Here is a 64668-nt window from a genome sequence, read left to right on the forward strand (position 1 = left end):
GATAGAAGAGGGACAGCTGCTGAAATACAGAGGCCCTATAAATAGAATTTTCAGAAGCACATCAATTAACATTGGCACTTTTTACCGCCCCACTCTTATCCTAGTGGTGGGGAATCAGAGGGGTGGTCTCCCTCATCAGTGACAGGTGGAATACAAACTTTAACGTACCATATCATTTGATGGGAACACAAAAGCCACAATAACACAATTAAGAGACGATACAGAGATCTACGGCTCACTAATAATTGAAACTAAGTCCAATGTTCTCTCCAAACAGATTCCACATTGAATGAAAGCTTTTTTGTAATCTTCCATTCCCCTCCACAATAATACAATACTGATTTTGAATGTTATAATACACACTGTTATCTGCACATCAAACAAGAATCCTATTCACTTTCTGTAAGGTAAGGAATTGTGAATAATCATCAGATAATCATGCACAAACTTGCACACACAAAGGTCCAAAGTATAGAACAATCCTCTAAGGCCACACCGTGTCTTTAATGATGTTCCTCACCATGCTTTATACACCACAAGAGGGAGCTATTAACTAGCGCATTACATGCTCTATTCCTAGAAGGCTCTGCTTAAAGGTGGGGTAGGTAAGTTTGAGAAACCGGCTCGAGATACACTTTTTGTTATATTCCATGGAATGCTCTTAACATCCCGATAGCAATGAATATCTTAAGTGCTTTGACAAAAAATCCATAAAAAAATGTCATCTGTGGAAGCTGTAGTACGGCCCGGCTAAAATACTGGATGACCTACCTGCCTGTCAGCATTCCATCTGTGCACAAACTTATCTCGTGCCCTCATTGGTCATGTGCGCGTTCGTGTGTGTTGGAGGAGGGGCTCTGTAAGGAAGTGGCAAATTTGTTCCGGCTGTGTATTTTCAAATTCTGGCGCACTCGAGCTGGTTTCTCCAAAATGACCTACCCCACCTTTAAGCACACTACTGACCTAAATTCAGGATGTTATATTGTTGGGTGAAAAACATTAATGACGCACAAAGCAGTACAAGCCACAATCCAAGGAATACAACAAATACAAATACTGTAATTAAGAATAAATTACGATTTAAACATTTTAAAAGGAGAGAGTTGGATAGAACATTTTTAACTACACTACTCTCCCAATCAAAACAACATTTCCAGCCACGGCTTTAAGTGAAAATGATTTCAATCATGTTGGTGATGAGTTGTATGGGGATTTGTATCCAGCTCATTGATGCCAAATGGAGTCTATCAACACATACAGTGGGGCAAAAAAGTATTTAGTCAGCCACCAATTGTGCAAGTTCTCCCACTTAAAAAGATGAGAGAGGCCTGTAATTTTCATCCTAGGTATACCTCAACTATGAGAGACAAAATGAGGGGAAAAAAATCCAGAAAATCACATTGTCTGATTTTTTAAGAATTTATTTGCAAATGATGGTGGAAAATAAGTATTTGGTCAATAACAAAAGTTAATCTCAATACTTTGTTATATACCCTTTGTTGGCAATGACAGAGGTCAAACGTTTTCTGTAAGTCTTCACAAGGTTTTCACACACTGTTGCTGGTATTTCGGCCCATTCCTCCATGCAGATCTCCTCTAGAGCAGTGATGTTTTGGGGCTGTCGCTGGGCAACACGGACTTTCAACTCCCTCCAAAGATTTTCTATGGGGTTGAGATCTGGAGACTGGCTAGGTCACTCCAGGACCTTGAAATGCTTCTTACGAAGCCACTCCTTCGTTGCCCGGGCGGTGTGTTTGGGATCATTGTCATGCTGAAAGACCCAGCCACGTTTCATCTTCAATGCCCTTGCTGATGGAAGGAGGCTGTCACTCAAAATCTCACGATACATGGCCCCATTCATTCTTTCCTTTACACGGATCAGTCGTCTTGGTCCCTTTACAGAAAAACAGCCCCAAAGCATGATGTTTCCACCCCCATGTTTCACAGTAGGTATGGTGTTCTTTGGATGCAACTCAGCATTCTTTCTCCTCCAAACACGTCTAGTTGAGTTTTTACCAAAAAGTTCTATTTTGGTTTCATCTGACCATATGACATTCTCCCAATCCTCTTCTGGATCATCTAAATGCTCTCTAGCAAACTTCAGACGGGCCTGGACATGTACTGGCTTAAGCAGGGGGACACGTCACTGCAGGATTTGAGTCCCTGGCGGCGTAGTGTGTTACTGATGGTAGCCTTTGTTACTTTGGTCCCAGCTCTCTGCAGGTCATTGACTAGGTCCCCCCGTGTGGTTCTGGGATTTTTGCTCACCGTTCTTGTGATCATTTTGACCCCACGGAGTGAGATCTTGCTGGAGCCCCAGATCGAGGGAGATTATCAGTGGTCTTGTATGTCTTCCATTTTCTAATAATTGCTCCCACAGTTGATTTCTTCACACCAAGCTGCTTACCTATTGCAGATTCAGTCTTCCCAGCCTGGTGCAGGTCTACAATTTTGTTTCTGGTGTCCTTTGACAGCTCTTTGGTCTTGGCCATAGTGAAGTTTGTAGGTGACCAAATACTTATTTTACCGAGGAATTTACCAATTAATTCATTAAAAATCCTACAATGTGATTTCCTGGATTCTTTCCCCCCATTCTGTCTCTCATAGTTGAAGTGTACCTAGGATGAAAATTACAGGCCTCTCATCTTTTTAAAGAGCCTGTGACAGCATCCCAACAACTGTTGTGCAATGAAATATTGGGCTACTAGTCATCTCGAACCGTCAGTTTAAAAAAGAAGGTGCGATACCGTTCCGATAAATATCAATAATTTCGAACATCGCGGGGAAATTCCTTCGACTCATTTAGAAGTTTTGGGGGAAGCCGGAAGTGACGTCAATGCGGGAACGCTTCACTGTGCGGCGAGAGAGCCAAACACGGACAAAGTGTGTTGTCATGCGTAGAAATGGTGAATTACTGAGTTTAGGCACGTTAATAACGTTTTAATGAAGTTGACTACAGTATATTCATATTTGTCAGTGCTTTCATGTCAATTCGGCGAACATAAACATAAATGATCGTGGTGAAGATGATGATTACATTAGGATTCAAAATCGGTAGTGAGAGCTGCTGAATTTCCTCCCGTAGGATGTGATATAAAAACAAATCGATTATTTTTGTAGTTGTAAACTCAAGTGGATGAAACTACATTTATTAGTGCTTTCATGTCAATTCGGCGAATATATGATACATTAAATGATCGTGAGAATGATGATTACAAATCGTTTGTTTGAGCCGGTCTGCATTCCCTGATGAGAAAACAAACCGATGCTTTTTGTAGTTGTAGTACACCAACATGGATTAAACGTGTGGTTTTTTTACCACAATGTTGGGGAAATTAATGGATCAAATGCACGGATTATTATTATTATTATTCCCACTCCGATCGGGACACTAGGTCCACCGTTTCCCCGCAGCGAGGCTCCCCCCGTTGACAGTTTACGTGGGCTGGGTGCAGTGGCGGACTGGCCATCGGGACGAATCCCGATGAGCCGGTACCGAAGTGGGCCGGTCGGATAAGTCACTGCACATCCCCCATAGTGTGAGGCTCAGGTTTGGGAAGGCTAAATAACTTTTTTTACCTGACGCTGCTCGCCTCCGGCGTCTATAGAAAAGAGATCAACTCAGTGTGCGGAGTTTAAATCTCTCAAGTCATATTACAGGATAAAGGAAATACAGTTTAAACTGCTGTATGCAGAGAAGACGCCGACGTGTCGCACTTATCAATTCAATTCAAAACCTTTATTTATCCAGGTAAAATCCCATTGAGATCAATGATCTCTTTTTCAAGGGAGACCTGCAGCAGTAGGTTCCACAAGAAGACATAAAAACATAAACAACAGAACAACAAAAGGACATCATACAGCAAAATGTACAGGGATTACAATTTACATATTTAACCACATGTACAGGTACCAACAGCATCTGATTTTGTAGCATCCAACCGAGCTTTAAAAACATGTAGTGGTACTAGCTTGGTAATTTTCCATTCTTTTTGCAGACTGTTCCATGTTAGTGGAGCTGTACATCTAAAAGCTTTCTTCCCTAAGACAGTCCGAGCACTTGGCACATTTAATAAAACAACATCATGAGATCTCAGGCAATAAGTACTTTCAATTCGCAGAGAGATCAGGGAGCAGATGGTATATAAGATGGTAGTTTATCCAACATGGCTTTGTAAATGAAAAAGTACCAGTGACTGAGCCTTGGTATACAGGGTACAGTGATGCGTAAGTGCTTTACAATTTGTCAAAAATCTCAGTGCACTGTGATACGCAGCATCTAACTTGCTCAGGTAATTGGCAGGTGCATTCATATATAACAAATCACCATAGTCCAGCACAGGTAAAAAGGTCACAGTGACTAGCCTTTTCCTGGCCTCAAGCGAGAAACAGGACTTATTTCTGTAAAAGAAACCTAGCCTAACCCTCAGCTTTTTAAGCAGGTTATTGACATGAAGTTTAAAAGTGAGACAGTCATCAAGCCAGATACTCAGGTAACAGGTAACCACTTCAAGTTGTATTCCTTGCGTAGTTACAATATCCAAAGCAGTCTCTGGTGTATTTTTAGCTTTAGCTTTAGAAAAGAGCATTACCTTGGTTTTATCCACATTTAAAAGAAGCTTAAGCTCAGAGAGCTGAGCCTGAATAATGTTAAAAACAGCCTGTAATTTAACAACAGCCTCGTTAATCGAGTGACCTGCACAGTACATAACGGTATCGTCCGCATAAAAATGTAAGGTTGCTCCTTCGACATTTTCACCTAAACTATTAATATAGATAGAGAATAATAGCGGACCTAAAACAGAACCTTGTGGAACACCATTAGTGATGTTTAACCACTCAGAAGACAGCCCATCAAACTGAACACATTGGGACCTTTCAGAGAGGTAGTTTACAAACCACCCACTGCATGGCTGGACATGCCTATACTGGCTAGCCTCTGCTTTAAGATGCGATGATCGACGGTATCAAAAGCTTTGGATAGGTCAACAAATAGAGCTGCACAACTCTGCTTATTATCTAAAATACTCGTAATATCATTTACCACTTTCATTGTGGCAGTGATGGTGCTATGTTGCTTTCTGAAGCCTGACTGATGTTTAGACAGGATGTCATTTGTACATAAAAACTCCTTTACTTGTTCACTCACTAGGCGTTCAAGAACCTTAGCCAGAACTGACAATTTAGAGATGGGTCTATAATTGTTTAATAAGGTGGCCTCCCCTCCTTTTAGTAGTGGCAGTATCATTCATATTACATCATCAATCAGATCATCGATCATATAATATCATAATATATCATATATTTCCTTATCTGAGTCAGCTTCTCCAGCCGTATCTGGCCGTGCAACACTTACAGTGTCACATACTGTATGCAGAAGTATTATTTTAAGCAACACATTATGTTGACGAAACACTCGAGTCAAATGTAATTAAAGTCAGATCCACTCGTGTCTTAGATGGGGCAGTGATATCATAAAACTATACGCTTTCAAACACTCGGTAGGCCTAGTTATTTTTTAACCAGTTGTTCTGTATTCACCTTGCAGCAACTCTGTGGCTTGTATCCTGGATTATATGTTAAAGTCATGGATGTTTAAAGCTCATATTTGTCTAATATTAGTTTACTTTTCATTAATGAAGTATGACGCTGCGCTGTCAGTACACTTGTCCCTGTTTGTGATTGGTCAAATGTAGCTAACCCCGCCCCCGTGAACGCGCTCTCAGCTAGTGAGAGAAACCCTGGCTTGATTTACCGAGTTGATAACCAGCGTCGTAGGACCGCTTAGCGAGATCTCGTTTGTTAGTTTGTTGTTGTTTGTTTGTTTGTTACTCAAACATATCCAGGGTCTGTTGAACTGGCTTTGTAGTACAGGGCACAGGTGGCTAGCAGCGCTAATGTCAAGGACACAAACATTATACATTATATTTGTATTTTACCAGGATGCAGTGACACAAATATTTGGGACTGCTTAGCCTTCCCTAGCCTACAGCACCCGCCGCCCCTGACATCCCCCACTCCCCCCGTTGACAATTTACTGGCGGTACTGAAGTGGGCCGGTCGAGAGTCCCGGGATGATTTTTAGTCCCATTCCACCACTGGCTACATGACCGTATGATCGCCCATATTGACGCACCTAATTCCTAAACTTCTAACAGATACAACATAAAGCGATCCTTCAGCTTCATATGAGCTCTCAGACACGTTCAAAATTAAACTGTCATCGCTGTCTGAGCTTGCTGCTGTGTGCACCATCGTGCGTTTACATGCAGATGCTGGGATCCTGAACGGTGCAGCTGGAGCGCTGTGCCCGCAATGACGTCACACGTAATTTGGCGGGACTTGAAGAATCCCCGAGAAGATCCAGAAAATGGTCAACATTGAAGGGCAGATTAATGGTTATCAAAGTACAAATATCCAAAATCAGTTCAGTAACGGTTTTAAAGGGGACAATATTTACTCAAATTGATGTGTTTGGATGATGGGGGAAACTCGTGTCACAGGCTCTTTAAGTGGCAGAACTTGCACAATTGGTGGCTGACTAAATACTTTTTTGCCCCACTGTACATACACGGAAATGTAACAACAGGCTTGACTGGGCAGGGATGAGCTAATCCAATGTTCATTTGCTATTTTCCTCTTTATAAACTCATTAACAGCTTCATTTATAAAATAACCAGTGAATGCGTAAATTAGCAATAGGGTGTCTGATGTAATTTGATCAGAATCATGAAGCGCTTTTTATTTTATTGGTACTGTAATGTGTAAAAATAGAGCCTGCCTGCAAAAAGAAAGACACAACTTGAATCTGCTGTGGCATTTCCTCCTGATAGTGAAATAAGAAGCTCACATATTAGCACTCAGAAATACATGGCCTCGCTGGTCTATCTCACACGGTTTACTAATCCCCAGAGTCAGTTACTGGGACACAGCATCATGCTGGCTGCTGCAGATCCAAGATTAGGGATCATTTTATACACCATAACCGCTGCTGATTCTGACCCAGATAAATCCTTCAATAATATGGAATCTGTTAAAACCATGTTAGAAATAAATGCAACAGTTTATGTGTTTGTCCACAACTATAACTGCAATTTGTTTATTTACCAAACCCCTTTGAACTGAGTTTGTTGTCCCTGTGAGAAATGGCAGAGCTAACCAGACATACAATAATATAGAAGACTATGAAAATCTGAAGACAGAATACTTCTGAAATCAAATGAATACATGTATTGATGGAAGCTGATCATTTCAGATTAAAATCTCCATACAGTGTAATCCATGCTAAACAGGCTAAAATGGGACATTCTGCAGTCCTCGGAATATTCAAGGTTGTGACCCAAATTGTATACCTAAAAATCAGGACTTCTTAAGGAAAGTTGACCACTTGGTCGTGATTTAGGGAGCCGCAAATACAAATGCAGGTATGATCTCACCTATGGTTCATGTGTTTCAGGCAGTATACAAAAAAATGGTCTTATGTAACAGCCAAAGAAAGTTTTCACTAACACTGAACACAGTTGTAACAGCCCACATTAAGGATCTCTGTAGTGAAACTAAATACAAGTTTCATAAAAGTTTCATAAAACAATCAATGACTCTCAATTACAATAGCTTTAATTTAAAATGTAATATATCCATTTACAATATAATATTTTGAGTTGCTACCCAAATGGCCGACATGATTAGGGTGTGTCTGACAAGTACCTGTGTATTATTGAATGACAGACATGGTGTCATTTGTATTTCGTGTTTTATTTAAAAGCTTTCTCATCTATATCATGTGTTTTTACTTCCTGTGTCCCGCCTGTTTGATTGTCTGTCCTTGCCTCATTAGTTTCAGCTGTTTCCCATTAGCCCTCCAATCACCTGACTTCCTGTACACCTGCACTTTATCCCCTCGTTAGTATCAGTTTATATTTAAGTCCTATTTTTCTGTTAGTCTTTGTCAAACCTTGAGATGAAACCAGGGCAATAGTACACAATTATGACATATGAAGTGTATGTGAACACTAGTGGAACAGTTGCATTCTAAAAAGTGGCATCTTTCTAACTTTCTGGGATGCCCATCCTCTTTCTAATCCTACCAGTGCTAATACTCTGCTGTAGTGATGGGCAAGTGAAGCTTTGAATGAAGCATCAAACCACTTGGACAATTGTTTCAAAAATAGGTTCATTTCTCGAAGCTTCAGTTACAGCGACCTCTCCTGGCGAAGTGCAAGGCTGCAGTGGGTTAACTTTAACGTATCTTTGCCTTAAAAATATTCGATGCACACACACTAAGACTGAATATCATGTTCTATTGGCAATTAAAGATTGATAATTGTGTGTATTGGGTTATTGAGAAGAGAGTGCTGTAAAATGTGGCATTGGTTGGGTGTGCTTGTGTAATTATGGCAGGGGGTGATTATGAGGGATGGGGAACACTCAAAGATCTTTATTGAGGTAGCCTACATTATTCTTTTTATTTTGTATTTTTCTAAAGGCATTTCTTTGGCCGGAGAGGGCCTTTTATCAGTTATAGTATTAAAGTTGAAAAGCGGGCAATGATTAAAAGTTCATCCATTCCAGGATTTGAACCAGTTGCGTGGAGGACTTCGCTGCATGCGGGCCGCTGGCTCTACCCACTGGGCTATCTATTCTTTAAACTGTTGAAGTTCTTTTTTTAATACTCATAATAGTCTTTTTGTTCACAACTTCTCCACATTTTGAAGTGTTTCCCGAGCCAGAACGACCTATCTTTCTTCCTGGCTTGCTCTATAATGATCCAATACAAATGCAATACCAACAACAACTCAACAGCAACCACGCAAACTACAACCCACACATTGTGCATTGTTTAGAGCGGTTATAAAGTGTTGAAGCGCTCAAATTCTAAACTGTTTCAACCTGTCACCTGTCAGAATAGAGACGAGGCAGTGCATTGAATCGCGTGATTGGACCGTGAAGCAGTCAAGTGATTCATTCAGGCAATGAAGCAGTTGCTGCTTCGGACGTCATATGTCACGTGATTTGAAGCAAGCTTGGAAGCACTGCTTCTATGGAATAGGAAGTCCAGGGTTTGAAGCACGCATCGAAGCTTCAGTGTCAAACTGCCATCACTACTCTGCTGTTGTAGCATCAGCCCTCTGAAGAGGAGGGGGGGTCATTTATTGTGCACCTTGGGGAGAAGATTTGTTATCTTTCATTTTAGTATTTTCACCACTAAATGTGACTTTATATAACAATGATCAGTGTCCATTGGTGTCACTCGTGTCTATTAGAAAGAGTTACAGTGAATCAGGAAAGACACTGAAAGCTTAGGAAAGGTGTTTAGAATAGTGGATCTGTCCTTGTGAAATGTGGACAATGGCTGCCACCCAATGGACAAAAGGTTCAAGTGCTCAGCTGTGCATACTTGGCCTTGCCAAGAAACATTTTATTTAGGCCCAGAATAAAGTGAGGCACATTTAAAGTTTCTCTTTCTTGAGAAGTGATCAGGGCACACATTATTGTGTGTTAAGGAGAGGGGTGTATTTGGCAGCCTAGATGTTACAGTAGAGAGTGACAGCAGGCAGAGGGAGAGTACTTTAGGTCTTCATAAGATCCCAAACCTGAACGTTTTTTGTGAAATAACCAGCTTCTTTTTATGACACGACTCCAGCCAAGTACTAGTCACTAGATACAGATAACAGTAATATATACAACATGTTATTTATGAGTTTTAAAGATGCTGGTATAGGCCTACCTTTTTGGACAGTTATAGGCTAGCTGTTTCCTCCTACTCCAGTGCTAAGCTAAGAGTTTCCTACATCTAGGTGTCTCTCAATTTGCAGTGCACATACATCAATTAGAGTGTTATGAAACGTCACAGATTACACTTGCAAGAAATAGAGTTGATCAAAATGTCTAATGCATCAACTCGTTCTCTCTGTTGCAGAGCTCTAGATACAGAATCTGGATCTTATAATAACCACCTATAAATAGCGCTGTTGGTTCTAGGTCACGCTCACATGCACGTTCTGATTTTCACATGATGATCATAAAGATCAGTTGAATGTAGTACAAAGTACAGAAATTGTGTTAATAATTCACACAAATATATAACGTCATGTAAATGACAATTATTTTATGTTAAGATGGGTAAAAGCATTGGATAGAAAATGAGACAATGTGATTAACACACATAGAAAATGAGCACATATCACTAATGGCAGGTGTGTCTCTGTCTCACTGCTGTAATGTCTTAGATTTGTACACACCAGCCTTGTATAATACACTATTTGCATCTTATTTATGTACCCAAACAACAATCAAAGCAAAAGTTTTGTTAAGGCGACCAAAATGTTTTAACTTTCATAAAATAAAAACACTGTGGAAGGGTTGAAATACAAAAAATAAAAGACAAAACATGGAGGGCACCTAAAACCAGACAAACATTGTGGCAGCGAGCGGTAAATAACCAAATATCCCGCACTAAAGCCTGCATTAGATGTCGATTACCTGTAATGGAAAATTAACATCATGAAACTAGCAATTGAGACCAAAAATGTTTTTGGGTGTAATAAATCCAGTTGGAAGTAGTGTCGTTTCTCATAGAAGGCTTCTCATTTCTCGAATTTCCCCTCCTCGACTCCTTGAATCCTCGGTCCTCCGGTAGTGACCCAGAAATGGTTTTCGGCGCACCATGTTGAAGGACATCTCAGTTCTCTAAATGCACTTCGAGGACCAAGGATCGAGCATCGAGGAGGCTCTCTGGAGGAGCTATAACCGAGGATACACTGATGTATCCTCCGCGGATGTATTTTCGGCAACAGTGATGTTTAAAAGAGTCGTGACGCGCGGCCAGACTGATCTCAGCCAATGACAGCTCTGCATGCATCCCCTGGATATTATTTTATTAACTGCTTTAATCACGACGCGATGTTTACAGTGAGAACAGCTGTGAGTTCCGTGCAGAAAACAGAGCAATGTGTAAAATATATATCACTCAGTATGGGCCTACATTACTCTCTGTATTTGTATGCTTTAGTTTATTATCTACAAACAAAGAGTCGATATTTTTCTAAAACCATTTAGTGCTTCACATAATATAATACACAACGGCTGTATGCTGATATATATGATATGCTTTAGGAGCTGTATGTGTGGTACAGTGTGTAGGTGCGTGTGGTACAGTGTGTAGGTGCGTGTGGTACAGTGTGCGTGTGGTACAGTGTGTAGGTGCATGTGGTACAGTGTGTAGGTGCGTGTGGTACAGTGTGCGTGTGGTACAGTGTGTAGGTAGGTGCATGTGGTACAGTGTGTAGGTGCGTGTGGTACAGTGTGTACTGTAGGTGCGTGTGGTCGTTAGGTTATTATGAGAGTGCTCTCATACTTGTTTGATTCTGAAATTGTATATATTTATTTAAATATATATATATAAAATAAATATATATGTGTGTATATGTCCGCATCTGTAGCCTGTTATTGTCTCATTATACCGCACTGTGAATGAATCAAAGCAAATATATAAGTCGTCATGACCACAGTTCTGTCCATCAGACAGGCTGCTGTGCCTCCTGTCATCATTAACGGACGTCTCTTTAAGATGACCGCTCAGAGGAGAGGAGTTCTCATTTCTCTAAACGCCTGCTGCTTCCCCTCCTCTCTCCTCGGCTCCCCTCCTCGACTCCTCCGCTCGCATCTCCTGTGGGCGGGACTAAGACACGAGGATAGGAGTTGAGGAGGGGAGTCGAGGAGGGGAAATTAGAGAAATGAGAAACCTTCATATACTTCTATACAATCTTCCTTCATTTTGCAACCAGTAGAGTCGCCCCCTGCTGGCCATTACAAAGAATGGCATTTGAAACATTTTTGTGTCATATATCAGAATGAATATACACACTGTAACTTACCTGAGAAGGCCTTTACAAAGTGCAACGATATCAAACAGTATTCTGCTTTTGGAGTTTACTTATTAAATATCCTATCTACATTTATCCTTACAGTGTAACTACTAAGCTCTAATCAAGACTTGTTTGTTATAATTACTGTATAAAATCTACAAACACATGCCACAAGCATTTCAATCTAAATTCAAAGTGAAACCATGACTGTTATACCTCAAATAACAGTACACTGCACAGGCCTAAGCTGAGCCACAGTCTACTGTATCCCACCCACTGTCTAAAGATACTTCAGAATGCTCAAACGATGGTGTTTGTTGTGCCAGCTAATAAAGAGTTGAACATGATGCTCCTCTACTTGTTGCACATGCTTATCCAAGCGAAAAGATCTGAATGGGCTCTTAGCCAAATCTTACAAGACCATATGGCCATGGTCTGTGGTGGCGCTTGGGCCGTTGTCTTCTTTCAGCATCCTATTGTTTGGTGTCAAAGGAGTGGGGGGAGGGGGGGGGATTATATATACACAGATCACATTCTCTCTTTCAAAACACACACTCCCCCATACATGCAAGCACAAAAGCACATTACCAGTGTCATTACAGTTCCACCCATGATCCAGACATATTGAATCCACTACATGGATGCAAGGTGCATTACCACGTACATACAAGAAAACAAAAATATTATTTTGGTCAATTTACCCCAGGTTTAGTTTTAAAAACTCACGAACACATTTCCAGGAACACTAGAGATGCACAATGAATCCCAATAGTATCAAAATCACAATATTGCGATATATCAATTGTGAAAATATAATACATTTTTGTGGTTCAGCAGTCCTGGCCTACAAACAAGTCAAACATTATTCTTAAGAATTATTAAAAAAATTCAGTACAGATCTTCTTCAAAACATACTATTGTTATCATTGTAATATATATTTTTCAATGATGATGTGAATAATATATAAAAAATAATCATTACCTTTAATTTTTCAAAAGTATAAAATACAAAAGGTCCAAAAATATTTGTCAACAAAAAACAGCTTCTTGTATTCAGTAGATGACTAACGTGGCAATAGGAATTCATGATATTACGGCAATATCTTTAGAAAATATTTACAAAAAGAATACAAATAATGCTATGAGTCAGATTCATCCTTAACATTCTTTAATGCATTTTCTATTATTTTTTGGGAGAATTAATAACACTCAAAATACAAGTGTAGTTAAGTGGAGAGTCCGTAAAACATGCTATCCTCAATACCAGTATATTGTGACACCCCTAGTAAGCACTTATATCAAATGATGCAATGGCTTTAAAGAGACAGAATCAGTAAGTTGGAATCTTTTTACTCAGTGGACAAAAATATTTAAATATTAGTACTACTCACCTCTGGAAGATCTTTGTGAAGGCCTTCAGTGTTCCTCAGCCAGCTGCGGTTCAACTCACTCAGCTCCAAGATGGGCTGAACCTTGAGCCGGACCGACTCTCCGGACTGACGGATCATCTCCACGATCTCATCCCTGCTCTTGTTCTCCACATTGATCGAATTTATTTCCACAAGCCTGTCTCCTGGAACCAGACCTAGAGCCCGGTCCTTTGTCCCGGCACCTGGTTCGGCAAAGTGCACCACGCGCCGACACACTCCTCCGTCAGGCTGCCTCTCTAGCATGGTGGTTCTCCGCAAAGAGAATCCAAAATCCCCAGTGTTGCGCCGCTGTATCTCCAGCTCTCTTGGATCTGGTATTGGTGGAGCAACAAGCATGGGCAACTGTAGGTCAGCACCGGGGAAGGTCTTCTCCACCATCTCAGGAATGTGGACCTTACGGAAGTTTGGCTTGGAGCGGTACTTGAAAGAAGCTCTTCTCCAGTTTTTCCGATACAAATGCGAAGCCTCCTGCTGGGAAAAAGACACGTGCCTCTGGGCGGAAGAATTAAGTTCACCAAACTTCGCAGCTCTCTCTTTTACAGAGCTGCGCTGAGGGTCCAGATAATGGAACTTCACGTCCTCACCAGAGGGACTCATTTGCCCCATGTCCTGCCCGATGTCCTGCCCCAGGGCGCTGCGAAGACGCTCCACCTCCAGATCTGTCAGGCTGAGCTCCGTGTTGGTAGCCACCTTGATTGGGATAGGACTAGAGATCTCCAGTCTGCCCTTGGAGTCCCTCTTAGTGCTCCCTCGGTTGAGGTGGAAGAATCCTCTACGGATGCTCATCTCTTCCAGGCTCTTCAACTCGGCCTGGGACATACGCTCTTTCTTTTCTTTCTTCTCTTTCTTGCCCAGGTCCTTCTCCTTCTCTTTCTTAATAAGGTGAAACATTCTCAAATTGTTCTGAAATGTTCTACCAGTTTCAAATGTCAACAGCAACGAAGGGACAGTTTTGCATATGATGAGAAAGCATCTAGGGACCTATGATGTTACCTGTAAGGAGTAGGAAAAAGAGGGGGAATTAGGAAGGAATATGACTAAAGGTAGTAAGGGAATACTGGCTAATGTGATTCAATGCCAATTATTGGCCAATCTTGTTTGACATGCACATTTGTAATTGCACATACAATATGTCAAATGTGCAAAACAAAGCTGCAGTAGACATTTCAAATTCCTCATAGGATTTCATTTATTAAATGAACAAACAGTTACACATACAAGAACTATCATAAAACAAAATGGAGATATGTGATATGGGACACCTAATTAAGCTGGTTAGGGTTAGGGTTGAATGGCAGCCATAAATGTAGACATTGAGATTGAAGAAACATGTGGAGTGGTCTAGGGCTGAACGATATACCGTGTCATGGCGATAACCGCGATATGCGCATGCGCGATATTCACACCGCAGGGACGTGCGGTTTTATTAAAAAATATATAAATGCTAACGCACTTTAGCACAGAATTCAAAATAAAGATACCCTTATTACTTATCGAAACTGCACATACAATATATCCGATTAAAGCTGAGACTCCACAGATTATTTAAGTATAGTATCTAAGCAATCCGATCTCGCGACAGGGGAAGCAAACACAGACATCACAACACGTACCTTTTACGGAGCTTTTACGGGAGATCGTCTCACCGTAGCTGTCAATCTGATGAAAAGACGTGTTCAATGGCATTCAAATGAGAAAAAACGCGGCTGAATCGGTTGATCCATAGGTTAATAATGTATCTGTGGCTTTGAAGCAATTGTTTATCCATAATTCCATTTTTATGTAAAAATCGGAGCACAAAAGTTAGCTGCTAATGGTAGCCACCAGAGTGTATGCAACTTCCGGTTTTGGCTACTTGTCACTCTCACTCCTTATTTGGTCATGTGTGTATTAGACTGCCGCATTGCCAAGACCGGAAGCAGCAGCCACTCTGGTGGCTACCATTAGCAGCTAACTTTTGCTCTGCGATTTTTACATACAAATGGAATTATGGATTATAATTGAAATAATTTTGTTATACAGAGACGTTAAAAACCTATGGATCAACCGATTCAACCGCGTTTTTTCTCGTTTTAATGCCATTGAACACGTATTTTGATCAGATTGACAGCTACGGTGAGACGATCTCCCCTAGAAGCTCCGTAAAGGTACGTGTTGTGATTATTTCCGTTAATCTGGTAAAACACATTAATAGGTTCTTAAATATTAAGATCCCCTGAGACAGTGTCGTGAAAAAAAAAGTAAAGTACCCGCCGGGACCTTGGAGCTTAACAGGTTAAAAAAAACGCAATATATATCGCAGGGGAACAAAAAACCGCAATGTCAATTTTGTTCAATATTGAGCAGCCCTAGAGTGGTCTCTTAACCTTTTCCAGAGCGATGACATATAGGACCTTTTTTAATTCAAGTGTAATATACGTTTTTCAGTGGTGGACAGTAAGTACATTTACTCAAGTACTGTACCTTAGTACAGCTTGTACTTAACTGTGATAAGTCCTGCTACCACTACATTCTTCACTCAAGTACAGAAGCTACTATTGTACCCCATTTTTTGATAGCTTTAGTAACTTTAGTTCAGACTCAGATAATACAAAATATAACCAAATACTTTATCGTAGGTTTTGACCAAACTCTATTGATGCCTTGGTTAAATTCACTAATATAATATTGTTCAATGAATGAGAACTGTATTTGTACTTAAAGTATAATTTCAAATGAAGAACCTTTATTTGTAACAGAGTTATCTATTTCTAAATGCTGGTATGACAAGATCTGTATACTTCTTTCAGCACTGTGTCATATTTATGTTATATATGAAATATGACTAAAGCCTAAACAAATCCCTTATTTGACATGTTTATGTGACAATAATGTATCTAATCACACATGTTTGTTAGTTAAGCCATATCAGGTGAAAAGGTTCACAGTTGACACCATTTGAACATTCTTCCTATATCTTATTGTTGCAACACAAAAACAACAATATTGCTTATCATGTCATAACTTGTGTTGCAGTTTTTGTATCATTTTAATCAAACATTTGTTTTCCATGCAAAGTATCAACACCCATTCCTAAACTCAGAATCAGTGGAGTGTCATATGTGGGAAATGAGACTGCCAGCACCTATTATTGCATTGAAATCTAAACAGGAAATAAAGATTGTACTGAAGATTTGGTATATGTTCTCTCAGTTCTATACACTGACACATGTCTATGCCACTTTACATTGGAGCTGCCCTACATACAGACAGTGATATGAAGAGCTTTGACCTACTCTGTCTTGCTGTCAAATGTTCAGCATCACCAGGGGTGGAATGTAACATGGTACATTTACTCAAGTATTGTCCTTCTTACATACTTTTTTGACATATTTGTAATAAACTTGAGTATTGCTATTCATTGTTACTTTATACTTCTACTCCACTACATTTCAGAGACAAATATCGTACTTTTTACCCCAGTACATTTATTTTAACATTCACAGTAACTCGTTTTGTACATTTAGAAACACATGATATGCTGATATGGTATAATGCAGTACTGTACTATTATCTCCATAGTGCTTCACATCTCTACATTTGTTGCACATTGACAAACTAAAATACTCCTACATGTATAAAAACAGGGTAAAATACGAACCATAATAATATAATACTGTGAAAAGATCCTTTCTGCAAAGAGTACCTTTTACTTTTGATATTTGGAGTACATTTAGCTTATAATTCTGCCGTACTTTATATAGTTCTGAAATGGGCCATTATGCAGAATGAGTACTTTTTATACTTTAGGTACAATTTGAGGTTAATAAATTGCTAGTATTTGTAGTTTTACTGAAGTAAAGGATCTGAGTACTTCTCCAACCTCAGGTCATCTGAGTGAAATGGGACTGACTTATTATTATTATTATTATATTATCTTGAAAACATACATTTACTAAAGATTTGGTATATGTTTCCTTAGTCCAATACACTGACACATGTCTATGCCTCTTTACATTTGAACTGCCCTACATACAGATACTGGTAGGAAGAGCTTTGACCTCATCTGTCTTGCTGTCAAATGTTCAGCATCACCACTGGAGTGATGCAGAACACCTGAACATTTGTGCCCAATACTCACAATGGAAGCTAAATGCCTTGCGGCAGCCATTTGTCACCCCATAAACAGTGAATTCGCACTTAATCCTCACTTAATTACATGGCAAAACAGGCTATAAAATGGCTATACAATCACTTTACAGCACTTTATAATTATGTGAATATTATGACGTTTCATATGAAATCAGAATATATTTTTATTTTTAGCTTTACTAAACTTAATAGGCTAACGTTTCACATGCTAAAGCTAGGATTTCGCTATGTCTAGCCCACAGCTTAATGTTCTCCCTTTAAGCTGCTTTGCCCTCATTCTCTAGCACCGGTGGCCTTAGGGAACACTTACAGCAGAGAGTACAACAATGTTATTTATATCAAATAACATATAGCAAACGCTTTGAGCACATATGACACTGACATACATACCTGTCATTGCCCACGTTGTTTTCTTGCTTGAAGTTTTCAGCATTTTCCTCCTTGAAATTGACAGTAGGTGGGAGAAATGTAGGTACTGGTGATGCATTCAAATGCTTTCCATAAACTCCGTTATAACTCAATATAATTCTTGGTCGGTTAGGAGAACGACCATGGGACACAACCAACCTGATATTTGTGTTTGTGTTTGTCTTCTAAAAATAAATGTAGTGGTCATGTTTATGAAAGTCAAATATTGAGAGGAAAATGTAATTGTTATCATATTAAGAAAACAACTAACATGTATTACGATTCACGAAATATTTTCACCATCTTCATTTATACTGCTTACATACAATCCAACTTTGTATGTTAGCATATATGTGTAACATTTGTGCAAGATTTCGCCTTCTGCAATCGTATTTGGGTTGTCAATTACATCAAATTGCGGTAAATGTGTAGTAATTCCAATAGCACTTGAAGGTAGCACCAGGGTAAACCGGACAGCAGTGACCCCTCCTGGTCTTTTTTATGAACTGGATCACTGGTTGTGCAGGGAAATCATTTTAGTACATAGCCTAAAGTGGTAAATACTCCCAAATGTTGCTTTGAAGGACTCATCTTTTAACTGAAAACACAGACACATCTTCATTTCGTTAGATTTGTTTTGTCTTTTCTTAATCTCTGCCTTCCACTTTTATACATTTCATTTTTTATATATGATTACATTTTATCCCAAGCTTGTATATTACGGGATAAAAGTGTCATGCAAGACAGCACACGTTTGTTCAGATATATCTGGTTCAAGGTAAGTCAAGTAAAATCAAGCCTTTGGGCCCACTCCATGGCCCAGGAAACTTACTGTGCAGGTTACACTCCATGCTGGCATAGTGATAAACAATGAGAATCTAGATCAGAGCCCTTGTGTATTGTCGTTCATTGGGCCACCTGAATATGAAGTTGCTGCTTCTAAAACTCATTATCCATCTATTTTTAAAGAATATTTTGTGGTTTCTTCAACAATGATTAGGAGTAAGTCGATGTATGAATTAATCAAGCAAAAAACATTTATTTGACTATAATATTAACAGAAACATTTGCATAAAAAGCTTTACTGTCTCTTATAATCTCTTACATATCTAAAGTAAAACCAAGAATGTTAAACACATCTCGGCTAGAAATAAACAAATGCACTGAGTTTGTTACTGTTTCTTATTGAAATCCACTGAATGACTTTAATAATCACTTACTTCATAACTCATATTGATCAATTCTTAAACTATTTAAATGTAAGTCCATTAAGAGATACACAAGTGCAGTCATAAATAGAAAATATATTAACCTCTTTTGTAAAAGTAGTGATACCACAGTGTACAAAAGCATTATTACCTAAATATATTTTAAGTGCACTTCAGCCCATTTCATAATGACATATATTAATGATTGCATTTGTTGTGTTCATCACTTTTATTCTGCAGCTGGCATAGGATGAGCTTATATGTTTTACTATATACAATATAGCCTATAGCTTAATTTCCCCAAGGGATCAAACATGTGTATCTTAACCAATAATAATACATGATTTGTTGAATATGTCTTGTCTGAATTGTTAAAGTTATCAAATAAATATAATGGAGTAGAAGTTTAGAATAGATTAAAATACTTAAGAATCTTAACATTTAGGTTAAAGGTGGGGTAGGTAATTTTGGAGAAACCAGCTCGAGTGCGCTAGAATTTGAAAATACACAGCCGGAACAAATCTGCCACTTCCGTACAGAGTAGAGCCCCTCCTCCAACACACACGAACGCGCACATGACCAATGAGGGCACGAGATAAATTTGTGCACAGATGGAAGGCTGACAGGCAGGTAGGCCATCCAATCATTTTAGCCGGCTAAAATGAGTGGTCGTGCTTTTTACAGCGCTACGGCATCCACAGATGACATTTTTGAAATAGCTCCCATTGGAAGTTCCTCAGACTTCTTCTTATTGAAATAATTCACAGCCATGACTTTTTCCCTCTTCCTATCTTGGCTATATTGTGTAATTTAGACTTGCTGCGTTCCTTCTCATCTGGATTCCTCTTGGAAGTGCACTCCAGTGTGGAGTCTGTCTCGAAGGAGATGGCCGGCCCTTGGATTGGGGCCCCGCAGCTGCCCTTATCCTGGGACACTGAAGAGGTGGTCTGCAGGACGACCCTGCCCCGCAGAGAGTGTTTGAGCTCCAGCAACAGGGGGTTGTTGTTTGAGTATAAATCTGCCTGCTGTCCTGCATTCCTGTTGGAAACACAGCATGTGCAGCACGCCGAGAACAATACTCTGAAAATATAAATCCAGCCCAGGTAATGTAGCTCCACAATGTTCAAGGTGAAGCAACCTAGACTGACGCTGAACATGAAGTTGAGGAAGATGGTCTTTTCTGTTGCTCGGGATACAAAGCAGTCAGTCCTGTTGGGACAGGGGTAGGTCTCGCAGCGGAAAAGGTGTGGAACTTCAAATCCAAACAGGTAATACTGTCCAATGAGGAAGATTATCTCCATGATGGAGCGCAGCAAAACATGTATGATGTAGATAAGTAGCACTTGGCTTGAGAGCTCTGTTGGGTCCTTTCCTACCTCTGGAATATCTTCTCCATGAAGGCTCTTCCCCTCACACTCCCCTCCCCTTAAACTCCAGTCCTCCTTGTTATAGGTTGCGTTATAGGGACTTTCAGCTTCCATTGTCGCCTCTATATCTCCTCCTGTCAGTTTGTCCGACTCATAGGAAGGCGATGACCTTGGTACCACCTCCACCTTCCTATCATCCTCTAACTTTTCATTCTTGGTGATTTTCTGCAACACGTATACAATGTAGAAGATAGAAGGTGTGGAGACCAGGACAATCTGAAAGACCCAGAAGCGCAGGTGTGAGACGGGGGCAAAAGTGTCATAGCAGACGTTGTTGCACCCGGGCTGCAAGGTGTTGCAGGTGAACTTGGACTGCTCGTCGCTGTAGACTGCATCCCCCACCAGAGCCACCAAAAGGATGCGGAAGATGAGCAGCATCGTCAGCCACATCTTGCCAATGACAGTGGAATGGTTTTGAACCTCCGTTAGGAAGCGGCCAAGAATGGACCAGTCTCCCATTTCTGTGGAAACACGATGGTTACAACAATATTATTTTTACTTACAGTATTTAGGAACTCACACAGGTCATCCAGGCCAACTGAATCGTGGCCTGGATGACCTAGCCACAATCTTCTTAGGTCACTTCATTTCTCAATAACATAAAAGTATGTGACCAGGCACACTATCTTTTTTTTAAAGAAGAGACATCACAGTGTAGAAATAGTGTTAAAGTCCTGCATTGAACATTTTACTTAAGTAAAAAGTCAAATAATGAAATATCAACATAAAAGTCGTCATTATGTTGTATAGAATGCTTTCTGGTCATCTGATAAATAGATTGTCAAAATGAAATAACCACATTCTTAAGCCAATGTGTGTATACTCTTTTGGGAATTAATACTTGACAAAAGAATGAACACAACACAATAACATGAACACAAAAGTCTCAGGTAAAAGATATGAATAACATTTTACTTCACTTTTCTTGCTATACTGACTATAGCTTTATATGAATTCACACACGAGTAATCAAATAAATAACTTGATTTAACTGTAGTCATTTGTCAATGAAATCAACCTTAGAGTTATGTAAAGTGTAACGTAAAAACAAACCCCAACTTCTAAAATCCCCCAAATTGGATCACATTCGATTTCTGTGACATTTGAGTTAGAATAGGCTCGATAACGTCAATTTGAACAATGCCAAGCCCTAACTGAATCATAATGAAACTGAACTTCTAAGGAAGCAGGAAATGCCCTGCACTAAATGTGACTCAATAGTCTTACCAAGGAAGCAGGTGCATAAAACCGGATGTGTTTGTACATGTATGGCTTTCCAAAATTATAAAGGTTCATATATTGAGCTAGAAATCAACTGTGGATGTATATGAATATCGTAGAATATTGTGTTGTCACAATCTGGCATGACTTTCAGTGTTACTTCTTTCTCTTAATTTATTCAAAATGTTTAGTGTTTAGGAGCAGATACTGCGTTTAAATTACAAGCAGTTTCTCACGTTTACATTCAAAGAGACACCATTTCCTTTAACAGAAATATGTGTTTTTAAAATCCCTTTGGTCTACACATCATTTCTCAAAGTATTCTACATAATCTGCTACTACAAAAAAGATGAACAAGCTCAAAAGTAATCAACTTCTTTGACATTCAATCTGTTCTGCTGTCCTGTAGGACCTTACCTGTGGAGAATCTGAGTTTCCCTTATCCAAAACTGGAAAAATATCAAAGGAAACAATCTGCATAACTATATTTTCGAGTGGAGCCCGTTGCTGGACGTTATCGTGTATTTTGAGCTGGATGTGGGGAGAATGGGCTGACCACACATATTCCCTAACTCTAACTGAAACATTCGTTGCACTGTATGTGAATAAAGGCTTTCAATGTACAGTGGGACAAAGATGGAAATGCACAATGGGGGCACCTTTACTGAACAGCCATTCACAAACGAGCGTAGAGTTCAAAGAACCTGCTGGAAAGAGTGTGCACAATACTGATTCTAGCACCCAACTGTGTCCACTTCCATTATAGAGCTCAAATACAAGTATTGTTTCTCAATGGAAGTGAGAAGAATCAACATATACAAATGTTCATGTCACTTATGATTCAAGTTTTAATAAATATCAGCAACTTAAACAAAAATATATACAACTTTTGATTGCTGTAGAAAGAAATACTGCAAACCGTTTTCATTAAATGTGTTTATTCATAGATTCAACACGAAGGGCCACTTTAACTTCAACAAGCAAAAATAAATGGAGACTTACAATTTAAAGAAAAGTATGAAGTTCTTTAACAATACCTGGTTCTACATATGAGGGCTAAGTTGCAGGAGTGTTGTTTTTGAATTAGATTTCCATTCTGGTAGTTTGTTTTTGAGTTTATAAGAAGAATTTACCTCTTATTGAGGTGAAAACAAATGTGATATACTGTGATAACTGTGCTTGGTTTGCCCATATAATAGAGTGGTTCCGCCTGGTACAACTCCTTTTGTTGGATGATATATTATCCAATAATTAATTGTGATAAACATTATTATTGTCATTTTAGTACCATTTTATGCCAAATAAGGCTATGCTAAAGCAAGTACACCCTTTTATAGAGGGGTGTACTTCTAAATCTCAAGAATATTCTGATATTAGAACTGAAATATACTATACTGGTCATATATCATGAGTCGATGAAAATATAAGAATTTGGCATCATGTCAAAATGTTTTACAACATGTTGATGACGTAATAATTGTGTATTCGTATACTTGTCTAAGTGCATTATATGTTCATTGTCTGATCCTATTAAGCAATCTGAGCCCTGTTGTTGTTGCTGACACATTATCTTAATATGAGAGATTGTTTTTTGTGTTCAAAAATGTAAATTAGAAAACGACAATGGGAATTCTATTGTATCTACAATGTTGCCCAAGCCCGATTTGAATTAATGATCTTGAAATGACAAACAACGGAATGTGTCTTGCGCGTTTGCTCGCTCGGCCTCGCTCGGTTTGGTTAGGCCTTATTAGGCACTTTAATGCTGCGCTTCCATTACAGTTTAGGAACTGGGGTAGTTACTATAGTAACGCAGTGTAGGCGGAGCCGTGACGTCATCTTCAATGAGAGCCCCGGAAAAACAACACAGCCGTTAGCTCTTAGCACTCAGAGCTCACAGCTCCTCATATCTGTTCAGAAACTTGACAAAAGTTAAACAAGTACAAAGTAAACCACAGACTGTCTGTGTCATGGCGAATACAGTCGCTGTTTTATTTATGTCTGTAGGCCGTTGTTGTGAGTGTGGACGGTCGGAGCATATATAACGTTAGCTTAGCCAAGCTCCATTTAGAAAACACGCATTTTAAAAGGGTTTTTCGCCTGCCGTCTGTCTGCAGACTTGTCAAAGCATTAATTCATGGTTTTTACTTACCGGTATCAGTATGTTGTTACTTCGGCATCATTTTGAAACGTGTATTACAATTAAATCACGGTCAAATATGTCCATCTTGTTGTAGTTGTAGCCCCCTTGCCAGCGATTCTCTATCTAGTTTAGCATACTCAGCCCGACTCAGCCTGGTTGTTCCTGGTCCTAGAACCACGATTTTATGTGGCCAGAAAAACTGTGAATTAGGACCCGCTAGCCGGTACTAGGCCAAGTGGAAACGCAACCAAAAACGGGCCCCGCACGGCTCGGCACGCTTAAAGCGAGCTACCCGCTGCAGTGGAAACGCGCCATTAAGGCCAGCTATTGGTGCTTATGAAGGTCATCTGGCATTGCCTTGCCTACTATTCCTGAAACCCCACGCTGTGTCATTTTCTTCTTGACTGTCTCCAAGGTTGAAGGTGTCATTTGACCAGACTCGGCCTCCACCATTCTTAACATTGTCTGACTTCATCATGCATGAAGTAAACAGAGATATATCATGAATTAATTGGTGTCCCACAGTAATGTATCACATGTTCTCTTCTATCAAAAGACTAAATTAAAGTCCAATGTGTGAAACATCTTTGAGACTGCTGCAAAAACATATTAATGCAGCTATGATTCATTCCATTGTGATACAGTTTCCAGTCTGCTGGTTGAGTAATCATTAGTTATACAATTTGATGATGAATGACATGCTATAGCACAGTGAAGGACACATCTGCCTTTGGTTCAAAGAAGACTTGTGATTAACACATGTCTGATTCATTTGTTGAAAGAAAGCTGACAAGATATGGTTTGTAGAATAGTGAGACTCAGAAAGTGTCAAGTCTCATTTTCAGAGATAGAAGTATGTCGATTTTTTGTATCTACTACGTCCACTTTCAGTTTGAAATATTCAGCAGCCTTGATATGTCGCCTAGGCAGAGCCAAAAATGCTGTGTGTCAATCAGCTGTGGGTGTAATAACTTACTCAGATCTTTTACTTTATGTCGAAGTAGTAATACCACTGTGTTGTGTTTTTTTATACAAATAAAATAACTTAGGGGGTGGGAGGGTGTCCGGTGCCTTGCTCAAGGGCACCACGACAGGGCAGGAGGTGAACTGGGACCTCTCCAAGTAGCAGTCCACACTCCATATTTAGGTCTGGTCAGGGACTTGAACCGGTGACCCTATACAGCTCACAGTCCAAGCCCCTACTGACTGAGGCACTGCCGGATGGTAACTACTCAAAATTGTGAGTACATATGTTTTGTTAATGTAGGCTTTCTAGTTACTGGCCCCCAGTGTTGAGAATAATCAGAATAATTATTTATTTTATGTTTTGAACAGCTATCAGCTTTTTATTCATTGCTATGATTTCAAAATCATATCATAGTGAAAATAATCATAATAAACACAGCCATACATTTAAAATAGTAGTTAATTCAGTGTAAATGGTCAATTCACAGTCAAGGAATGGACTGGGTGTGTTATGTTGGTCCACTGGAGGCAATTTGTCCAGTTAATGGGTTCTGTCGTTTTCATTCATCCCCATCCCATGAATGAAAATAAACTGCTGCGCATGCGGATTATGTCTTACTCCGTTTGGACTTTAATACTTTTCATTGTGGGAAAGAAGCAAGCCCCTATGTTTGTAATGCAGAACAAAAAGTTTTGCGCATCACTTTCTTATAAAAACAAATGTAGCTTTACTGAAACACATTCATATCCCAACCACATGCGACAGCGTCAGACTGCTATAACAAATGCCCCTCGCAGATTCAGCGAAAAACCTCCAGAGGGGAGTTTAGAAATCCAGCTACATCAAATTAATTATGTGACACAAGGGACACGATTCCCATAATGTATTGCACATTTATTTCTGAATTATGTTTAAGTTTTCAGCCTTTTTTTGTTTGTATATATTTTATGAGCCACGAAAACAATTACACCTATTATGTTTTAACGTACTAAATTTAAAACGCACCCCCCTAAATAGTATGTGAAATGGTTCAGCCCGTGAGGTTACCGGAAGTTGTTTCAGCTGCCATGTTTGGTTGCTTTGTTGTAGGCTTCTACAAGATTTCCTACAGAATTAGTAAGTGTGGAAATGGAGCCGAGCTGGAGTACGTTTCTTTTTCAAGTAAGTTGACTCATTAGGAGGGAAACCGGGATATTTCGTAAAACAACCTTTAAATAGGTTAGCACTGGATTTCTTAACGGTAAAACCAGTTTTTAAACGAGTATCGCCAAGATCAAGTAACCAAGCAAAACAATGGTATATGAATCCAGGCGTCCAGCTGTGAGGCTTGGGAATGACGCTAGAACAAAAAATCAATTCTCCTCAACGTGCGTTTGAAAAATATGGCTTGTTTTCTATTGTACGAACACTTATATTACTGATGTTTAATAACTCGACAGCGTTGGGGTTTTTTCAAGTTTGTTTGCCGAGTCGAGGCCAGCAAAACATGCGGGATAATTTGAAGTAAGGCTGGAGGCTGCACCGTTACAATCGAGACAGACCTGTTTTTTTCCCTGTGACTGAGGGCTTTGATCGGACGCCTTCGGATAATGAGATGGCGATTATTTTCATTGTGGCATGGATAATACTACAGATGATTCACATTTAAAGTGGTAGCTGTTTTTAAGCGGTGGATAAGTGTACACGTAGGTTATCTGCTGCTGAGATTTACGAACCACGATTCGCAAGTCTGCGGTGAACTTTCCGCCTCCCTCAACCGGTTCGACAGTAACTAGCCCAGTTAGCTAACGGTGTTTAGGCTGCCTTCATCAAACTCACTGGCTAATGTAGCTTAATTTGGGCGAGGCTAACGCAATGTGCTTACAAAACTAATGTTAAGCGGCTCGATAAGCAGCCCTGTGCAGCTCTCTGTTTACCAAAAATATCTTTATTCGGGAAGACCGTGGTGGAAAGGAATTCAAAGTATGCACACAACATCAGCTAACACTAGCAACGAAGAAGCAGATTTGAAATGAGCAGCAGCATTACGCAATGTAAATCCTTTCAGCCAGAAACTGAGGGCTGCTGTTGAGATTGATATCTGCCACCGTTTAGTGGTTCTCACTAAGATAAAAGCCTTTGTTCAATAAAATGAATGACATGTTTATTTACCATGGCCTGTCTAACCCTAAAACAATTAAGGCTAGTGTGGACGTGAACACCCAGAGTTTTTTTAAAGGGGATGGGGATTAAATGTTTTGCCGCGTTTTTTAAATTGGAATGCCTTTTTTTAAACGTGATATGTGTCCCTTATTATAAGTATATGACCATTATGTGGTCTCTGCTCGATTTCCAAGTCTTACGAGGGATTTGTTGATGTATTCCCTGTGCAGTTATGCCCCAGTGTTTTTTAAGTGGGAGTGATAAACTCCTCATGGGAACAGTGAACTTTAACAGTTTAGTGTCATTCACACAAAAAAACCTTCTTAATCTATCTAATGTACATTCTCCACAGACTTGATGGCTGTTAAGTTAATTCTCATTATTAGCTTCATGAGATATCACAAGTTATTGTTGGTAGTACTGTTGTGTTTGTGTCATTTGCCAATGCAAGCCATACATGTGTATTTAATACATTGTATAGGAATCTGTTTAACCTACAAAGAAACATGTTTACTGTATAACGCTTTACATTCACTGTACAGATAGGCAAATCAATAATTAGGTTAATCAAACTGATGCTGATAGGGTTCCCTGATCGGATATGGAATAGAGGAGGCATATGAAAGTCAAATAACTACAGGGCTCATGTGTGTCATCAGGAAACAGAGAGTCTGGAGGAGGTATAATGACCAGATGCAAGCTTGGAAATCATAAATATGTTAAATGTTAAGATGCATCTTAACGGTGTAGGTAAGGCCCCTGCTGCACAAAGTTAAGTTAATATTACTTATGTTGTGTTTTTAACTAAAGCCCTGCTAAGTATTTGTCAAAAAAGTATGAGTATTGTACTGACTGCTTTTATTATAGTTGTAATACAATTAGGATTAGTTTATTTTCAGTTGTTGTATACATCAACCTTTTGTGGTGTTAGTAGCATTTAGCTCTGCTGTCAGGCTGATCACTTACTTACATCTATGAGAACATTTCTTCCTGGTGAAAAGGGCAGATGGGCAGTGTGGCTTGTTTTGGAGGATCTGGCATCCAGCCAGAAACCTTGCATTTATTATGTACCGCACACTGTTACTCTAAGCTCATGTAAATGTGTGTGCAGTATTCATTCTGTCGCTTGACGTAAGAAGGGACATATTTCATTCAGCTTCCATCCCTTGGCACAGAGCTGTTAGCTTAGAAGTACTGCAATATAATACTTTTAGTAGAAAGGTATGTATAAATTAAAAGATAGTAAACCTATTCTTATTTTAATACATTCGTGCATTTTAAATGTTCCATATTGTTGTGTAAATGAGCCTGACTAATACCATAAGTACAGCTGCCGCTCTTATTTTTTTTAATGTTATGCAGTATGTTTAAATATAAGGAATGGTTTGGCTACAGTTCATGTTGTTCAGACCACTTGAGATCTGGATGTGTATAGTCATATTACAATCCTTCAGTGCCTTACGCTCCATACTGACTGCTTTAGAAACTGCAATAGCTGCAACAAAACAAGGGGAAAACGGAATACATGCTATGTATGCCATCATTCCAGAGGCATTTGGATGACAACTTCCCAAACGTCTAATCAGAACGTGATGTTCAACAGGTGGACACACTATACTGCACATGTTAAACTAGTATAATTTCCCTTACAAGACATGTAAACATTGTTTAAAAATAGCTGATGGTGATTCACTTTGCTTTGATTTGTGGGTATAGCTCCGTTACTTAATACTCTGAACAACTGGCTAAAAATACTGACCATTGCATTTGTTTCATTGGGCACAGAAAACACAAGGTCCTACTGAAACAACCACAATTGCATTATTACTCTGTATTCATGCCTTAGGTAAACATAGGAATTCAAGGTCAATATCTTAGCTCTGGTTTGTTCTCCACCACGGCCCCTGATATATCGTCTGGGTTTTTAAGCTTGCAAGACTTTGTTTACCACTATCTCTTTCAGTTGCCATATGGTGCCTAATAGGGAGCTTACTGTGGAGCTTGTTTTGCTTGAAGCAGGCCTGTTATGTCAAACAGACCCTTTGAAACTACACAAAGTACTTTTAATCATTACTTATGTCAGATATATCAATTAAATAATTTAGTCAACAATAGAGATGTAAGTCCTAGTAAAGGCTTTAACAGTGGAATGTTGGTGATTTATACTGCTTTGCAAAGATTCAACTTATGAGTGGATTTACATCTGTTACAAAGATAACTCACCATTATGTTTTCTCAAAAACACTGAGAAACATGCAAATACTGCATAAAAAGTATTGCTTTGTTTTTGGAAGTTACTGGCTTTGTTTTGACCACTTGTAGCATAACCTATATACCTGTAATTGCCTATTACAAGTACATCAGCATCCCAGCAGCATTCTTATAGCTTTAAAGGCAGGGAAAACCCCACAAACATTGATAACAAAAGTCAAGTTTTGGAAGAGCTGGTGTCAACTCAGCAAACTAGCTAGCAAACAATGTTTTTGAAACTTGTATACAAGTGAAAAACAAATTTGCAAAGTTGAAGAGAAGGCTATACCTATACCAGAATATATTTTTTATTTTGTTTCCTACACCATTTGTTTAGCTCCCCTCCTCCCTTCCATATCAATTAGGGTTTTTTTGTGTAAAAATTGGGATTTCTGCAAGCAGCTGCAACACAAAACATTGAAGAAAGACAAGTGGTTAATCCGACTCAGACCATGAGCTCAATTCAAGTCTACAGTGGCCCGTGGAGCCATCGGGACACTCCCTCCATTTTGATGTTATTTATGAGGGAGCAGCCCCAGTTGTCAGAGCGCATTTGTGTCAAAATGGTCAGAGCTGCATGAAGGCACAGCAGCTTACAGGCCCTGCACCTCTGTATAGAGGCAGGCTGTGTCTGTACTTCACAAAGAGGGTTCCCCGGCTGGTATCCCCCACACAAACATAGAGCCCCCACCCCCGGTGTGCCAGCGCACGGGCTGGCATTGGCATCATGGTGACGGCTAATCCTGGAAGGTGGCAAGTGTGAGCAGGTGCTCAGACAAACGGATGGGTGGGCTTGGTGGCAGTCTCCACCAGTTCCCAGGTCCCATTGCTTACGAGGGAATGACGGTGAGCTTGGTCCAGTAGTGTGTGGATAAACAATGTCCCCGTCTCATGAATAGATGAGCCAAATCAATGAAGATGAGCATACAAAGATCCCCCGCTGAGGCATCACTGCTCAGATTTGTGTCTCTCACAATAGGCTGGATGACATAAGGAGGACACTGTGTGGTTCATTTTTCTTTTCTGTCCCATGCCTTCCCTTTTGCAACTCCTTTTTCTTGGCTGGCCTTCTGAGATGGATGAATGAACCTCAAAGGGAAAGGTCAAGCATTTCACCTTGCCCTTTTCTTGCTGGTGTTCCACAACACAGTCGTCTTGACGTGTTCGTTTACCAAAAGCAACAGCATACACGGTGATAGATTATTTATGTTTTGATATTTGAAAAATGCTTTCCTAGCAAGTTACTATATCATTTTTGTAAGGATATTTTAAGTGATATGGATAAATAGAAATGTTAAATTACCGTAAACCTCCATTCCTATTCATTATGTTTGCCTTCGATGGATGTTGTAAGGGCAGTCCCTAGATAAACAAGAATCTAAGGCCTTTCTTAAGGGGGGTAACTAGGGGTGTCCATATACCAGTATTAACAGTATATATTTAATTAAATAACAATCATTCAGTGTCTCTTAAATCATGCTTTTGTACTGTTCTTCCCTGTACAGTCAAATTTGAAGTCTATGAATACTTTTAATATACGTTTAGTAACAGCGGAAATATCATTATCTGTTATCGTGCATGCGTGCCCGAATTTAGATTTTCTCAAACCTTGTTAGAGCATGACTAACTTAAGCTGACAAACTCCAAGAAAAGTGTCTGTGCCACTGTGATCCACGCTGTTCTGTCTGGTTTAGTGACCTGTATTTGTCTGTAGTGTCAGTGTGTGCACTTCCCTCCTTTACTTCACCATGCCCTCTAACTGAGCTCCTTTGCTGAGCTGATGGCCAGCACTGGACTCGGCTTTGCCTCTTATTTTGGTATGCTTGCTTTGCCGTCACATGACGAATCAGCACTGTCATGATGGGATCATTTTTCATCCTGCATATTTGGATCCCAATGCACTATGAGGCATCACTTCATTAACGCCAGATCCAGTGCCCAGTTTGCATTTTATAACATGTTACTAAGCCTTCAGACCAACCTCCATTGATGGTACTGTCCGTAACACTTGTTGTATATTTGATCATTCTTATGCAGGCTTGGAATTTAGAGTTTATTGACTGAGTGGGAAAGGCCAATAATAGAAGAGCTAAAACACTCTGCCAGATTCAGAAACAATTACATAACGTTACTGTAATGCAGCCTTTTAAAACAGTAAAAGACAACATTTGGGATATGACAATATTCCAAATCTAAGACATTATCTTGTCTCGAATCACAATATCTATATAGTGATATATTGACCAGCCCTACCTTCAGTTGTATTTGCTTTCATGTAAAATGCTAGTTTTAATTGAAGACAAAACCAAATGTTCATCTCTGTGTGTCTGTTTGCTTCATCAGCAGGCCAATGAAGCCCTCCACCACCAGCATCATGTGGCCCAGAACAGCCTGCTGCCACTTCTCAATGCAGGAGTCGAACAAATTGACCAGAAGCCTATCCTGCCCATCCACATAGAACAGAAGCCCCCGACCAGCGCTGCAGAACTCCTTAAAGACAATGTGGCCAGCGGAGGAGGCGGACGGCCACAAGTTCCCGTCATTAAGAAGGAACACAAAGGCAAGACGCCGTTCGTCTGTGGCTACTGCAACAAGGCCTTCCGCGACAGCTACCACCTGCGGCGCCATGAGTCCAGCCACACTGGCATCAAGATGGTGTCGCGGCCAAAGAAGACCGCCCAGTCAGCCCCGACCATGGTACCCATGATCTCCACCATGTCGCGAGACCACAACGGCCACCCCTCCTACATCTCCACGGTGGCGGGAATCCTCTCCACGGCGACCACCTCGGTTTCCTCGGGCGCAAGCATCATGACGTCGTCTGCAATGGGCAACATGCAACAGCAAAACACCCCCAAGAAACCCGCCAAACCGGTCAAGAAGAACCACGGGTGTGAGATGTGCGGCAAGGCCTTTCGCGATGTCTACCACCTGAACCGCCACAAGCTGTCCCACTCGGACGAGAAGCCTTTCGAGTGCCCCATCTGCCAGCAACGCTTTAAGAGGAAGGACCGCATGACCTACCACGTTCGCTCTCATGACGGGGGGGTTCACAAGCCTTACGTTTGTTCAGTGTGTGGGAAAGGCTTTTCCAGGTAAGAGCATCATTTGATTAAACTTAACCACGGCTGATAAGATGCATTCATGTCAACAGTGCTCTATGATGAGTGAAGAAGATGTATAGTTTGCGATTAGTAACACCTGCAACCTTAAAAACAACATTTTTGACAACATGAAGGTCAGGGATTCTGGATCTTTCAAAAGGCATTCCTAAACCTTAATAAACACCTTAATTAGTCTTAAAATGTCTTAAATAATGTTGGTGCAGTTTTCTTACCATGAAGAACATACAGTTAAAAATTATATTTGGCATAACATAAGTTTTGCGTATGCTTTAAAATATAATACTTAATGTACACCTCTGATGTGAATACATTTGTCTTCATGCTCACAAACAGACTGGCCGACCCTGAGCGAGGGACGGCCGTAAAGTGCTTGCAACAGATTTCATGGGGAGATAACATGACCCGTTTCAAATGTCTTTGTACATTCCTCGTACAGCTTCTGAGGTCCTGGAATAAGCTCTTATGTCACCTCTTAGACCAGAAGTGTAATATTCAAAAAGAAACATGACACAGTTTGTTCATAAACAATCATTTGAAATGACTTCAAGTGTATTAAACTTACACTGATATGTCGTTGAATAGTTATACAACTATTTAGTTTTGAGTTGTTTTCATGGCTTGTTTCACATAGTGATATAATAGGCAACCTTACTGAGTAAAATGAGCACCCCACACATGTGCAGCATGGACTAAAGCAACAGTTTAAACTTTTTTAGCTATAGTCCAAATGATTCAGTAAAAATGCTTCTTAAGACAGGCTCATTGCAGCCTTGGACTTCCATAAACAGGAAGTGGATGTGTCTAAAATGTGCAATCTAGGCCTTTAAATATGTTGCTGCGCGACATTCCCTTCCAGTGAAACTCTTCTGTATGTGTATCTGAGTAAGTGTTTGGTTAGCAGGAAAGAGGACAATGCACTGTGACGATAGCACAATATCAATCGGTGAAAAAATGGGGGCAAATGCAAAAAAGAAGATAAAAGTAATATGCTTTCAATCAACAAGTAACAAGGCAATCGTAAACAGGATGTATGCTTCTTATATTTAATGTATTCCTATGTTAGTGGGTGAGAATAATTTCACTCTGATGGTTGGATTCCAGGGTCATGTAGAACAAGCTTGACTTGTCTTCATAGAAAACATAACATGATGATAAACAAAAACAAAAAAAAGAAGCATTTTATTCATTATGTCAGTCAAAAATAAAGCTTTTGCTCTGTTAAGTAAGAAGAAAATGCTTGCTACACTGAATCCCAACATTCACTTTACACATATGTATTAAGCACAGGCAATGCAAAGAGACATGGGTGCACCTTTCTTTATTTTTACTTTACCAAAAGTTCATTAAAAGCAACCATATTGCTTTTAACAACCTATGACTTGTCTGCGAGCGATTCAGCCAGCTGTTTGGATAAGTCAGCCGCACCAGGATTATATATAGAGGGAGGATTGTATGGTCCATATAGTGTGTGCATGTAGCCTTCTACAGTGGCTGTGTGTTTTTCTTTTCATATTTATTAATGTGCTACGCAGTTTAAATTTGTACTTGTATTGACCCCCACACCATTTCAACCACATGGTTCAACAGTCGCACATGGGAGAGCACCAGTGGTAGATTATCAAGGTGGGGGGAGGGGGCGTCACTTGTCACTTTGCGGTTCCCGCCAGCATGTCACAGACTCTCTTTCCCCTGGGAATGCAGTGATCCGTGCGCTAACGCTCAGGTCAACACATTTAGTATGTAGGGGATAAATATTTTGGGTCTCGGGTGTCTTTAATTTTAAATGTATAGACACACATTCACTGTTTTTTTTTTTAAAGAGCCAAAATATCAGAAGAGTTCTTGACATAAACATCAGCAGTGCACCCTAGCCAAGCTGTAACATTAGCACCATGCTGTGTAGGGCAGTTTCAGGCAGGCCTCCAACACTGTGACGTGGGGTTAGGGATTCATCAGCAGACTGGAAAGTGAGAATAGGGACTGAAAACAGGCCACTGAGTCACTGCCATTCAGCCACATACGTACGCAGTCACTGTCTGAGCTTGTTGTCAAAGGGGCACAAACAAATGAAATAGGGGGCGAAACAGATTGAATGGCACTACTGGGAAGATTCCACTTTACCCCTCTCATTGAGTAAAGAAAAAATTCAATCCAGCAGCGTGAAACTTTCCGGTTTGGAAGCAGCTGCCAATGCTGGAGCCGTCCTTACTCACTCCATTATGGCACTTCCAACATGACTCAGCTTCAGGCTGACAGGAGGATCAGTGCCAAGAAAGAATTTGTTTCACTGTAAAGGTCAAGAGGCAAAGCTTTTGCTCGCAACTGCTGATATGCACTGAGTAGGGCGGCACAATATATTGACATTTTATCAAAATCACCATATGCACTAGCCAATATATTCATATATTTATCCAAATCGTGCAGCCCTAGCACTGACCATTAAATAATACAACTGAGGAATGTGTTTTATTTTTTGAGTTTATTTATTTGAATAAAGCCGTATATTTGCATACCACTGTTTTCTTTTCTTTTTTTAAGTTATGAATATATATTTGAAAAATACCGTCTGTAGAAAAAGATTGCATCACCTGTTATAGTCATGTTTTTTTTTTCCTGTAATTTTAATTTGTATCAGGTACTTGGAACATGTTAATGGTTCAACTTGAGTCATAATGCAAAACTAAGTGTAAAGGCAAGTGGCTCAGTCAGTAGGGGCTTGGACTGGGAGCTGTAGGGTCGCCGGTTCAAGTCCCCGACCAGACCTAAATATGGAGTGTGGACTGCTACTTGGAGAGGTCCCAGTTCACCTCCTGCCCTGCCGTGGTGCCCTTGAGCAAGGCACCGGACACCCCCCTTCCCCCCCCACTCCCATTGTTCCCCGGGCGCTGTACAATAGCTGCTCACTGCTCCTAGTACTGGACTCCTGGTACGAGGATGGGTTAAATGCAGAGGCCAAATGTCACTGTGTGCTCTGCATGTGTGACCATTAAAGAGGGTTTTCTTCCCTCCCAATTCTTCTATTCTAAAAGGCTAAAAAAGCTTGGCTGTTTTTTACATTCTAAAAGGTGATAGCCATGGTCAGCCTAATTACTCACATTTGTATATGTTAACATGCATTTGAAACTTTCTCATAGTCGCTTTATAAATCCAATAATTCAATCCCTTCACTGCATTAACAAAGTTATACTAACTTTGTGACCTACATAGCCTCTTACAAATCCTCAGTGAGAGATATTGTGCGGTCAAGGGTTAAAGGAAACCACAAGCTAAATTCCTGGGATTTTTCTAAAACATTCTTTTCATATTTCTGTAAGTAACTCCAATGCTGCAAGAGAATACACAGAAGTAGTGTAGCCTATTGCTAAACCGTTACTTTATCCCAGAAAACAAGTGGACAAATGTACCACCTCTATGTGGTGCTCGTTGGAAACTAGGTCAAACTAATTCACGCACCATTGATCATGGAGAAGTAACTGCCATTGACTGACATTTTTGGGACTTCTTTTGCACCCATCACCTCATTATGGAAGCAAACGGAGCACATCCATATGTTTCCACACTTCTGCACCCGCCATTTAAAGATGACATTAGGCTTTGTGCTCTAACATGTAGTGTTCCTTGTCAATAAGCCTAGATAAACACACTTGTGTATGTTTGTATCTGTGGTCAAATCACAAGTAAAGTAGATGTAACCCCAAAACATTTGTCTATATATAGTCAACATTGAAGAGGCCCTATGCTCATTTTCAGGTTCATATTTGTATGTAGTCCCTCTACTGTGACATGTCTCCATGCTTTAATATTCAAAAGTTCTTTTCTCACACTGCCTGTGCTGCAGCACCTCTTTTCACCCTCTGTCTGAAACCAGAGCCCAGTCTGCTCTGATTGTTAGTTGGCAGACTCTGCTGTGATTGGTCAACCGCTTAGAAACGTCCCGCCCCTTAGCCTATCATGTACAATGTGTTGGAGCGCTAGCCAATAGAAGCGCAAGTGTTACATAGTGATGTCACTATTTTATGGCAGTATGAGAAAACAAATCACTTTGAACATTAAAGCATGTAATCATGTCACTGTAGGAGCACTAAATATGAACCAGAAAATGAGCAGAATAGGGCCCCTTTAATCAGCTTGTGTCAACTTAAAGTTCTGTGCTACAAAGATGGTGTGGAATCAAAACACCATGCTCTGTTACTCATCTGAACGTCATGGAGCTCACAGCATCAGTCCAAAGATTGAATGTGTTGTGTTGTTTTGTTCTCCCAATCTAGGCCAGACCACTTGAGCTGCCATGTGAAGCATGTGCATTCCTCAGAAAGACCGTTCAAATGTCAAGTAACGGTAAGAGTCTTCACTGTGCACTTCCAAATGACCATCATTATCATTCATTTTGTTGCTGTTCTCCTCTGACCTTTGACCCTGTGTTGTGTGCGTGTGCAGGCCTGTACCTCTGCTTTTGCCACCAAAGACAGACTGCGCTCCCACATGATCAGACATGAGGGCAAGGTGACCTGCAGCATCTGTGGGAAGATGCTGAGTGCAGCGTACATCACCAGCCATCTGAAGACTCACGGACAGACCAACTTCAACTCCTGTAACAAAGGTACGACACACACCTCTAACATCACAAATGGAAGGTCTGCAGCAGATAACAGGATTTCTACAAATCTTTAGTCATTGTATTTGGCTGACGCTTTTAGGAAAAGCCTCTTACATACTCTTAAAAAACTCAATTCTGTAAGTCTAGGTTTTTACAGCCCTCTCCAACACTGTTGAGATATTGGCAGTGTGGCAGAAATCTTTTTTTAATAAGTTAAATTAAAGTTGCTGCCTCCTTTTTTTTTTTAACCTATCAATTGTTTAATGATTAAATCATTGATACTCAGAACAACTTTTTCCCAAAAATCTCCAAGACCATTTTGGCCGATTGTAAGTCATTGTAAAATGCAGCACACAACATAAACAAAGGTTGAGAATGATATGAAACATCATAAATAATTATTACACCAGGCTTCCGATTATAGTCAATGGTGAAACTCCAAATGTGAGCCATGTTTCTTTAAACCCCTAAAAAAAGACAATAGTGAGTCCTACATAATACATAGAATGCAACCTAAGAAAGAGAGGATAAAACCAAACATGCATTATTTAATAACTATTTAACATGTATTTTAAAAGGAAAGGAATATTCCCTATGTATCTCTAGTTATGTTGACCACAATTATTCACATCCAATGTCTTATTATGGCATAGTTTACACAGAAATGTGCTTATAATATTGGCAGGTATAAAATGATTGGCTAAGGTACATGTCCAAACAAGCTGCACCTGGATAAACACACACACACTGGCCCGTCCATCAACATTTTTTCACAGGGAAAGATGAAAAGAATGTTAGTCATCAGTACATGTTCAATCCCATCACCCCGCCCTAATCCTGGTTGTTAAAAGTATAAAGTTTCGGTACTGTTACGCAACATTAGATTGGGATTATACCGTGGGTTTGGCCCATTTAGCTCTGCTTTTATCTTAAAGGTCACCTATTATACTGTGTTTTTCATCAATATATTATAGTTCTCAGATATGTACAAAACATGTCTCTGAAGTGTTTGGCTCCAAACACCAAACGGATCATTGTAGCATTACCCATAATCCCCTCTGTTTCAGCCCTGTTTTCAAAATGCTGATTCTCTGTCTGTTACTTTAGATGAAAATAAGGAGCCCCTCCCCACGCCCCTCTGAGAGATATTTGGTTAAAAAGAACTCAATGGTGCTCTCGGAGGAGATTCAGGTGATGAGGGGGGGGGGGGGTTACCTTGGTTGGTGATTGGCTGATGGTTACACACCAAAAAATCGTTATGACATCATAAAGTGGCCAAAATCTGATCAGCTCATTTTCAGACAGGTTTTTATAGAAATGGATCAGGACAAAAAGAGAGAGAATCTTTTTCCTGAAACTTTCAGAGTCTCTTTCCACAGAGGGGACGGACACATGCTGATGTAGAAAAGACATGAAAAAGTCGATTTTTCATAATAGGTGACCTTTAAATGACTTTGAATAATTAGTAGTTAAACGCTCTTTCTTGTGTTTCCCCAGAGGGTAACGGAGTCTGCAACTCTAACTCGGCTACACCCGTGACCATCTCTGCCCCCATCACCTCTTCGATGAACCGGGGCCACTCCAACCACCCAGTCACCATCGCTGCTCAAATGAACATAAGCACCAACACGGTGAACGTGATGTCTGCGATGGGCCTCCAGCACCCGGTCACCATCAGCGGGCCCATCAACATCTCCTCCCTCAACATCCCCACATCGGGGGCAATGAATATCGCCCACCCGGTCGCCCTAACGACCGCCATGTCCATGAATATGGGCGGTCCGCTCAACATCGCCATGAGATCAATGGATAGCATGCCTTTTCTGTCCCAAGTCTTGCCTTCTTCCCCACCCTGGTAACGTGGAGGGTGTTGAACTGGGCCAGAGAGAAAGGGAAAATGAAGTTAAACAAGAGACTCCTGTCCTCCCCCAACCCCCTACACCCCTCCATTATGTTTACCCCCCCCCCTGAAGTGGACATTTACACGAGCTGTGCGGCCGGTAGGAGCTCCCCGAGTCACAGCTAGTGTTAAAGTGACTGACACCAGATGCAGAACACTCGAGTAGAAATCGCGTAGGATTGATCTTGAAATCAGGACAAGACTTTAGAGTAGTCAGTTAGAGTGATGAAACTGTGATTTGTATAACGAGAAACAAGAGGAGACCATTCCTCGAAGGACTCCGTAGGAAAAACACCCCTGTGCTTTTGTAAAAGGGAGATGAGAAACGGACTGAAGCAATAACTATGATTGCTGTTTTTGGTGTTTTTTTGCAAGTTCTCTCCCAAAGCCTCTGGGTGTTACTTTGTATGTTTATTTTTATTTTTATTATAGCCTGCTAATCACTATTTAATGTTATAGGAAATGAGTCTAGTAAAAGGGACAGCCGCTTCCATTTGCATGGAAGTACAGTGGGGCAAAAAAGTATTTAGTCAGCCACCAATTGTGCAAGTTCTCCCACTTAAAAAGATGAGAGAGGCCTGTAATTTTCATCCTAGGTACACTTCAACTATGAGAGACAGAATGAGGGAAAAAAATCCAGAAAATCACATTGTCTGATTTTTAAATAATTTATTTGCAAATGATGGTGGAAAATAAGTATTTGGTCAATAACAAAAGTTCATCTCAATACTTTGTTATATACCCTTTGTTGGCAATGACAGAGGTCAAACGTTTTCTGTAAGTCTTCACAAGGTTTTCACACACTGTCGCTGGTATTTTGGCCCATTCCTCCATGCAGATCTCCTCTAGAGCAGTGATGTTTTGGGGCTGTCGCTGGGCAACACGGACTTTCAACTCCCTCCAAAGATTCTCTATGGGGTTGAGATCTGGAGACTGGCTAGGTCACTCCAGGACCTTGAAATGCTTCTTACGAAGCCACTCCTTCGTTGCCCGGGCGGTGTGTTTGGGATCATTGTCATGCTGAAAGACCCAGCCACGTTTCATCTTCAATTAGGGCTGCAACAAACGACTAATTTGATAATCGATTTATGAAACAATTAATCGACTATTCGGACTATTATGCCTTGCACAATTTCTCAAACGCTCTTATTTAGCCATCAACTTTTAGATTTAGCTTGAGGTTGTTTTAGGCATGTGGAAACTAACAATGAAGACAATAAAGATGAATACTTGATTCAAAAATACATATTATTAAATTAACTTAACACATTTTGAATAAAATTAACATTGCTTTTTATTTAAATTAAATAAATAATATTTCACATCAAAAGAAACAACAGTGTTTTAACAAATCGTATTAAATAATCTGATGACAGACTGTAAACAGAATAGCTGAAACTTTAACAAAATAAATACCTCAGTTTCCTCTAATCATTAACCCATGTTTGTATAATGTAGTTAACTCCGTGTGTTGCTGCTAGCATACAGAACACCTGACGTGGAAACGTTACTCGTGATGGAGCTACAGAGCTGCTAGAAAGACGGTCGAACCCGGTACATTCCTCCGTCTGCATGCGGTGCACTTTTGCTAAATGTTTAGACAAATTGCTCGTGCTTACATGCTAAACTCTTATTGCACTTATGGCAACGAGCATTGTCCACATCGAGACGGGTAAAGTTTAACCACACCTCGGAGCGCGTTCTCTCCGCCATCTCCGCAGTGTGTTGCTGCATGTAGCAGCCGCGTGTGTGTAAACTGCCCCGCCCCCTCGCACACAGACGGGGGAGAGAGATCTTGTCTGATCGAAAATACATCATTGACGCATTTGTTGTCTTTGCATATTAGAAACGAGTTGGCGACACTAAGACTACGATATAATGTTTATGTAGCAATAATACATGACATATATTTTTTAAATGTCTCCAGTACCGATAAAAAGACCAATAACGTTGGAGCTTAACGGCGCGTAAAACACACGTGATGACGTCACTCGACGAATGAATTAGTTCGCAACTGATTTGGTAATCGATTAGTCGATTAGTATGTGCACCCCTATCTTCAATGCCCTTGCTGATGGAAGGAGGTTGTCACTCAAAATCTCACGATACATGGCCCCATTCATTCTTTCCTTAACATGGATCAGTCGTCATGGTCCCTTTGCAGAAAAACAGCCCCAAAGCATGATGTTTCCACCCCCATGTTTCACAGTAGGTATGGTGTTCTTTGGATGCAACTCAGCATTCTTTCTCCTCCAAACACGTTGAGTTTTTACCAAAAAGTTCTATTTTGGTTTCATCTGACCATATGACATTCTCCCAATCCTCTTCTGGATCATCTAAATGCTCTCTAGCAAACTTCAGACGGGCCTGGACATGTACTGGCTTAAGCAGGGGGACACGTCTGGCACTGCAGGATTTGAGTCCCTGGCAGCGTAGTGTGTTACTGATGGTAGCCTTTGTTACTTTGGTCCCAGCTCTCTGCAGGTCATTGACGGTCCCCCCGTGTGGTTCTGGGATTTTTGCTCACCGTTCTTGTGATCATTTTGACCCCACGGGTTGAGATCTTGCTGGAGCCCCAGATCGAGGGAGATTATCAGTGGTCTTGTATGTCTTCCATTTTCTAATAATTGCTCCCACAGTTGATTTCTTCACACCAAGCTGCTTACCTATTGCAGATTCAGTCTTCCCAGCCTGGTGCAGGTCTACAATTTTGTTTCTGGTGTCCTTTGACAGCTCTTTGGTCTTGGCCATAGTGGAGTTTGATGTGTGACTGTTTGAGGTTGTGGACAGGTGTCTTTTATACTGATAACGAGTTTAAACAAGTGCCATTAATACAGTTAACAAGTGGAGGACAGAGGAGGCTCTTAAAGAAGAAGTTACAGGTCTGTGAGAGCCAGAAATCTTGTTTGTTTGTAGGTGACCAAATACTTATTTTACCGAGGAATTTACCAATTAATTCATTAAAAATCCTACAATGTGATTTCCTGGATTCTTTCCCCCCATTTTGTCTCTCGTAGTTGAAGTGTACCTAGGATGAAAATTACTGGCCTCATCTTTTTAAGTAGGAGAACTTGCACAATTGGTGGCTGACTAAATACTTTTTTGCCCCACTGTATATATTTTCACAGTGCTATAGCGTTTCTTTTTCTCCTCTGATAGTAGCTCTTGAGGTACAGTGACTAACTTGTACAGTTGACATAATAATGTATTTCCATGTCAGCATTTTTCATTTCTTGCTTTTGTCGATCAAGCGGACGTCTCAACGCGAGACCCTCTTGAAAAAGAAATGTTTTGGGGGGGGTTTGCTAACGGTATGGAAACAAAAAGGTTTGTATTTTTTATTTAGCCTTTTTCGTTGTTTTCAGTTTTCCATGAAATCAGTATGGAATGAGTCTTGCACTGAAAGCATATCCTACACAGGTGGACAGCAGTATTATCAAAGATCAAATTGGAGTGTTTCGGTTAGCCAGCCTGCACTTGACCGCCATCTAGTGGCTGAACGTGGAACAGCCTGGCCTTGTTGTGAAGCTTTTTCAGGCTCTTACTGTCGTCACAATGGTAACTTATTCGTTTTGTCTGACTCTTCTGTACACTGTTATTTCTTTTAAACGATTAATGTTATCTCCCCAAGACAATGCTAAGGACCCTTCACTCAGGAAACACACATACAAATCCCATTTCACATGGACTTGGTTCCTTTTTAAATTGACTAAATCTGTCCCTTTTTTGGATTCCCCATATCATTTAGCATTATCCCATTGTTCGACTTTACTACAGTCGGGGACAAACAGTCTAAGAATCATTGATTTCAACAAAGCCGTCCATTTAAGTAATAATTCACTGTGCAATGGCATACATGCTGTACTTTTTTTTCCTTTTACATTTTAAAGGCAAGTTCAGCCTCTGTCTGAGATCTGAATGATAGAAATGTGTCCGAAAAAAAGAACAGGACAGGATTGATGTTGCATGACCCCCAAACACTAGCTGTTGAACATTTGTAATGAATGCCATGTTGCAGCTCTGTGTAAATGCAATATGCATGTTTGTCACCCCCCCACCCCCCCTCCGAGTTTTGTTTAAAACAAAATACTAGTGTAGATTTTTCTTTGTTTTTATGCATTTACGTAGATACACTATGATAGCCTGTTTGCCAAATTTGATACGATAATAATGTGATAAACTGAACATTTCTGGTGGAATGGATGTCTTTATTTTTTAGGAAAAGAAAAATAATTGAAATTCCAGGACCCTTGTGAAAGCAGTTGAATGTATATCTTTGTACAAAACTATTTTAGTTCCAAGGATATGGTAGTTACAGTAGATGTGAAAGATAAGATTTTTATAAATCTTTTGTATTAGAACATTAACAATGGTAATTTTGTATATATGAGAGGCAGGCTTTCTGATTAGCAGAAAGGTCAAACATTCCTACATTTTTCTAAATGTATGTTTGTCAAATTATTACATAAACATGCGCAATGTTATGTGCCTTTTATTTGGGTTGTCTAAATAAAAGAAAACTATCAAATGTGTTTATACGTATTAAGTTCATTACTATTTAACACATTGACAGGGAATTTCCAGTGTTATAAATAGAAGCTTGTTCTTGTGTCATTGAACACAACACTTAATGGTGTGCAGACTCAGCTGGGGAAACGACAACATGTTTAGTGCTCAACTTTGACATTTTATAAAACCTAATCCAGAAAAGCTTTCTTTATTACAAACACCAACTCTAGTTTTGTTCCTCTTTGAAGGTCCCTTATTATACTCTTTTTCAACAATATATGATATCTCTCCGATATATACAAAACATGTCTCTGAAGTGTTTGGTTCCAAAAAACACAATGGTGCTCTAGGAGGAGAGTAACACCTGCCGACCTCATCACCGGTGGGCGGGTGTTACTTGGTTGGTTAGTGGCTAATCGTTGCCCAACCCAAATACATTTGCGAAGTGGCCAAATGTGATTAGCTCATTCTCAGACAGGTTTTTAAATGGCTGTATCAGGCGAAAAGTAGACAATTTCCAAATCCCTTAACACACTGTAGACACATATTTATGTATAAAAGACATGAAAAAGCGGATTTTGCATTACAGGTGTGCTTTTGAAACGGCAGTTTTTTCTCTTCACACATTCTGATATCCTAACACATCCTAACAATTTTTCAAAACACATTGCTAGATTTTAGTTTGAGTTGCCTTTCCACGCAGCAACTGGCTTTCAATTTATTTTGCTTTATGATACAAATCTACAGTCCGGTTTTACATAGAGTACAATTAAACTTTTAGTAAAAATGAATTCAAATGAAAATATCAAATGTTAAGAATAAATCAAACCTCTGGCGTGATTACATTAACAGATGCAGCTTGTTCATCACCCAGTGTTTCCCCTACCAACGGAGCCCCAGCCCGAGCCCCCCCTGAAATCTTTTAAAAAAAAAATACATATATATATATACAGCACCAAATTGCAACTGAAGTAATCTATCAACGGTCACTTTTCACATTGAACATGTGCTCTTTTATTAAGTAAACTAAACGCTTTCATTTTAAGTTGTGAGTTTAGTGTTTTTGACCCTAAGAAACACTGATGCATTAATCAATAACAATAATCCACAGCTCCTCTCTCTGCTCCAGAGGATTACAAAAAAAAATATATCCCAGTTTTGAGGTAGGCCTACTTGTACTTTACTTGAGTATTCAAAATGGTTGCTACTTTGTATTTCTACTCCACTACAATTCAGAGGTAAATCGTGTACTTTTACTCCACTACATTATTTTGATACCTTTTAGCAGATTTTGTTTAATGATGTGAAATATAATCAGCACTTAAAATACTTTCGTTACATCTGGAGTAAACTTCACAAGCTACCCTGCAGTATACAAGTCATTAAAACAACCCTTTAACACGTCAATATTTATATAAAAACATATCATTTATATTATCCTGAAAGGGGACGAAGATATAAGTACTTCTCCCACCTCCCCCCAGCACAAGAGAAGGTCTTATAGGTATGAATATTTACATTTTGAAGGTGATGTTTAATGTTGCAGTACAGATGTGTCCAGCAGGTGGAGCTGTCTATATACGTTAAACTAACCGATGCCGTTTATGTCCTCTACTTTTAAATCCAACCTAGTTCCTCTTTAAGGAATAGTTTAGTGGTCTTCTCTGAGGACATAGTGATTTACATTATCCTATGATAGCAGCCAGAGTAAATAATATCTCATTAGGAAATGTATTTTGCCTGGACTGGATATTTTATTTCACAGGGAATAGTTGGGGTATCAACATACAGACAGATGTGGGGAAAGTACTCAGATCTTGTCCTGCATTCAAAATCTTACTCAAGTAAAATTAGAAAAGTAAAACTACTCATTCTGCAGATTGGTCCATTTCAGAATGGAGTACTTAGTTACTTACCACCTCTGCATACAGACATACAAAGAAACTCTGGAGATTAAAGGTAGGGTAGGCAGCGGCGTAGCTGTGGGTGGGCCCGGGTGGGGCCACCCACATGCACGTCTGACCCACCTACAGCCAATCAGCGCTTCATAGCGCAGAGCCGGGAAGCCCAGAAGGAAGTGCCAAAAACTGCAGTTCATCTAGTGGCCGACAGGGCATGGATGCAAAAAGGAGCAATTCTCATAGACCCCCATGTTAAAATGCCCAAATTTACAGCAGAAATAAACATGTTTCTAGCCTGGATCCAATAAAACTTATTCTGGATATAGTTAGATTCCACCTTCATGACAATGGAATAGGGAGTGCATTTTTTTACCGTGAGTTTTTATAGTAAGTAAAGTAACTTTTACCGTGAGTGAATGAAAGTATTATTTCTTCTTGAAGTAGGCCTATGCAGTTTAGCGTGTACACATTTGCTGAATATGAAAACACTCAGTGTGTGCCCACTGTGCGACTGTCAAGGATAAACAACCTGTGCCCCGATATATGTTGTATGTATTATTGCTACACAAACATTACATTGCAGTTTAAGTGTCGCCAACTCCGTTTAAGAGATCTCTCCCCCGTCTGTGTGCGAGGGGGCGGGGCAGTTTACACACACGCAGCTGCTACATGCAGCAACACACACACACACACACACACACACACACAGGGTCGGCTCTAGAACAAATCGAATGGGGGGGCAATCATTTACCAAGGGGGGGCACACACTGCCGTCAACAACCAACACACAAACACCAACGCAACTTCAATTTAAAAAAACATGCTGTAAAGTCTATTGTCTTTCACACACATTGCAGGGGTGTAGTGCTATTGTATAGTGCACCTATGACTTGTGCATACATGCACGGTTGTGGCACGACCACCAAAACAGAAACATATAAGGACAGAGGGTGTCGTTTTCTCATACTGATATTCTGCACAAACTGTGCTGTTGTATTTGCTGTAAAGTGTCTTTACTGTAGGTTATTTTTTATTATATGTACAGCACTTTGGCTCGACCAAAAATCGTTGAAAAATGTGCTATATAAATAAAACTTGATTTGATTTGATATGGACATAGGCCACCATATTAAAAGTGTGCAAATGTATTTAGTATCCTATCCATGTGAACATGTTTTAGGTGGGGGTGGACCTAACCTCCTCTAGGAGGGTCTGGGGGCATGCTCCCCCGGGAAGATTATTTTTAAAATATTGAAGTTAAATGCATCAATCTGGTGCACTTTGAGAGCAAAATGAAGAGATCTATGGATAGCCTACATCTCTCAGCATCCATATGAAACAGAACTGTACACAGATTTACTTTTTCTTTATGGATATTTTACTAATCATTCCCCTTTTAAACTGTATTCTTGTGTTACTGTCCTATAGTATTTCATACCCGTTTTTTATTTATTCTCTCTTTAATAACTATAATGATCATATAAAGGTATTCCTCGAAAATACTTACATAAATGGTGACCAAACCGTTTGAGACCCACTGAGATAACTTACACTAAAGTGAACTATCTAAACACTGAGAGTCCTTACCTCACTGAGCTGACGTTATAAGATCCTCACAGTCTGACAGGAGAGGACTCTCCTCCACCTTGGTGTAGAAACAGCCCTTTATATCCGTTAGCATAGCTAGCTAACCAGATGCTAACAACATTCCACGTTACCGCTCGCGCACTCACAAAATGCGCTCGTGCCACACACAGAGAGCCGAGCTTGAATGAAACACAGAGACCCATGTACTTGTACTGTACTGTATATCATATTATTTTCGATGGCTTTACTGTATAATCAGTGTAACAGATGAACAGATCGCCACTGGGCTTTCATCTAAACACACAGCCACGTAATGATAACAACAAAAAAGGTCGGGGGTCATTCGTCAAGCAACAATCAGAGAGCAGCAGTGAGCACACCTCAGGCTGTGTTTTATATTTGTATTCTTTATTTCTGATGTATTTCACACAAAAAACCTTTAGTGGAAACGTTTTCACTTATATGATTAGAAAAAGAAAAAAACGGCAAAGTGGCAAGGCTTGCCAACCCTGCGTTGGGGGGGCACAGTGACTCATTTGGGGGGGCATGGCCCGCGAATGACCCCCCATGACGCCGACCCTGCACACACACACACACACACACACACGGAGGAGATGGCGGAGAGAACGCGCTCCGAGGTGTGGTTAAACTATAGCCGTGTCGATGTGGACAATGCTCGTTACCAAAAGTGGAATAAGCGTTTATCATGTAAGGGCGGTAACACGAGCAATTTGTCTAAACATTTAGCAAAAGTGCTCCACATCCAGACGGAGGAATGCACCGGGTTCGACCGTCTTTCTAGCAGCTCTGTAGCCCCATCCACGAGTAACGTTTCCACGTCAGGTGTTATGTATGCTAGCAGCAACACACGGAGTTAACCACATTATACAAACATGGGTTAATGATTAGAGGTAACTGAGTTATTTAGTTTGTTAAAGTTTCAGCTATTCTGTTTACAATTCTGTCATCACATTATTTAATACAATTTGTTAAAACATTGTTGTTTCTTTTGATGTGAAATATTATGTATTTAATTGAAATATGCAATGTTAGTTTTGTTCACAATTTGTTTAGTTAGTCTACCTTGTTTTTTTTCTCCAAAAGAACCGATAAAAGTAATGTTAAAGGACCGGATCGATAAGACATAGACATAGACATACTTTATTGCCATTTCAACAAGACACAGAGTGTACTATTAAAACGAAATTTCGTTGTACTGGCTTACAGGAACAGGACAATATAAAAACTTGCTAAAATTGTACATATAAATAAATAATAGTGACGTGGTGCTGATAAAATTAAAGATAAAGTGTGCGTTTAAAATATAAAGACTTACTATACATATAAATAAAATAGACATACTATATAACAAATGTGTGCTCTTTACACAACGTAATGTAATCTTTATGTTACTGGTCTACTTGCTGTTCAGCAGTCTGATGGCATGGGGAAAAAGCTATTGCAGAATCTGGCTGTTCTGCTCTTAATGCTGCAGAACCTCTTGCCGGAGGGCAGCAGGGAGAACAGAGCATGGTGAGGATGAGGGGGGTCTTTCAAAATGTTCTGGGCTTTTGTCAGGCAGCGTTTCTGAGCGGTGTCTCTGATGGGAGGGAGAGAAACTCCGATGATCTTCTCTGCTGTCCTGACCACTCTCTGCAGAGACTTCTAGTCTTTGGCGTTGCAGTCTCTCGACCAGATGGAGATGTCAGCACGCTCTCTATGGTTCCTCTGTAGAACGTGGTGAGGATGGGAGGGGGGAGCTGTGCAGGAAGAGTGGACCAGGTCAGACTGCTTGTGATATGCACCCCCAGGAACTTGGTGCTGTCTGTAGTCTTCACTGCTGTGCCGTTGATGTGGAGTGGTGGGTGACAGTGCTTTTTGTTCCTGAAGTCGACAATGATCTCTTTTGTTTTATCGATATTCACGATCAGGTTGTTGGTGTTACACCAGTCTGTCAGATGTTTCACCTCCTCCCTGTAGGCCTGTTCGTTGTTGTCCCTGATGAGTCCCACCACTGTTGTATCGTCCGCGTACTTTATGATGTGGTTGGTACTGAACCTGGAGCATAAAGCGCTATCGATAAAAGCAGTAGTACCGTTAAAGTCTTAACGATACCCATCCCTATGTGGATGTCAGTTTTACACACATTCTGAGGCCGCCGTGCCTATGTTTTTTGTTTTCACTGCTAATTTATGTTTATGTTCTATTAGTGCATTAAAAAAATCATTAATGAAGTTTCAGCTCAGACCCCACGCTTAATATGTCTCCCCCTGGCCCACCTACATTTCTCCAGGCCCACCCACACAATAATTCCTGGCTACGCCACTGTGGGTAGGTAAGAATGGAGAAACCGGCTCGAGTAAGCTAGAATTTGAAAGTACTGCCCCTCCTTCCTTCAGACCTCCTACAGAGCCACTCCTCCAACACACACCAACACGCACATGACCAATGAGGGCACGAGATACATTTGTGCACGAGATGGAAGGTTGACAGGAAGGTAGTCCAGTTATCTGCCGCGGGCCGAGGCAGATAATTGGACTTGCTTTTTACAGCGCCACGGCTTCCACAGATGAAATATTTGTATATATTTATTGTCAAAGCATTTAATGTATTCATTGCTATCGGGATTGTGTGTTTGTGGGTGATTGCAGGTTCCAGTGCCTGATGAGCTGCACCTGCCGGATGAGCTACACCTGCTGGAAGCCTACAAGGGGAGCCAAGCCGGATACGTCGCGCTCTCACTCCTCTGGGCACTCTCCCCGTGCCAGCCTCGGGACCTGTTGCTGGTTCCATTGATTTATTTGTTTATTAAGAATAAACTATTGTTATATTCTTACTCCTCGTCTCGCCTCCCTGCTTTTTGTTGCAGCCCAGGAGCCGGGTTGTAACCGGATGTTGAGGTGGCAGTGGCTCAGTCTGTAGGGACTTGGTCTTGGAACTGAAGAGTCGCCGGTTCACGTCCCGTTCGGACCAACAAAATAAAAAGATGGAGTGAGCTGGTAGCTGGAGAGGTGCCAGTTCACCTCCAAGGCCACTGCCGAGGTGCCCTTGAGCAAGGCACCTAACCTCGAAACTGCTCCCTTGGCGCCGGGTACCTGGCAGCCTCTCTGCTCTGCCACCTCTCCTATCTGCATATGGTTGTGTGTGTGTGCATGTATATCCTCTGTTTGTGCATGTATAACCTCCCCTGTGTGTGTAATGTGTGTAAATACAACAGAGTGGGGAAAGACATTTCCCTGTAAGGGATTAATAAAGTGTATCTTCTTAAGAGCATTCCATGGAATATAACAAAGTGTTTCTGAAGTGAATTACCTACCCTACCTAGCCTACCTTTTAATATCTGGTAGTGGACCATTTAACCCTTCTCTTGCGTTTCTGGTCAAAAGTGACCGAATGACTTTTGTTTTAATCATAAATATTGTGTTTTTCATCCAATTGCCTCAATACCTTATGTTATCCTCCACACTAGGCCTCTGAACCTATACACTTGATTACCACTTGCATTGAATTTTGAGTGATTTATTCAACAGTGAAACAACCATGATAGAATAGAAAATGAATGGGTATTAGCGTATTATGTTCATCCTGCAGATGGAAAACATCCCCCCCCACACACACACACACACACACACACACACACACACACACACACACACACACACACACACACACACACACACACACACACACACACACACACACACACACACACACACACACACACACACACACACACACACACACACACACACACACACCACACACACAACACACACACACACACACACACACACACACACACACACACACACACACACACACACACACAACACACACACACACACACACACACACACACCCCCTACGGGAACCTATAGGTTACTTACGTAACCCCAGTTCTCAGAGTAACATGAAGTGAGATGTCTCACTATGGGATGCGCCTCATCGCGGAGCAAAACAGAAGCATCAATCTCATTACGCCAATCCTGATTGGCTGGTGATCTTGACGTCAGCGTCAGGGAATCACCCCCTATAAGTAGCTTGCGCCACGACGCATGCATCATTCAAAATAAGCACCTCTTCTCGCTTCACCATAGCAAGGAGGGCCGTCTGGTGAGACATCTCACTTCATGTTACTCTGAGAACTGGGGTTACGTAAGTAACCTATAGTTCTCATTCATAACACTCCGTTCGATGTCTCACTATGGGAAATTGTAGCTCCCGTATTGCCAGACGAGCTTATCTTGAAAATCACCAACCAAACAGAACCTTAACAGGTAGAGTCCCGACTCAACAAGGTGCCCAGCACTGCTCGGGCCACGCTTGGAGCGGAGACGTCTAGCCTGTAAAAGCGGACAAAAGTGAGCGGCGAGGACCAGCTCGCCGCTGCACAGATGTCTTGGATGGAAACACCCTTGCACAAAGCCCAGGATGTAGCCAGGCCCCGAGTCGAGTGAGCCCGCAGACCCGAAGGTGCTTGCAAACTCTGACTCGTATAGGCCAAAGCAATTGCTTCCACAATCCAGTGGGAGAGCCGTTGCTTAGTAACAGGCTTGCCCTTGTGAGGGTTAGCCCAGGACACAAAGAGTTGGTCATTAAGACGAAGCTCCTTTGATCTGTCCATATATGTGCGTAAAGCACGGACTGGACACAACAGATCCTGCTGCTGTTCCCCGGAGGAAACCAGCGGCGGAGGAAATGCCTCAATGTCAATTGGGGTACACGAACCAACCACCTTTGGTGTAAAGGCAGGGTTGGGCTTCAACAACACTCTCGTTTGCCCTGGGGCGAACTGAGTGCATGAAGGATGTACAGACAGCGCATGAATATCACTGACCCGTTTGGCGGATGCCAGGGCCAGTAACAGCACTGTCTTGAGTGACAGATGTTTCATGTCAGCTCCTTCCAGGGGTTCAAATGGGGTCATTCTGAGCCCATTTAAAACCACTGCCAAGTCCCATAAGGGCACCAGTGACCTGGAGACAGGGAGGAGCCTGCGAGCTCCGTTCATAAAACGGCAGACCAAAGGATGTTGGCTAGCCGTCTTACCCTCAAAGCCCACATGGCATGCAGCAATAGCAGCCAGGTACACCTTGATCGTGGAGAAAGCTCTGTGTTTATCGATCAAGTCCTGTAGAAATGATAAAATCACCCCGACAGGACATTGAAAGGAGATGTGTCCTTCTTGAAGGCACCACTCCTCAAACACCCTCCACTTACAGTCATAAAGAGACCTGGTGGAGGAAGCTCTCGCACTCTGAATAGTGTTTATCACCTTCTGAGGGAGCCCCACTGTATTCAGATTGTACCACTCACGGGTCAGGCCCATAGTGCCCCGCGCTCTGGGCGTGGATGAAGGATCGCCCCCCCCCGCCTGAGACAATCTGTCCCTGCGTAGAGGGGGCTGCCATGGCTGCCCGCACAACAGCCGATATATCTCCGCCAGCCCGTACGTTGCGGGCTAAGGCGGAGCCATCAGGATAAGTGTGTGGCGTTGCTCCTTCACTCTGGCCAGAGTTGGGGGTATCAGAGCCAGGGTTGGGAACGCGTACAGAAGACCCGGAGGTCAATCGTGTACGAGTGCGTCCACGCCTAACGGTGAGTTTAAATCGTGCATTAAAGAGAACAGCTGTCATTGAGCATTTTCTCTTTATGCGAACAGATTTAACGCGGCTCTGCCGTAACGCACCCACAGCGGACTCACGATCCTTGGATGTGGAGTCCAGTCTGCATAGAGTGGTGCACCTCTGGACAGTAGTTCTGTCCCGAGGTTCATCACTCCTGGTACATGCGTCACTCTCAGAGAGAGGAGACGTCTGCCGCTCCAAGGGATAAGTTTGTGTGCCAGTGTGTGTGACTGGAGACAACGCAACCTCCCTTGGCGGTTCATACACGATACTGTGGTCGTGTTGTCTGTCCTCACGAGGACATGGTGTCCTCTGAGAGAAGGCAGAGAGCGTTTTAGGGTGGGGAACACCGCTAAAAGCTCCGGGTGATTTACGTGCGCCCGCTGGAGGTCTCTACTCCAGAGACCCCTCACCGGGCGACCTTCGTAAATACCCTATCAGCCTGTCAGACATGCGTCCGTGGTGGCCACCTTCCATGAAAGGACGGCACCCGTAGGCGCGCCCCGTACTAGAAAAGTCGGGTGCGGCCAGTGGCGTAGTGCCACTACGCATTTCATAATAACCAATACTCTCCGCACGCCGTGGCGCGCGGGGTTTGGTTTTATTATGAGACCCATGTTGAGCAGGTGCTTTACGAGGACATTTGTCTGCGTAATCTGACTCTGCTCGGCGGGCATTATAGATAAAACCCTCCTTTCTAGGAGAGAGAGAATCTCTCTCTCCAGAATATGGGTTGACTCCCCCCGGGCTTGTGAATACAGATAGCCCGAGAGGCGAGGGGGGGTGACGGTGACTTGGAGTCTGTAGCTCCGTGTAACCGTCTTGAGAAACCCAAGCAGATGTCGTGAGCATCTCCCGCTGTATGCTCCTTAGAGCCAGCTGAGATGTCACGTCTCTTCCCCTCTGAGTCTCTATTTGTTGTGTTATGGGGCCCTCCAGTGTCTGAGCACTGTGGTGCCCCATTTCGACAATCCCCACCGACACAGCGCATGCGTGTGGCGGTGGTGCCCTTACGGCTCCAGCCGGCACTGCGCATGCGTGTGGCGATGGTGCCTTCACAACCCCAGCCGGCACTGCGCATGCGCGTGACGGTGGTGTCTTCACGACCCCAGTCGGCACTGCGCATGCGCGTGACGGTGGTGCCTTTACAGCCCCAGCCGGCACTGCGCATGCGCGTGACGGTGGTGCCTTTACAGCCCCAGCCGGCACTGCGCATGCGCGTGACGGTGGTGCCTTTACAGCCCCAGCCGGCACTGCGCATGCGCGTGACGGTGGTGCCTTCACAGACCCGTCAATTGTCCGCCCTTTGAGAGAGGCCGTAGCTGCTCTCAGAAGGGGAACAGTTGACGGACTGTTTATTGTTTTTCTTTTCATTTTTCCGAGCTGCGCCCTTGGCTCGAAGCCTGGATGCGTCAGCGGAAAATGATTTGTGACAGAAAAATCAATAAGTGTGTGACATGTGTTTATGCGGACTTGAGGATGGTGTTGAGGCATCTCTCGAGGCGGCGGGAACACATTTAGAGCTGGGGAACCGTAGACTTCCAGCTCTGTCACAGAGGGGAGAAGGAGGGGCTGTCGCGCCGCTCGCTTCTTCTTCCTCGACTGCTGGCCGAAATTCTGGGTTGGCTGCGCCTGGGCTGCAGCCGGAACCGGAGATTTTCTAGGCCAGCTCGCCCTCGTCCCCTGCCTGGGCTGGGGACTCGGGGCGGACTGCGACCTCTGCGCTTTCGGTATTTTTAACCGAGCAGGGTTCGCAGCTTGGACGAAGGGCTGCCGCTCGAAGGGCCCAGCCGCTGCGAAGGCAGCGGCTGGGCCCTTCGAGGGAGGCAGAGGTGGAGGGCCTCGTCCTCCTTCTTTTTCGACTCGCATCTGCTTTGCATGGAGGCAAGAGCGGAGCCGAAAATCCCCTCGGGAACGATGGGCATGTCAAGCACATCCTCCTTTTCCCGGTCTGGGAGATTGGTGAGGTTGAGCCATCTAGCTCTTTCCTGCACCACCATGATCCCCATTGTTTTGCCCGTGGCCTGGACGGCGCAGCGTTGGACACGGAGACAAATGTCTGTGACCGCGGCCAACTCGTCCAGAACGTCCGGTCCAGGATTACTCGACATATCCTCACAGAGCTCCGCTTGGTATGCGGTTAGCAGTGAGGAAACGTTCAGAGCCCTGGCTCTGTAGGACCGTTCCGTCATGGTTGACTGGAAACGGTCCACCTTCGCTGGCAGCGTTGGGTTCCTGCTTGGTGACGGGCCCATCCTCGGTAGGAGGTGGGTTGCCACCAGCAGTTCCATCGGCGGTATGCGGAGCAGGCCGAGCCTCTCCATACCGTCGCAGTCTAGGGAGGAGGCACCCTGGATTGGGGCCTTGTTGGTAAAGGGTCGGTCCCTCCACGAGACCGACACCTCCTCCAACATCTCCGGGAAGACCGGGAGGAGTTGCCTCCTTGTCCTCGTTGCTTGGGGAGAATGTTTCCCCTCGTAACGGGACCTGGCGGTCTCCTTGGCCCTTTCGGGCCACGGGATGTCTAGCCTGGACGCAGTGCGCTGACACGCGGCCTGCAGGTCCCTGCTCAGACAGGGCGAAGCTGGTGTGCTATCGCCCGGGAGAGCAGCCATCGCTCCCGGCTTTGCCGTTTGAGCCGATGACATGAAGATATATTCTTCTTGCTCATCCGAATCAGACAGGAGGGACTCAGAGGTGTCCTCTTTGTCCCCCATGTAGTCTAATTCCAGGACATTCCCCGCGGGTGAGACCATGGTGAGGTCTCGCCGGGAGCTCCCGGCTGGTGAGGCGTGGGGCTCCGTTCCCGCGTCTCTTGCCGCCACCGGGTCCCGGCCTGACACGGCGTGGGATCCCGGTTCCGCAGCTGCCGCTGTTAGTGAGCCCCAGACCGACATAGTGAGGGGCTCAGTCTCTGCAGCAGACGCCCCCGTGTCTTGATTGCCAAACGGCGAATCAGTGGACATGAGGGAGTCCTGTTCCAACAAGCTAGCTTGGTGTGCTAGCCGTCGGTGGAGGCTCTTTCGGGTGAAAAGGGCGCAATGCCCGCACGAGCCGGGGTTGTCGATAGCCTCCTGGGCGTGTTTCAGCCCGAGGCAGGACGGGCAGACCTGGTGTGAGTCTGTGCCTGCTATCTTCAACCCGCAGCCGCATGACCGAGCCTTCGAGTCCCTGACTCCTCTGGTGTGAGGGGGAGAGGCGTCCATCTTGTTCGCCTCGTGGCGTGGAGAGGACCCGCTCGTAACAGGTACGTCGTTGAGAGAAAAAGTGTTACCAACCCGTCCTTAATCCGGAGAAAAAGGGGACGGTGTGGGTCCTTTGTTCTCAAAGAATATTGACTGGTGTGTCAATATACTTCTAATCCTTTTCTCCTCCGTGAGAGAGAAAAAGAAAAGCGTCCTCGCTACCGTGGTGTCGGTAGTAAGGGGAAGCTAGCTAGCAACGGGTGCGTAGCTAGCTTGAGAAAAATCAAAACCTTACCTTACTTTCCGGGGAAAGAACGGCGAGGTCGATTTTAATACTAACTGGCGTTAGTATTACCGTCTTCTTGCGAAGCAGAAGGAGTAGCCGGCGAGCGCCCGTCGACCGAAATGGTTATATTTGGGTTCAGTCTGTGGACCGTTAAGCTTGTCCGGCTACTATAGAGATGTGCTCTGAAGCGAGAAGAGGTGTTTGAATGATGCATGCGTCGTGGCGCAAGCTACTTATAGGGGGTGATTCCCTGACGCTGACGTCAAGATCACCAGCCAATCAGGATTGGCGTAATGAGATTGATGCTTCTGTTTTGCTCCGCGATGAGACATAGTGAGACATCGAACGGAGTGTTATGAATGAGAACTCTCCCTTTCTCGCGTTGCATGATACAATGTATCATACCTTCTCGAAGGTGCGAGCTCTGTGCCCCTCGAGAAACACAAACCTCTCACTTTCTCGCGCTAAATGCGCCTCCCTTAGGCCCCGGCCACACGAGGACAAAAACGGCTAAACGCATAGGATTAACACAAACGCAATCGCAAAAAAGCTTCCGTCCACACGCAATATTCATCGGATAGTGTCTGTCCACACGAGACAGCTCCGTTTAGCTCCAACCGCTGGAGAAGCTGCAGTACATATGCAGGAGCCTGTACGTGGCGCTGTAACTTCCTCCACAAAAGCAGCGAAGAAGCATGGTTGTCATGGTTGCCCTTCTGTTTATTCTCCGCGGTGGGGGCCGAGGGAACCGGGCAGAGTTTTTCGCCAGTCAACGTGTATTAAAGTTTAAATCTTCCGGACAAAATTATAAAAGTGCCGGTCAAAGGTGTTCTTTGTTATTTATTGAGCTTTAAAACAAATGAATAACGAATCTATATAATAATAAAATACATGGAGCCTCTCTTTTTCCTCCCTCTCTTCGGACAGCGTCAGTGTCTGTCTCATGCAGCAGCTGATCCAGTAATGAGTGACCCGGTCGACAGTAAAAATAAACATTTATAACTAGTTTAGGTAGTTTTAGAGGTGTCTCCGTCCTGTCAGATTAGACTTCACTCGCGTTTATGTCCATATCGAGAGAAAGATAAATAATCTGAATTCAGTGTGCAGTTTACTTTGACTCGGGGGTGAGCAGCAGAGGTGGGGAGAGGCGGGGCTATTGCCTCATCATTATCAGAAAATGATCGTATAGGGCGTACACACGGAGCCGTTGGACCCCCCAGAGCGTTGTGTATGCTGTTCTATCCACCTTGGGACCCGTTATCGTTTCCGCAGTCGTTTAGTGCCGTATTCGGTCGTCCTCGTGTGGCCGAACGGTCTATATGACACTAAACAGTAACGCAAACGACCGTTTTCGTCCCCATTGGCCGGGGCCTTACTGTCTCAAGCAGTTATATTTGTGCCTTGCTCACATTTGACTCATTGACACAATGAGCAGGCGACCGATTAGGCGATTTTCTGTACGAGAGGCTCTGGACACATCTTTGAACCAGATGAAGAGGAGATTGAACCAGATGAAGAGGACATAGAGTAAGATGTCTCAGAAATGGAAGACAACAGCAATCCAGACTATGAGCCTACAACAGACCAGGAAGAGGCACCTGAGGGAGAGGCCCCTGAGATAGAGGCCCCTGAGGGAGAGGAGGGAGAGGCCCCTGAGATAGAAGCCCCTGAGGGAGAGGAGCCTGAGGTGACATTCCACAACTATGTGCGTGAACACACGCAAACACACACACACACACACACATGTTCTGTTATGGTATATTTCTCTTTCAATAAATGTTCATTGAGGAAAACAGTATCAGTGTATTTTATATTCATCACAGTGAGTGCAGTGAATGCTGAACTTGATGGGCCCACCGGTGGGTCCGGACCATGACATGAAACACTGGCTTGCTTGTGTCAAATCAATACATCCCATACATCATTGGAACAGGAAGAATCTCAGCTACAACACTAACGCATTTCCATCTCCAGTAAACACAGCCTACATGGCAAGCATGTTTATAATATACAGTCATGTAAAATAAGCACTATCTTTGAACTTACTGCCAAAAATGATATGAAATTCACCCCTGGTGTCATTCTGTCTGTCACCCCTTGATTCTACTTGCTTTGACTGTTCAAATGAGATGTCAACCATCCAAATTGGATAAGGGGTTTCAGAGATATCACTGTGCAAAACACACCGGTCAATTTTGACTGAAAATAGCATGGGAAGGGGGGTATGACCTAACGCAAGAGAAGGGTTAAATAGTGTATGTGGTGAAACAATTAAGTTAAATGTGCAAATGCAATTGTGTCTCTTAGATTCCAAAATAAAGTGTGAAAATGTTGCATCATACTCTGTTTTATATCCAGCTGTAGGTATTGGACATAACCGACTATAGGGTGAACAAGAACCATTTTATTGTTGCTTTAAATCACGATCTAGTAGGATTAGACCACTAAAACTGCAGCATGGCTCATTCTGGTGAATAATTGAACCACACCCTCTCTTCTGTTTTTTTAAAAACAGTAAAGGTCAGAAGAGTGCCCTGTCCCTTAAAGGATCAAAAAGAGGAAAACAAAACTCACTTGGCCGCTCTCTGTAGGGTGGAGGGTTCAGCTGAAGTTCACACTGCTATACTTCCTGTTTTCGTATTAATGTAATAAGATCAAAGATGCATTGGATACACTTCTCCATTCTAAGATTTTCTAGGGCTATAAAATAGAAGAAAATGAGAGCTTCATGGCATCTTTTGTATGTTCCTTTTAATTATCCAAACTTTGATGTGGTTAGTGTCTTTGTTGGATGATAGAATAGGAAATAAATGAATTCACTGAAAATAAATAATGAATAGTTACTTTACCTGTCAAATGGACAAAGATTTATGATTTAACATGTGCAGACAAGGCAAACAGATAATGGTGATTAAACTACATAATGATACCAGTATATTGTGATACCACTATGATGGTGCTAACACAAATTTCCCTCCACACCAAAACATCAGTTGACATTTAGAGAAACTGTATTCACTGCAGACAGCCGAAGGCATCCATAGTTAGAAAAAAAGGTCCTCTTGCATTGCTACAGACCGGGTGCTGAGTGACATATTGAATCAGGACCTTGCTAAACCGGTGCTTATTTTGTGGTAAACATGTGGAAACGTGGACAAAATTACAACAAGCTACATTTAGTTGATGGGTTTTGGTTTATCAAAAGGACACCAGAAAAGCTTTTTAATAATATTCCAATTAATTGTATTTTCAATTATGATACAAGTTAAGTCCAGCAAGTACGAGATTACTTTCAGCATTACGATTACAATTTTTTTAAGTATATGTGTGATTTTAGTTTTGTCATTTTTGTTGTCGTATTTTCTATAGTCAAATGTCAAAGGAAAGGTATATATTCCTAGCATAACAAAGCACATCATCATTGATACTAATCGCTGAATCAAGGTTTTTGTGCAAAACAACTGAACAATATATCAAACATTTTTATAGTTTAAAGTAACAGCTTGTAATAGTTAAGATCTCCTGTGATACATTTTTCCAACACTTGCATGTTTAAATACGGAGAGAGACTTAAGAGGAAGCATTAGGAAGACCTTTTTCCATATGATGACAATTTCAATATATGGTATTCAGAGCATAATTAATTAACAACTCATAAGAGTTCATTAAGTATATGCTATTCCGTTTTTGAGTTCCTGAAGAATAAATAATATTATAAAACAACTGTCTTGGTTTTTGGACAAGATTTGTTAGGCTACTTTTATATCAAACACACTATTATTCAAGATGTAGTCGGGGTGAACATTTGAAACTCAGAAATAGTTTTTAAAGGTTGACATACTATAATTTAGGGTTGTCATTTACATGTTCTGTAATCATTTGCCAATCCCTTTTCTCCGTAAAAGCAGCAGTAGTTCCCTTCTTCAGAAAAAGTGGATTGATCTAATACAAATATATTTGTATAAAGACCATTTTAATTTAAATACTGTCTCCACACATCCATTACACTGCGGAGTGTAACTCTTATATTTGTTAATCTACTTAAGTGTGGCTTTACGGTTATTTAGTATTTGATATGTACATTCACCAAAGCACACACAATTCTAATCAACGTATTTATATAAATTATGCAATGACTACACCTGCATCAAAATGTAGTATTTAAATGGTGCCATGAGCTGCAGACTGCAGGTCAAAGGTCGCAGGCTCATGTAAATCCTAACCAAAGAAGATCGAGTCAGACTCCACATCTAATTGAATCTGAAGCTGTGAGCTCCATGCTATGTGTGGTGTCTCGGCTGTCCAATAGTACCACCGTTTAAAAGGCTTAAGGGAGAGGATCATGTTATCCTCAGCTGAGTGAGTCCTGTCAGCAAGCTGTCATTCTGAACACTGCTCGTGCAAATATCTTTAGGTACTTTTTTTTTATTGCCTGCATGTTGCACATTATTTATCACTGCATAAAGGTCAGTTACCCTACAATTGTGGAGAAAAATTATAAAGAGCTGCAGCTAAAACAAAACAGAGAACAAATGAGGGAACACTGAAATGTTTTTCATCACAGTGCTTCTGTCGTGCTCACATTTCGCTGTTTTTGTGATCTGTCAACAGAATGGTTAAGTAGTCACAAAGATAATCACTTGCTCACTGCAAGGGTTGTCATGGTGCTGTTATGCAACAGACGATAAGCCAGACACATGGCATGAGGGGGGGTTACAATTAATATTTCCTTCAAATTGTACATCGCTCTAAGCCTGTTCAGCAACATTCTGATTAATGTATTATACACAATTAATAGTATTATTTACATTTCTTAAGTGTTATGTAAGGTGGCTGAAAGGGGGCAAACGCGTTACAACAGCCAAAAACACTTCCAAACCCGCTGCTGTTGTTGTTGTTCAAAAACAATGCAAATATAAAAGGACACAAATGTGCCAAAACACATGCAAATGAACATCTTCACCAACTTGACGAAACATGCGCAGCGTTTACTAAAAGCTCTGCATAAACGAAACGCTGCAAACACAAATGCAAATTTAAAAAAATGCTGCAAGAAGCTCAAAACACAACGCAAAGGAGGACACAAAAAAGTGATGCACACAGACCGGAGCGCTTTTTTGATGTTCTGGGATTATAAAGTGAGCCAACTGTCACTGCCTCTGGAAATGTACCTCCAATGTAAGTTTTATTGGCTTATTTTAACAATGTGATCACACGTTTCATTCCGATTTTATTGAGATCTGCTGTAAGCTAGCTAGCTAACGTAGCTTACTTAGTCATTTAAGAAAAAAAACAGAGAACAGCAAGGAATTTTCATATATGAGAGGGTGAATATACAAGGGAAATCTCTAAGTGGTTGACCAATCACAACAGAGCTGGCCAGCTAACCAATCAGAGCAGACTGGGCTCTGGTTTCAGACAGAGGGTGAAAAGAGGTGCTGCAGCACAGGCAGTATGAGAAAGATAAAGAGCTTTTTGAACATTAAAGCATGGAGACATGTCCCAGTAGAGAAGAAAATACTAATATGAACCTGAAAATTAGGATAATAAGGCCCCTTTAAAACCTTCCATACTTTGATCACACTCAGTAACTTCACTCTCAAGACAAAGAAGAGCTGAATTTCGCAGCGGGTTGTGCTGGCATCTCACCATCAAATCTGTGCTGTTAATACTGCAGGACTGAAGTCACAGTGGACAGACAACAGCAAATAGTTTAGGATCGAAACTTGGCTTTGTGTCCGCTTCATTCCATGGTTGCACAGGTTTGAAATGTTGTGTTGAATGAGTGTCAGTGTTGTTTTAGAGGAATTTACATTGCAGGTTTCAGCCAATTTGGAAGTTGATTGTAAACCAAAACGCGACTGAGGTTTTGTACTTCCTGTGTTTGCTTTTCCACTTAGATCCCTATACTTGCTTGCAAGGCCGCTGTTACTGGTGCTGGTACTGGCTGTCTGGCCAGTGTGACATACAATACAATCTGCAATCAGAAGACGAGAAAAGACAGATGGAGAGGAGGAACGAAGGGCTCTGAGAGGTGACTCATGTTCCATTGTATAATCAGGGTATATTAAAGGAAGGAACATCACACCCTCATTGCAGCAATGAGCCATGTGTACTGTTGCTTCATGGTTTTGAAAACCTGCACACCCCTCCCACCCCCATGCATATCATTTGTACTGTCCTGTTGCAGCAAGTTCTATCACTTTTAAAGGGGCCATGTTATGCTTTTTGGGGTTTTCACTTTCCTGTAGTGTGTGGTTTGTATGCATGCAAATGGTCTGCAAAGGTAAAATCCCAAAGTTCTCCCCAGAGGGAGTTTGTCTCCAACACAGTCCTCCATCTGAATTGTCTCTTTCTTCATCCTCTAAAGGAACTTCTTTGTTTACTTCAATAACATCACTCTTACCTCATTCACACCGGTGTTTATGGGCCGGTTCGGAGCTGGAGCTTGAAAAGCACTGGGTTTTCCTGTTCACACCACAGTGGAGCAGCCTCTTAGCTCCAGAATCCGGTTTGTTTCAAGCACCAAAAAATTGTCCGGCCAGAGCAAAAGCACTGCATACGTCACGCTTACGTCGAGACAGGATCAACTCCTGAACAACAACAAAAAGCCCGTGTTTCATCCAGTTTGTACACAACGATGGAGAAACTTAACAAGAGTTTCAGAGTTTCAGTGTTTCTGCCATAGACTGTATATATAAAGGTTTCTGCTCATGGTGAAGCAACGTGTCTGCGTGTTAAGGTGGAACCTGAGCATTCACGTTGATCACCTCTCATTATAACTCATTATAAATCTTTACTTCACTTGTTCATTTGAGAACAGATGTTATACCTGGGGGAAGGTTACAGTTCATTTAAATGAAAGATACAACGTTACTCTTCACTCATGGTTCAGTCCACCTTAAGAAATAAGACCGACCTCGGAAGCAGTTGTGTTTTAAAAAAAACTTTATTGGCACAAGTACACTTTTTTATAAGAATATAACTAAACCACAGAAATGACTCCGGAAAAGCTGCAGATAGAGCCATAAGAACTGAATGCAACTGATTTCATCTGCGCGGTTTGGCTTTATTAAGCAGGCACTCAAACGGTTACGTCATGATGCAAACGATGACGCAATGACGCAGCACCAGTCGGACTCTGGGCGGTGTGAAAAGAGCCAGAGCTAAACCGAAGAACCGGTTCTGAACCTGAAAAGCTCTAGCACGGAGCTTGAACGGAGTTGCGTTGGTGTGAATGAGGTATCTGTATGGCCCGTCCACACTACAGCGTCGACAGCTTCAATCTGCCCATTCACTTTGAATGGGGTGACGTCACGTTGCCTCGCTTTTTCGCCGAACTGAATTGTGGGTAGCATAGCGGTCCGTCTCCGCCGGACACGCTACATTTATTGCTAAGAAATGGAGGATTATTATTCTCCGGAGTAGCCAGCGCCAGCCAATCAAATCCCGTTTCGGAAAATCTGACAGCTCAAGCCGTATCCAATCAAACCGCGTCTAAACTGGGAGAGATATCCCGCCGTTCATTTCTATATTTCAAAAAAAGATGGAGGAGAAACTAATTATCGCCGTAGCAAATCACCCGGTTTTGTATGACCAGACCCTCTTCACCTACCGGGATACAAACCGGAGGAACCAGGCATGGAGGGAGGTGGCAGAGACAGTGGGTGAAACTGGTAGGTTTTCGCCTGTTTGGGGAGTTTATATATATATTGCTCCCATAAAATCCCCAGGGGTTTTTGCTTTGTATGTCGGGGGCGGGAGATTCATGTGATTGGTTGTTGGTCGCGTTGCTTGAATAAAATCCCCAAGCTTCAGACACGCCCAGCTCCAAGCTTTTTTTGAAGCTGTAGTGTGGACGCTCCGTAACACTCTCACTTCTATTGGCTAGCACTCCAACACATTGTACTTGATAGGCTAAGGGGTGGGACATCTCTAATCGGTTGACCAATCATAACCAATCAGAGTAGACTGGGCTCTGGTTTCTGTTATTTATTTGGTTTTGACTGAATGTTGGTGTAACGGCTGCTTTGCTTTTGATGTGGAAATAATAAAAAACATGTGAGGGAAGATTATGTGATCATAGTAGCTCCATGTGCGTTACAAAAAAACTGTCTATACTGCGATACGATATGGTACAGTATTGTGAAAAAAATGGATAATGTAGGTTTGATAGGCCATTTTTTATATTGAATATTCCTATTTTCAATTGCAATCGATAAGTTATGTAACAACTGCGGTAACAATTATGTTTTTTCAGTGTCACGACGTTTAATGTTAGACCCAAAAAAAAGAAAATGTATTTGTTTTTAAAACTTGGATACAAAGAGAAATATAAAGAGAAAGAAGTAAAACAAACTCAAATGTGCAATAAGTGCAACTTCTTAAAAAAAAGGAAGCAGTTCAATCCAACAATATTGCTATCATAGTGTACTTGCATAATGACACTATTGGTTTTCCATTAACCCTTCTCTTGCGTTAGGTCATACCCCCCTTCCCATGCTATTTTCGGTCAAAATTGACCGGTGTATTTTGCACAGTGATATCTCTAGAACCCCTTATCCCATTTTGATGGTTGACATCTCATTTGAACAGTCAAAGGAAGTAGAATCAAGGGATGACAGACAGAATGACACCAGGGGTGAATTTCATATTCTTTTTGGCAGTAAGTTCATAGTACTTATTTTACATTACTGTATATTATAAAAATGCTTGCCTTGTAGGCTGTGTTTACTGGAGATGGAAATGCTTTAGTTA

At 41.7% G+C, this 64668-nt stretch overlaps 2 protein-coding genes across 2 annotated transcripts; one reads left to right on the forward strand and one right to left on the reverse strand.

Moving 5' to 3' along the window:
* Positions 1-19805: 19805 nt before the first annotated feature.
* LOC117553006 (gap junction delta-2 protein-like) lies at positions 19806-20930 on the reverse strand. Its single transcript, XM_034226749.1, has one exon. The coding sequence runs from the start codon at positions 20928-20930 to the stop codon at positions 19806-19808; it is 1125 nt and encodes a 374-aa protein (XP_034082640.1).
* Positions 20931-25850: 4920 nt separating this feature from the next.
* Positions 25851-39429, forward strand: LOC117552887 (vascular endothelial zinc finger 1-like). Its single transcript, XM_034226559.1, has 5 exons — positions 25851-25963; positions 31538-32289; positions 36588-36657; positions 36757-36919; positions 38414-39429. Exons 1-5 carry the CDS (start codon positions 25931-25933, stop codon positions 38773-38775), a joined length of 1380 nt encoding a protein of 459 aa, XP_034082450.1. The 5' UTR covers positions 25851-25930; the 3' UTR covers positions 38776-39429.
* Positions 39430-64668: the final 25239 nt, after the last annotated feature.

This window comes from Gymnodraco acuticeps, unplaced genomic scaffold (genome assembly GCF_902827175.1).
Source record: "Gymnodraco acuticeps unplaced genomic scaffold, fGymAcu1.1, whole genome shotgun sequence".
In the NCBI taxonomy this organism is placed as follows: domain Eukaryota; kingdom Metazoa; phylum Chordata; class Actinopteri; order Perciformes; family Bathydraconidae; genus Gymnodraco; species Gymnodraco acuticeps.

Coding starts and splice junctions, on each gene's coding strand:
- LOC117553006 (XM_034226749.1), bottom strand. CDS start 20,930: ATGGGAGACTGGTCCATTCTTGGCCGCTTCCTAACGGAGGTTCAAAAC.
- LOC117552887 (XM_034226559.1), top strand. CDS start 25,931: ATGGAGCCGAGCTGGAGTACGTTTCTTTTTCAA. Junction 25,964..31,537: donor GGAGTACGTTTCTTTTTCAA/GTAAGTTGACTC, acceptor TTGCTTCATCAG/CAGGCCAATGAAGCCCTCCA. Junction 36,920..38,413: donor CTTCAACTCCTGTAACAAAG/GTACGACACACA, acceptor GTGTTTCCCCAG/AGGGTAACGGAGTCTGCAAC.